General features: G+C 40.4%; 4 protein-coding genes across 5 annotated transcripts; all 4 read right to left on the bottom strand.

Annotated features, from left to right (window-relative positions):
• Window positions 1-13,557: 13,557 nt before the first annotated feature.
• Window positions 13,558-17,238, bottom strand: LOC133733768 (E3 ubiquitin-protein ligase RSL1-like). Of its 2 annotated transcripts, none has more exons than XM_062161405.1 (3): window positions 16,122-17,232; window positions 14,516-15,288; window positions 13,558-14,029 (listed from the first exon to the last, which is right to left on the bottom strand). In XM_062161405.1, the coding sequence occupies exons 1-3, from the start codon at window positions 16,854-16,856 to the stop codon at window positions 13,837-13,839; spliced, it is 1,701 nt and encodes a 566-aa protein (XP_062017389.1). In that variant the 5' UTR covers window positions 16,857-17,232; the 3' UTR covers window positions 13,558-13,836. The 2 variants fall into 2 exon arrangements, with proteins under 2 accessions (XP_062017389.1, XP_062017390.1); XM_062161406.1 differs by lacking the exon at window positions 13,558-14,029 and having other exon boundaries at window positions 14,623-14,876; window positions 15,017-15,288; window positions 16,122-17,238.
• Window positions 17,239-17,532: 294 nt separating this feature from the next.
• On the bottom strand, window positions 17,533-20,369 carry LOC133733769 (E3 ubiquitin-protein ligase RSL1-like). The gene is made up of 3 exons (XM_062161407.1): window positions 19,544-20,369; window positions 18,327-19,099; window positions 17,533-17,881 (listed from the first exon to the last, which is right to left on the bottom strand). Exons 1-3 carry the CDS (start codon window positions 20,279-20,281, stop codon window positions 17,782-17,784), a joined length of 1,611 nt encoding a protein of 536 aa, XP_062017391.1. The 5' UTR covers window positions 20,282-20,369; the 3' UTR covers window positions 17,533-17,781.
• An 18,137-nt stretch (window positions 20,370-38,506) lies between these two features.
• Window positions 38,507-42,306, bottom strand: LOC133731683 (uncharacterized). The gene is made up of 4 exons (XM_062159080.1): window positions 41,582-42,306; window positions 40,493-41,277; window positions 39,725-39,874; window positions 38,507-39,271 (listed from the first exon to the last, which is right to left on the bottom strand). The coding sequence occupies exons 1-4, from the start codon at window positions 42,233-42,235 to the stop codon at window positions 38,692-38,694; spliced, it is 2,169 nt and encodes a 722-aa protein (XP_062015064.1). The 5' UTR covers window positions 42,236-42,306; the 3' UTR covers window positions 38,507-38,691.
• Window positions 42,307-55,148: 12,842 nt separating this feature from the next.
• LOC133732855 (thiamine thiazole synthase, chloroplastic-like) lies at window positions 55,149-57,805 on the bottom strand. Its single transcript, XM_062160456.1, has 3 exons — window positions 57,288-57,805; window positions 56,440-56,928; window positions 55,149-55,524 (listed from the first exon to the last, which is right to left on the bottom strand). The coding sequence occupies exons 1-3, from the start codon at window positions 57,714-57,716 to the stop codon at window positions 55,360-55,362; spliced, it is 1,083 nt and encodes a 360-aa protein (XP_062016440.1). The 5' UTR covers window positions 57,717-57,805; the 3' UTR covers window positions 55,149-55,359.
• Window positions 57,806-72,089: the final 14,284 nt, after the last annotated feature.

The raw sequence follows: 72,089 nt of genomic DNA, 5'->3' as shown, positions 1-72,089 counted from the left end.
CCCAAGTCTAAAATTATCAAAGAGCCTAAAACTAATAACGGGCCTCATGCAATTCTGTTACCTTCCACACCACACCCATTCTTGTAAGCTTCAAGTGCGTGAATGTGGCTTGGGTCCACGTGCGTGGCGTGATGTTTGCGGGTGTAATTTGCCTCGAAATATGAATTGGGCTTGTTAGCTGGATTTTTGGGTGTCAACAATCTTATATCACTTTGTGCTCCAAGACCCGAAAACTAAACAGAGTCAACTCAGTCAAGTATTCCAGGTTCAAAACCCAACCTTCCAACCCAATTGGATATGATTAATTAGCCCTACCTAGTACCTAGCTCTGCCGCAGTCAACGTCGTCAAAGCCACTGGAGCTGGAAGAGGGAGGAGCGGGTCGGGTCGGCTCGCCACTGCTTGGAATCGGAGATGCAGTCAGAGCCTAGAATAATGAGATGTTCTTTGCGTGGCGGTTGAGCTTCGGAGCACGAGCAAGGCGACGTGGCCGGGAAGAACAGTGAGCGGAGACGAGCTGGGTTGAGCGCCGGAGCCGGAGGGGGGAGAGAGAGAGAGAGGGCTTGGGTCGATCATCGGAGCCGGGGGAGAGAGAGAGAAGGCATGGGTCGATCGTTAGATTCGGGAAGAGAAAGGGAGACGGCATGGGTCTGCCAGAATCATGTTGAAGTGAAGGGAGGGGGGGAGAGTGCATCGTGCTGGATAGAGGGAATTGAGTGGCATTGTTGTAGTTGTTTAATTAGGCTAAGGGTACATTTGTCATTTGCGTCTAAATTAGGTTAGTAGGAATAAAAATCTTTTGCTGGGGTAAGTGGGATAACTTTAGCCAATTTTAGTGTTTTTGGTCAAGAACCCTTTATATTATCAATTAAGTTATTAATAGACTAGTCTCTATTATTGTAGCATGAAATCGATATAGATTAATGTATCAAGGGTGGTAAGAGCAAGTTCATCCGTTGGGTCACCAGGTCACCCGCTATTCACTATTTTTTAGAGTTAATTTCACCCTCTGGGTCACGGGCACAGTGTATTTCGTGCCCTGGGTCATCCAGAGTCACTTTTAGGGTCACCATTGTGACCTGGTGACCCAGGTCACCATGAAAATTGTGCCCGTGATCCAGAGGATGGAAATTAACACTAAAAAGCAGTGAATAGTGAGTGACCTGGTGACCCAATGAGTGAACTTGCTCTAAGGGTGTGGTTATTTCCATCCCATCAAATGTTTTATTCACCTTACAATTAAATTTTTATTCTGAAATTTCCCGATTTCACCCTTAAATAATTTATATAAGAAAAAAAAAATATCACCATTGAAAATGTAAAATTGGAAAAGAAAAAAGAAAAAGAAAATAAGCACACAATCGTGCTACGACTCTACGCCTTCTAAATTCTTTTTACTCTTTCAGTTTTTTTCCTCATCTCTATCTTCTTCTTTTATCAGCTACTGTGACAAAAAATCAAACGAGTCACATGAAGTAGAACAAAATAATACTGACAAATAATTTTTTTCACTTGTTGCTATAGCTTGAAAATTGTGTCTAACTAATTGTTTGGTAGGCTAGCAATGAAGAAACTGTGATGATATTTTTTTTTGGGTACAGAAAGCTGAGATGATAATTTGGATGTCTATTGAGTAAAGTTTTATATCTTTGAAAAAAAAAAAAAAAAACTCCTCCTCGAAAACCCTACGCCGCCAAACCTAGGTTTCCCGATACCATCTTGCTACTCGTCCGACAGCTCCTGCCCGTGGCAAGCTTCTGGCCTGTCGCTATGTGGAGAGTGCGTCTAGGCGGGAGAAGTTATGAGACTATTGCTTGGGCAGATTCTGGAGAAAGTTTGCTGCTCAATGATTTGGCAGGGAGGAGGCAGCGAAGAACTGGTTTTTAACTCCTTTGATGCTCTGTGGCGGTGCCGTACAAAGGCAGGATTCGGTCGACGATGGTGCGTAGTGTTGACCAGGAGGGCGCCGTGGTGCAAGCAACGTAGTCGGGCGACATGGTGCAAGCGCTGTGGTGCAGGTGCCATGGTGCAGGCGACGGGGTTGGGCGTCCTGGTGTAGGCGCTGTGGTCGGCGACATGGTGCAGGGCGATGTGGATCGGGGCAGTCGGCATCGGAGGCGAGGCAGCCGCCTGTGGGTGCTGCTGGTGCGTGAAGGAGGAGGCCTGGGCTTGGGTTGCTCCAACTTGCTGGACTTGAGTTTGGGTTGCCCTTTGGGCTTTTTTCTTCAGTTTAGCTTGTTTACTAAATAATTCCCTTTATTTCTAGGGACTATGCTTGTTAGTTTTCTTATGAGCGCTAATAAGTATAGTTTTACTCGGCCTATTATTATGTCCTAGATTATCGTAGTTAATAGGCTTGTTTTGATAAGTGAACATTGGATGTCTAATAAATGGTCTAGCACTATGTACCATGTGTTACCTCCACAACCTCTTGTCTATCTTTGAATGGTAGCGGAGGGGTATGTAATGGTCATTCTGGCTTGAGCTTTTAGTAATGAATCATTGATAGATTGATTCAAAAAAAAAAAAAAAAGTTTTATTTATCAATAAAATTGATTTCTTATTTTCAATTTTTTTGTTAATAATTGTAGTTAAGGACAATTTTGGGATTTTAAATAAAAAATATGATTATAGGGTGAACAAAGTGTTTAGCAGGGTGGAAATAGTCGCACCCAAGTATCAATTTGTCTTCATTTAATTAAAACTTAAAAGCAAGATGAGAGACTAATGAAAACATTACTAACATTGTTATTAACTTAAAAAATGAAAAAAGCCTAACTCGAGCAACCCAACGTTGAGCCGAAACTAGATTTTTTTTTTTTTTGGGTGTCCATCTCTTTGCTCATCCGGCGACTCCCGTGTGGAGAGTGCAGCCGGACGAGTGGTGCTCTGAGACTATTGCTCGGGTGGTTTCTGGAGAAGTGTTGATTGCTCAACACTCCAGTATGGTGGTTAGACAGCGAGAATCTAGTCTGACTCCTATGATGCGTGGTGGTGGTGCTGTACAACGGCAGAGCTCGATCGAAAAAGGCGGGCGGCGTGGATATGGCAACTGGTCATGGCGCGTTGGCGCCGTGGTGCTGATGACCTGGTCAGGGCGCCTTGGAATGAAGGCGAGGAGGCCGGCTTGTTGGTGCTAGGGGTCTTGGGCTTGGGCCTGATCCAACTTGTTGGACTTGAATTCATGGCTTTTTCCTTTGGACTGCCATTTTGGGCCCTTTTCTATTTATTTAGATTTTCTTTCTATTTAATTTCCTATTTCTTTAGGGAGCTATGCACTGATTTGGTTTTGTTTTGTTTTTTTTTTCGTGCCTATTTTGCTATGTCTTGTGACATAGCTTATAGGCTCGCTTCTCTTTAAGTGAGCATTGATTGTATAATGAGTGGTCTATCACTATGTATCACCGTGGCACCACCACATCTTCTTGTCTGTTTTTCGATGGCAGTGAAATGATATGTAATGGTCATTCTGGTTTAAGTTTAATGACAATAATTTATTGATTGATTCAAAAAAACCAAAAGAAAAAAAAGATGAGAGACTAATGATAATAGAACACCATGGAAATGGATTTGTATCTCAGAGTCGCCTAAACCATGAAACTGAAACTCTCTCTCTCTCCTCTCTTTCTCTAGGAAACTAAGGTCGAGGCAGCATGAAAACTCTAGCTCTCGTTTGGTGGCACGCTAATTGGCAGCAGTGTTGATCTTGGTCGCCCTACTGTCATGAGGTTGTTGCCGGACTGGTGATGGGTCCTAAGGCTAGCTTTTCTCGGAGGTTGGATGTGGTGTTACAGCTTGGTTATGTTTTCGATGCTCTTAGGTGGGTGATGATGGGCACACTAGTTTTCGATTCAGCATCAGGAGCGCACGGACGAGTCTGTTTCCAGGTGATAGTAGCGGTGCGGAGTTGTCTGCTCAGTTGGTGGAGTCAAGCTGGAGCTCCTCATTCTGATGGCAGAAATGGTGGTTCAAGTTGGTGCTTCTGATGGATCTGCACGAAGGGTGAAGCAGGGCTGGGTAGGCCTGCTGTTGGGCTTCGTCGGGCCTCGAGCTGTCCTTTGGACCTTAGGGCACCCAAAATATTTAGATTCTTTTCTTTCTGTTATTTCCCTTTGTTTAGGGAACTATATGTTAGTAGCTTTTTTGCTTGCGGACTATAAGATTTCTTTACATCTTGATAATGAAAACTTCTAGCGTACTGCAATTGAGCGAATTGGCAAATGAAGTTTTCGTGTGAAGTTATCTTTTTATAGGATAAGTTTTTAGTTTGCTAGGTTTCTTGAATAAGTGACCATTGAATGTTTTAAGTGTAATGGTACTAGATTCTACATGGTCTAGGGGCTCTATAATGTGCCATTATGGCTTGTAATTATTAATGAAACCCTTCATTTACTAAAAAAAAAAAAAAAAAAAAATCATAGAACACCATGAAAAATTAAGGTATCCAACTAAAAACTAGTTAACAATGAGTAGATAAGCTCGATAAGGTTCTTCAAAAATATATGTTTATTTAATAGGCTAAATACTGTTTAGTCCCTGAACTTTTGCTGAAAAAACACTTCAGTCCCTCGCATTTTAATTTGACACGTTTACTCATTGTTCTTTTAGTTTTACACCCAATAGGTCAATTCCGTTAAATTGTGCCGTTAACTTCCTATTTTAATGATAAAATTACTATCATAGCCTGACTTTCTCTTTCTTTAAGTTTTTTAATTGTTTTTATTCTCTTTTATTTTTTTAATTGTTTTTATTCTTCTTCTTTTTCTTTTTTTTTCCTTCTGATTCATACCAATAAAATTACTATTTTTTAAATTATTTTTATTCTTCTCTTTAACTTTTTTAATTGTTTTTATTCTTCTCTTTTAAGGATAAAAATTAGTATTATAGTCCCTCCCTTGTTTCTTCTGTTATGACTAATTTTATTGGGTGTTTGAGTGAGCCGGAGAAGAGATTAATTTGTTGCTTGGCGCCAATAAAAATAGTCGACTTTTATTAATTTTATAAATTGTTTTTATTCTTCTCTTTTATTGGTGCCAATCAAAAGAAAAAATTAAAGAGAAGAATAAAAACAATTAAAAAAATTTGTAATTTTATTGGTGCTAATCATAAGAAAAAATAAAAGAGAAGAATAAAAACCATTAAAAAATTAATAAAAGTCGTATTAAAAGTTATGACTAATTTTATTGGCCTCAAGTAGCAAATTAATTTCTTCTGCGGCTCACCCAAACACCCCATAAAATTAGTCATAATAGAAGAAACAAGGAGTAAACGTGTCAAATTAAAGTGAAGAATAAAAACAATTAAAAAAGTTAAAGAGAAGAATAAAAACAATTTAAAAAATAGTAATTTTATTGGTATGAATCAGAAGGAAAAAAAAGAAAAAGAAAAAAAACAATTAAAAAATTAAAGAAACAAAAAAAATAGAAGAGAAGAATAAAAACAATTAAAAAAATAAAAGAGTGTTTAAGGAAATCCCTTTTCTGTGTTTGGCCCAAACTCTGGGTTATTTGACCTAGTGGTAATAGGATTAATTAAAATGATCTAGATTCCTATTCAATGTACGATTACTTTCCTTGTATGATTAAAATTCTATGCATTGTAATCCTCTATATAAAGAGGCCCCTATTATCAATGAGAATACACAGCGAATTTCTCTCAGTTTCTGATTCCCTAAAACACGTTATCAGCATGAAGCCCTAACCCTGAAAACCCTAATTTCGTAACCTTCAAAATCCTACAACCACCGCCCCACATATCGAAGCCCTAATCCCAAAGAGCCCAGAACCAGCGGTGGAACCACCGGAATCGACCTGAACCGGCCTCTATCCCTGTCGAGCCCTGTGCCTGCCCTCCGCAGATTTGTCGAGCCCTTGTCGAGCATCTGCCGAAGCACCTGCCGAGAACTATCGATAGCCCCTGCATACCCCTACCGAGACCTGCCGACAGCCCCTGCACAGCCTTCGCATAGCTTCTGCACAGCTCCTGCAAGCCCCCTGCAGCAGCCCCGCACAAGCCCTGCAGCAGCCCTGCACCGTCTTGCCTAGCTCCGGCCATCAACTTCCGGCGACCTCCTGTAATCCTTTTCCGGCCACCCCTTCATCCTTTTCCGGTCAAGAATTCCGGCATCTTTTCAAGGTAAACTTTTCTAAAAGTTCCCGTTTTTGAAGTTTTTCAATTTCTTCTTCTTTTTCTCGGGGACTTCCAACATCCCTTCTTCTACCCCCTTTTCTTCTTCATAGGGGAGACCAATAGCCGAACTGTGGGGGTTCGTGCTCACTCCAAGCTTGGAGCTTGTAGAGTCCTCCAAACTTAGAGTTTGTTGAGAAGAAAACGATCGACCACATACTTCATTGTTTCGATCTAATCCAAAACCCCTCTTGGAATCGGATTTTCTTGGAAGCGACTACGCTCAGAAAATCCCTAATTTCTTGGAAGTGACTACGCTTAGAAATTTAATAGTTTTTTGTGGTAGCCTTCTTCGCTCCGAAACTAACCCTAATCTTGTGTTGTTTTTTCAGGATGAGTTACTTGAACAAGTTGAACTTTGTTCCACTAGAGACAACTGGCGCAGGATACCATAGGTGGGTCCGAGATGTGCGCCAACATCTTAAGGCTGATGGACTTCTGGAAGCCATCCAAGAGCCTAGACAGAATGTGCTCTCCATTGAGCAAGCTACTGCTTTTGAAGCAAATCAAGCTAAAGCCATCATTCTCATGACAAGGCACATGAATGACGCGCTCTAAAGTGAATACCTCAATGAGGAAGACCAAAGAAAGCTATGGGTAGAACTTGAGTAGTGATTTGGCAACGTTCGTGACTCCATGCTTCCTGATTTAGAAGTGCGATGGCATAGCCTCCGCTTTTGTGATTTCAAGTCTGTGCTTGATTATAACTCGGAAGCTCTTCGTATCAAGTCTCTGATGGAGTTTTGTGGCCAAGCTATAACTGATACGATGTTGATCGAGAAGACTCTCTCTACCTTCCCCGTCTCTGCCCTGATGATTTCAAAGAATTATCGGATTGATGTGAAAGCAGGACGTATCACAAGATTTCATGAGCTCATTGGAGCCATGAACGTAGCTGAAAAGCACGACAATATTCTTGTGAAGAACTATAATGCTAGACCTGTGGGAACTAAGTCTATTCCGGAGTCTAACTATAGTCGCGCCCCCAAGGGAGGACGCAAGGAGCGAAACCCTAAGAGTAGGGACAATTCTGGACGTTATGGTCCATATTCTCGCCCCAAAGAGGAAGGAAATCGCCAAGAGAGGCGTGCACAGAACCGTGGAGGTCAACCTGTGAAGAGAGAGAGAGGCGGAGCCTCCGGCTATGGTGGTGACGCCACCAAGAGTAATAGTCGTCCCAATCATGCACCAAAAGCATCTCGATCAAGGGAGCTTGACCATAAAGATGTTTGTCTTTGATGTGGATCAAGTGGACTTTGGGCAAAGAAGTGTCCTGCATCCCAGAACGTTGCAAACGCATACATGATGTATCGTGAAGCAAGGGAGGCAAATTACATGGAACAAGAAGATCAAGATGGCGATCTCAATCTAAGGGTGGAAGACTACAAGGATCAAGACCCAGAAACTGGCGATTTTGATTAAGTCTTTTTATTTTCCAAGAGATGTAGGCAATTGCCATATTATTTTTGTAGTAGATGCCAATGCTATTAGTCTTTCTTCAAAGTAGGCGTACTCAATGTGAGTGTGATGTCTAGGAAGGTTTTGAGATAAGTGGTACTTAAGTGAGCCTCGCTCCACCGACATCTCTCTACTCACCTGGTCACATTTACATTGGAATTACCGAAAGGAGTTAGACGACTACCATTGTTTTGCATTAACTAGTTTATTGAATTAGATTTTCTTTGGTTAAAGAAACGATGATGTAATTCCATTTGGCTTATTAATAAAAGTTGAGTTCTTTTCTTTATGACTCCTTTTTAATTACGAGGTTTTCTTTTAGGAATGGATGAACTACAATGTCTTGCGGATAGTGCGACTACGCACACCATTCTACGACATAGCTAGGCAATTATTCTCAGAGATGTTGCCTACATATTCCTCTGTGACTACGATGGCTGGGCCATCAAGTTTAGTTCAAGGACATGGAATGACCCAATTCCTTTTGCCCAATGGCACCTTGATTAAAGTCACTGAAACTCTCTACGCTCCTAAGGCAAATCGAACCTTATTGAGCTTTAAAGATATAAGAGCCAACGGATTTCATGCGGAAACGCATAGTGAGAATGGAATAGAATTCCTTTGCATTACCTCTAATGATTGCGGACGAAAGAGCATCTTAGAGAAGCTAATGTGTCAATCTAGTGGACTTTATGTCACTACAATTCGACCAATTGAATCCAATAATGTCATAAGAGAAGATCTCTTGGATTCAGACACATATTGGCTTTGGCATGACCGACTAGGACATCTTTGGTCGTGATGCTCCGTATACTTAAGACTTTACACGGGCATCCTTTCTTTAGAGTGAGAAGAAGCAAGAATCACAAATTGATTCCAGGACTTAGCAAGACCGCAAAAGTTGCAGCTTCTGGCGTTGCTGCTGTCTTTTGGCTGCCCCTGTCCCTAGTGATGACGCCATAAATGGCGCCAACCATGAGCATGACGCCATGGTTGCTCCTCCTAGTAGCCATGACGCCACCCACACCAATTTCCATGGCCCTAATGCCATAATGGGAGATGTAGTCACACAGTTTGCTTCTAATAGCGCTACAGACGCTCAAGCCCAACCAAAATCCTCATTGGTTGCTTCTAAGGCCCCTCGCTCATTTTGCAAAGCCTGTTCCTTCGGGAAATTAGGACTGAGACCGTCCTATGCAAAGGATCCTAAAATACTCATTCCGTTCTTACAAAGAATCCAAGGAGCTATCTGTGGACCAATTCAACCATCATGCGGACCTTTTAAATATTTTCTGGTATTGGTTGATGCGTCGACACGCTGGTCACATGTCGCGATGTTGTCTACTTGAAATGCTGCTTATGCTAAACTCCTCACCCAGATTATCCGTCTACGGGCTTACTACCCTGACCATCCTATTAAGTCAATTCGACTTGATAATGTTGGGGAGTTTACATCGAAAACGTTTGATGACTATTGCATGTCACTGGGGATTGATGTAGAGCATCTAGTTCCCCATGTTCATACCCAAAATGGTCTCGCAAAAGCTGCTATAAAACGACTACAAATGATAGCGCGGACATTGGTTATGCGCACCAATCTCCCTGTTTCTACTTGGGGATATGCAATATTGCATGCAGCAACGCTGATTCGTCTACTACCCACTACAACCCAATCTTACTCTGCGTTACAGTTAGTGACTGGGTACGAGCCTGATATCTCGCACTTACGCATTTTTGGGTGTGCCATTTATGTGCCTATTACGCCGCCACAGCGTACAAAGATGGGTCCACAACGACTAATGGGCATTTATGTTGGACATGAATCTCCAACTATCGTCCCCTATCTTGAACCCTTGACAAGCGATCTCTTTACCGCTAGATTTGCGGATTGTCACTTTGATGAGACAATCTTCCCATGGTTAGGGGGAGATAAGAATACATATGTTCAACAGGAACGACAGGAATTGTCGTGGTCTGTCCCCACTATGTCTCATCTCGATCCATGTACCGCACAGTCTGAACTTGAAGTGTGACGAATAATCGAGCTCCAGAACGTAGCAGACACTCTACCTGATGCGTTTTCTGATGTTGCCAAAGTGACGAGATCACACATACTTGCTGCAGGGACGTTTGCCTGCTAGGATTGATGTCCCGAATACTGGACATCACGCCACTCCTGTGACATCAGGAGATGGCGCCATTGCTCAGCATGGCAATGATGTGGCGTCTATGGCAGCAGATCCCGCAAGGAAGTGCGGTAGACCAATTGGTTCGAAGGATACTCGCCCTAGAAAGAAAGCGAATGAGGCACAAACAAATCCTTTGATCATCGATACTCAAAATCCGTCCCATGAGAATGTTCCGGATTATGGTTATGTCCAAGAGACATCATTGGGGGATGCCTCAATGTCAGAACCTATCCCTGAGAACGTAGAGATCTCTGTAAATTACACTAGTGTACAAGGGACGTGGGAAAGAAGCTCCATCATCATTGATGATGTATTCGCGTATTCAGTAGCGCGTGAGATTATTGAGACCGATGACATCGAACCACGCTCCGTTGATGAATGGCAACGTAGAGCTGATTAGCCAAAGTGCAAAGATGTGATCCAGGCAGAACTTGATTCTCTAGCGAAAAGAAAGGTATTTGGCAAAGTTGTACCAATACCGCCCAACACCAAACCAGTTGGTCACAAATGGGTATTCGTTAGAAAGCGTAATGAGAAAAACGAGATTGTAAGATACAAAGCTCGCCTTGTGGCTCAAGGTTTCTCACAACGCCCTGGAATCGACTACGAAGAGACATATTCTTCCGTAATGGACGTCATAACGTTCCGTTACCTTGTCAGTTTGGTAGTTTCCGAAAAACTGAACATGCAGCTTATGGATGTGGTTACTGCGTATCTATATGGGGATCTAAATACAGAGATATACATGAAGATTCCAGATGGAATCCAGTTACCCAAATCAAGTAGCTCTAAACCACGGAGCGCGTTTGCTATAAGGTTGAAACGCTCACTATATGGATTGAAACAATCCGGACGGATGTGGTATAACCGTCTAAGTGACTACTTGATTGGTAAGGGATATGTCAACAATGAACTATGCCCATGTGTGTTCATAAAAAGGACAAGTTCCGGATTTGCAATAGTAGCGGTTTATGTCGATGACATGAACATAATTGGCACCCTAGCTTAAAGAATTAAGGGAAACCGTTGAACACTTGAAATCCGAGTTTGAGATGAAAGATCTTGGGAAAACACGGTTTTACCTCGGTTTAGAACTTGAGCACCATTGAGATGGTATCCTGATTCATCAATCAGCTTATACCCAAAAGATGCTTAGGCGCTTTAACACTGACAAGATCAAGCCTTCAAGCACCCCAATGGTCGTCCGTAGTGTTGATCCAAAGAAGGATCCATTTCGTCCAAAAGATGACGATGAAGAAGTGCTAGAGGCAGAAGTGCCCTACCTAAGTGCAATAGGCACATTATTGTACTTAGCACAATGCACAAGACCGAATATCTCATTCGCTGTGAACTTGCTAGTTAGATATAGCTCTGCGCCTACACGACGCCATTGGACTGGTGTTAAAGATATCTTTCGATACCTAAGTAGTACAATCGATATGGGCTTGTTCTATCCCTACAGAGAGAAGATGGATTCGGACCCATCAAGTGTCAGGGACGCCACACATGGTGGACTGCGTTCCCTCTCCTCATCCCAAAACGATATAAGTGTTTTGGAAGGTTTTGCTTATGTTGGATACCTCTCTGACCCACACAAAGGTCGCTCCCAAACTGGATATGTATTCACCATGGGAAAGACCGCGATATCCTGGAGGTCTACAAAGCAGACCTTAGTCGCTACCTCTTCGAATCATGCAGAGATTATTGCTCTTCACGAAGCAGTTTGTGAATGTATATGGCTTCGATCCATAGTTATGCATGTTCGAAGTAATTGTGGTCTGAAGTCTACCATAGATGAGCCAACGAGCATTTATGAGGATAATGCTGCTTGAATTGAACAAATAAATCAAAGTGAACCAGGTTCGATCTGAGGACAATGTGGTAGACTTGTTTACTAAGTCATTGCCCAAATCCACGTTCGAGAAACATGTGTCAAGAATTGGCTTGCGGAAATTATATGAACTCCCATGATCGTAGTCATCAGGGGGAGACGCAGACATCAGGGGGAGATGTCTACATGTTCATCTCGAAACGTGAAGGGTGTGTTGTGCTCTTTTTCCCCTTCGACCGAGGTTATTTTTGTCCCACTGGGTTTTTGTTACTCTGCAAGGTTTTTAACGAGGCAACGAGAGAAGCACCGCGTTTGGGCAACACATGGGGGAGTGTTTAAGGAAATCCATTTTCTGTGTTTGACCCAAACTCTAGGTTACTTGACCTAGTGGTAATAGGGTTAATTAGAAGGATCTAGATTCCTATTCAATGTACGATTACTTTCCTTGTATGATTAAGATTCTATGCATTGTAATCCTCTATATAAAGAGGCCCCTATTATCAATGAGAATATACAGCGAATTTCTCTCAGTTTCTGATTCCCTAAAACAAAGAGAAGAATAAAAACAATTAAAAAACTTAAAGAAAGAGAAAGTCAGGGCTATGATAGTAATTTTATCCTTAAAATAGGAAGTTAACGGCACAATTTAACGGACGGAATAGACCTATTGGGTGTAAAACTGAAAGAACAAGGAGTAAACGTGTCAAATTAAAAGGCGAGGGACTGAAGTGTTTTTTCAGCAAAAGTTCAGGAACTAAACAGTATTTAGTCATTCTTTAATATATGACAACAATCTATATTTACACACTCTCTTTCCTACACAAATTAAAACAAACACGTTGGCAATTTATATTGAATGACGGTTACCCGCAATTTGGGCTTCATCTATGCGTAACCCAATTTGATACGGATTGATTATAATCAATTGATTATCCATTAAAACCCAATTTGGGCTTTATCATGTGCAATCGATGACGGTTATCCGCAATTTGGGCTTCATCTATGCGTAACCCAATTTGATACGGATTGATTATAATCAATTGATTATCCATTAGAACCCAATTTGGGCTTTATCATGTGCAATCGAATTTGATACGGATTGTTTATAATGATAATTTAATCGTTTGTGAATATATTGTTCATTGAAATTTCGTTTCGAGTCTTTTGACTAGATAATCGAACTCAAGATTCACACAAACCCAATTTAAAGGTGGATTCTTCTCCACGCACCATCATTGCCTTACCATTCCCAGGTCAGAGATTGGTCCCAATTTCCTCCTCTACGACTAAATTAAGAGCAATTCCAACAATTTTCCTATAATTTCTGTATAATAAAAAAGCACAAGTCAATGGTTTAGCCTCTTTTTCTTCTCTAACTCTAACAGATTCTCTATTTTACAGCATTCTAAAAAATCTCCATAATTCTTTCTTAAAATTTTAGAGATTGCTGTAAATTTAGGGATTTTGGTTTTCTCTTTTCTCACTATCTCTAAAATGAGGATAGTTATAGAGAATCTGTCGGAGCAAAATATGCTGATTTTCCCCTAAAATAGAAAAAAATCAAAATATAAAGAAGTTGTTAGAGTTGCTCTAATTAATCCCAACTATTGCCAGCGCACGCAACGATCTGAGGAATGAAAATGATTTTTTTTTTCCTGCAAATTCCAACTGAAGCATTGCTTTTCCAGCGATAGGAAAAACATTAAAATTTTCTCTCTTCATGGGATTTACTGCATATCGTTGTTCAATATTGAGAACCGATGAAAAAGTCTGTTAGTTGTTCAACTTCCCTCTCTGGGTACTTCCTACTGTTATGTTCTGCTCTTAGCTTCCCATCAGTGTCTACAGGTATTTTGTACTTGCATGCTGATGCATTAACCTCTTACTGATGACATTGACAAACTTTCACTTTCATAACCCATAACAATATCATACACTTAATTTAAAGCGGACACATACAAAACCTACTACTGTGCCAGTTAACCAAAACTGGGGCCATATGACAACTTGGGATCTGAACAGGGTGTTAAATCTTAACAAAAACCGGGCCATGTTACAATTTGCGATCATCTTTACCCCCACTATTTTCCAGAAGAAGTTTGGGATCCTAACCAAAAGATGGAAGCAAAAGCTGACAAGTAGCATAACCGTGATCAACAGTTGGCAATCCTCATCAACGTCGTGGTCGTACCTGCCTTGGCTGTTCATTTCCTGGTGCAACTTGTCGTGGGCGCACACGTACAATAGGCTGCACTGGATGCGGCTGCTCATGTATTATGTTGTGCTCATCCCAGAGTGGGCAGGAACATGTTGGTTTCTTGTTCTTCCATTCAGCTCCACAAGTGTAGCAGAACTCATATCCACACCTATGAAGAGAAACCAATAGCATTGGTATTGGAACAAATGTAAAATAGCAGCTTCCAGAAAAGAACAAGTGAGACTAAGGTGAGGCGGCCACAGGATCTTTTTATAGATAATTAACATTTCAGGCAAAGTTTGCGAACAAGTACAAGCATAAATCATAATGGACGCGCATATACCAACATATATTAGCTCTGTTTGGTGGTTGGATGGTAATGTGGATTTCACACATAAGAACTCAATAATATAACAGTATGATTGATAGTCATATTCACTCTCGCATTCAAGTTGCTACAAATTACACGGTATACACCGGCTTGATTTGACCATGTGTCTATAATACTTGTCTTTTCTTGTTTCATTCCTCACTAACCAACCAAAAGATCAAATTCCTCTGTACAAATATGCTAATTATATCTGATACCAAAGATCACACCACGACAACAACCAAAATATAGGTCAAATAGGATAAGAGAGAGAGAGTAAAGCACCTGCAAGTGATGTGGTTACAACCTTCTGCAAGTTCAACCATGTGGTTGCACTTCTTACAGTTGCGCCACTGTTTTGTTGTAGCCAATGAATTCAGCAGTTGATCTTCTTTGGGGGGAAATGGATGTGATTGTTTGTACTCTTCGCAGCTCATTTTGTAATGCCAAGGAACCATGCAATCAAAACAAAAATAGTAATGACATTTCATGCATTTCCTGGCTGCAGATTCTTCAGCACCAACGCAAGAAGTTTTGGTATATTCAAAGACCTCCATTTTGGACATTAAGGCAGAACACTTGGGGTAAGGGCAATAGACTCTCTCTGTAACAGGAATAGAAGATTCCTTGATTCGTTGGCTCATAACTGCAACAAGATTAGGTGCCAAGAATTGTTCATAGCTATCAATATTCACCTCAGAATTACAGGCTTCATGTGGACACTGTGCCACCATCCCACTAAGCAACTTTACTTCCACATGTTTTTTCACACAAGAAATGCAATACCTGTGCAGACAACCATCGATTGAAAACATGCGAGTAACATCAGTTTCTTCAAAACAAATCGCACAAGTCTCCTTGAAACTCTTGCCATTGTGAGTTTTTACACACCAGCTGATCTGAGAAACTATAGCATCTCTTGCAAATTTAAACACAAACTTAATTTCACTAGGTGCCACAAGAGAAGGGCTGCAAGATTCAAATTTTCTCTGTAAAAGAGCAACTTGATTGACTAATGTTGCAATCTTGCTGTTCCCAGGAATCACTTCGTCTGTAACCTGTATTTATGAAGTGCAATCTCTTATATCAGTGGCACACAAAAACTTCTCTGTTATCCTGAGCAGGTTTTATTTTATAAACATGGCATATCCATATGAAATATCTTACAGATACAAAGTCTTGTACCTACATGACTTGCATCATTGGTGAAAGTGAATTTGAATACTAATAGCTAGCTAGAACTAAGGAATTAAGTTCAAGAATATTTTGGCACAGTAGTCTTGATGCAGGGACGGTTTATTAAGATACCTGTGACAGATTCAAGTTGTTTGGAATTTGACAATGCATCTTTCATAGCTAAGTTGAGAGTAACACCCAAAGCAGTGGTCCAATTTAAGAACATGGACTTATTAACTTCCAGAACATCAGCACATTATGGAGTTCTTTGAGAGAAATTACATTTTCCATGGTATCTATTTTTTTGCACAACTAGACTTGAAGCTTTCCTGCCTTGCAGTTCAACTAGTTAAACCAATCTAAGTGCTCAATCAAGAACCCAAGAACTAACAAATTAGCCAATTAGTAATGATCATTGATTAGTCTATGTTTATAACCATGGATTACAGACTTCTCTAAGCTATGTCCAATTGAATTCAGAATATCACACTTCTCAATCTCTTCCAATTTCATCTGTAATGATTTTCCCCAACTTAATCAAATCCCAATGGTTTTCTCCCCTGGCTGAGCAAATATCCCAATTGTTCATTAACCTAAAACCATGGATCCTAAAACCAACAAATAAAAAAATAAAAAATAAAACAAAAAGAGAGCATTTCTGAAAAACTTAACTAGACCAAACAGGCAATAAAAGAACAAAGGCTTTCAGACTCACATATTGGTAAAGCTTGTTGTCATCAATGAAAAAGGTGATATTTTTCAAGTCCAGTGTGAGAGCTTTATTAAGTCCTTCACAGAGAGCCTCAAGCTCCGCAGCCTCATTGCTCATAATCTCGCCATCAATCAACACTTCTAGATTCTTCTTGGCCTCGAAAATCAGATTATCTCTCGGGTCACAAATCGCAACCCCAATCCCACCCACCGCCACCTTCACATTCTTGACCACCTCTTCACTAATCAAACCCTTGCAATACAATCTCAAACACTCGGTCTGCAACCCATCTTTTGAAGACGACGACCCATCCGTACAGTACAGCCTTTCATATTCGTCTCCGTACTCGCTCCAGTAGTCCTCGGGCAAGTCACGGACGTCGATAGCGAACTTCTGGTCGTGAATCCGACGGTCGAGATCCGTCTTCAGTTTCTTCACCTCCAAAACGCTGCGTTCGTGGTCCTCGTACTCCTGAGGAAACCTCTCCACGTCCTCGAGCATGAACGCTGCGGCGAGGTCCAAGAGGTCGTCCTTGGGCTCGTACGGCGGAGACTGCTGAGTACTGGAGGAGGGTTGGAGAGCCAGAGAGGCGGTGAGGGCTTCCTTCATTTGAAGATTGAATGCCATGTCGAGGTCGGAGTCTAGGGTTTTGACTGCCAAGAGCTCTCTGCGCTGCTCCGCCAGAATGGCTTGGAGGTCTTCTGCGTCTCTATGATCATCCATGATTGGATCCTCCATGATTTCTGTTTCAGTGAGAGAGAGAGCAGAGTATGTAGACTAATTCCCGCTCCTTGGGAAATGTAAAGGCGTAGAACTAGTAGCTTTAGCTTCTCAGAGAAGAAAGAAACCAAGGGGCGGAGATGGTCTTGGGAAATGAGAGTCGATTGGATTTCATTGTTAACACCAACCATCTCCAAGACGAAAAACCATACTAGTTTACTTTTCGGTCTGCACCAGCAAAAATAGTTGAAAAGGATTGGTTGCAACTTGTAACTATAGGGAAACACTATCATAAAGACTTCAACAATACTAGCTTTGACAAAACCAAACCTTACTTGACAAGTTTTGACTTCGACACTGTACACTACCAATATGGATAGAAAACAGACGCCCAAGTGACTTTTCGTTCTTTTTTTTTTTTTTTTTTTTTGGCAAATGACTTTTCGTTCTTAGACTACAAATATAGTTGGGTTTCGCCAGACGGAGATGGAGCAACCCAAAACAAAGGCTGGCCGGTTCGCCTCCGTCGCTTAAGGCCAACTCCGACTGCATCCGCTGCCATCTTTGACATTGAGCTGATCAGTAACAGATTTCAACATGGCAACAAGTGAACAAACATTTACAAACTCCTCAACGCAATGCTATACCATGTCGCAGATGCATTGTTTATAGATTTTCAAACTGTAGAAACAAAAGAAAAACCTTGGTCTTCAAAGAAACCAACTAATGTAGCAAAAGAAGTTTAACATAACTACATAAGGCTGCTGGCCAACATTATAATTTTAGCACCGTATGTCCTTTGAACACCCTTCCCACTCCACCATTTTCCATAGAAAAAAAGAAACCAAAAGGAGGAGAACGCAAAAGATGACTATTTTTAGAGTAGTCTTGATCCCACTAATATAACAACGGTCATGGTAATTCTGATCATCATTGTGGCCGCTTATGTTGTAAGTATGTACTGCTCGTCCCAGAGTGGGCAGGAACAAGGTTTCCTGTCCTTCCATTCAGCTCCACAAGTGTAGCAAAACTGATATCCACATCTACAAAGACGATGGAACCATGAGACAAGCCACAATTAAGCATAGGCATAAAGGAAAAAATAGAAGCATCCAGAAATACCTAGAGAAACTAGGTAAGGCCCTAGAATTAGATCTGTTGATAGAGAACCAGCATCTCAGACAATGTTGGCCAACAAACCGAAGCATAAATCATAACGAAAACGATATCAACAACATTTACAAATTGGATTTTGGTGATTGTGTGATAGTGTCAATTTCACACCTAAAACTAGAGGAACTTGTTCAGGTAAGCCATCTTGATTTCACTGGCCACTTAGTAAAATTTCTGTCCTTGCTTCATTCCTCTCTATACCGAACAAAAAATATCCCACTTTCAAAAGATAGTGCTAATTTATAAATTGGCAAGAACAATTTGTAACAGGAACACGATATAAATATAAATAGGTCCAATAGAAGAGTTAAGTACCTGCAAGTAATGTGGTAACAACCTTGTGCAAGTTCAACCATGTGGTTGCACTTAACACACTGCCGCCAGAGTCTCTTTGTAGCCAGTGACTTCAGCATTTGATGTTCTTTAGGGAAATTGTGTGACGTTTGGTACTCATCACAGGTCAATTCAAAATGCCAAGGAACCAAGCACTTGATACAAAAATAGTAGTGGCATTTCATGCATTTTCTGGCTCCAGATTCTTCAGCACCACCATAAGAAGTTTTGGTATATTCTAAGATCTCCTTCTTGGACATTAATGCAGAACACTTGGGATATTGGCAATAGACTCTGTCTGTAACATGAATAGAAGACTCCTTGATTCGTTGGTTCATAACCTCAACTAGTTTAGGTGCCAAGAAGAAATTCTCATAGCTATCAATATTCACTTCGGATTTGCAGCCTTCATGAGGACAATGTGCCACCATCCCATTAAGCAACCTTACTTCCACGTGCTGTTTCATACAAGAAATGCAATACCTGTGCAGACAACCATCGATTGAAAACATTCGAGCAACATCAGTTTCTTCATAACATATGACACAAGTCTCCTTCAAAGACTTGCCATTGCTAGTTTCTGCTTGCCAGGTGATCTGAGAAACTATAGCCTCTCTTGCAAATTTAAATGCAAACTTAATATCACCACGTGCCACAAGTGAAGGGCTGCAGGATTCAAATTCTTTTTGTAGAAGAGCAACTTGGTTGACTAGTGTTGCAATCTTGCTGTTTCCAGGAACCACTCTGTTTGTAAACTACAGTTTTAAAAATGTCAAGTATCTAATAAGTGGCACCAAACATTCTATTAATCATATGTACAATGATCTCTCTAAATCCAAGAAGTGTATACTATAAATAACAAGAGTTGAGAGTTTTCTGGTTAATTCAATTCCCTTTGTGATGACTGACAGTTCAAATAAATTTTCAAGTATAGTCCTCTGTTCACTCTCTCACAATGCTTCCCCTACCAAAACCCATCAATATCATATTGTTTAATTCCATACATTTTTACCCTGGCTAAGAAAACATCCCAAGTTTTCACACAAGCCGACAGCTACTATCATGAAGATAATACCAAAGTAAACCAAGGATGCAAAAGCAATCATGTGAAATGATAAACATTAAGAGAAATTAAAGAAACTAATTAGCCCCCTAAATAGTAACGAATAATCAAATGAGTACTTAATGCTAAGACTCACATATTGGTAAAGCTTGTTATCATCACAGAAAAATGTGACATTCTTCAAGTCCATAGTTAGAGCTTTATTAAGCCCTTCAACCAGAGCCTCAAGCTCCGCAGCCTCATCGCTCAGTCTCTCACCATCAACCACCGCCTCCATATTCTTCTTCACCTCGAAAACCAGATTATCTCTAGGGTCACAGATCGCAACCCCAATCCCGCCCACCGCCATTTTCACATTCTTCACAACCTCTTCACTAATCAAACCCTTGCAGTACAATCTCAAACACTCTGTCTCCGCCGCAGCTTTTCCCGACGACGACGACGCCCCGTCCGTACAGAACGGCCGTTCGTACACGTCCCCGTGATTCCTCCAGTATTCCTCCGGCAAGTCACGGACGTCGATCGCGAACTTCTGGTCGTGAATCCGACGGTCCAGATCCTCCTTCGCCCTCCTCGCCTCCAAAACGCTGCGCTCGTGGTCCTCGTACTCCTGCGAGAACCTCTCCACGTCCTCCAGCAGTAGCGTGGCGACGATGTCCAACACGTCGTCGTTTGGCTCGTACGGCTGCGACGGAGGAGGAGACTGCGAAGTACTCGGTGATGGATTGAGCGCCAGAGAGGCGGTTATGGCTTCTTGCATTTGTAGATTGAAGGCCAAGTCGAGGTCGGCGTCTAGAGTTTTGGCGGCCAAGAGCTCCCTGCGCTGCTCGGAGAGGATGACGTGGACGTCGGTTTGCTCCGTCAGGGTTTCCATGACTTCTGAGACTGAAAGAGTAAAGCTTGGTAGAGAAGGAAGAGACCAAGACTCAATGTCTCTTTTGGGAAAATGAGAGAGTCCGTTCGATTTCGCCACGGCGAAATTATGGCAGTTTTGATAATCGTGTGGTCAATTGCTCTTCCCGCTTTTAGAAAAAATTGATTAATAAATGTTGATTTATTAGTTTTTTAATTAGTTTGACTAGCTTTGACCATGGGCATTAAAGTTGGAAAAATAAGGATTCAACTTGTTTCTGGTCTTGAAACTCCCTTCCGGCCTTCCCCATTTGGATTTAAGAAATCTTTTGATTCAAGAATTTGAAGTTTTGGGAAAGGAAATTCATTTATTTTCTGTGTTTTGTAAGTATAGAGATAGGAACAATTTCTCAGAGGAAAAGGAAAATTATAAAAATACCACATTCTTATTTTCTATACGGGAAGAAAAAAATTTGTTCCGAGAGAGAAGTTTGGGAAAACTATACCGCTTGGTTTTTGGTGCTTCGACGGTTTGTGAGGGTCCGTCCAGCGAGGCGTCCTTGTGGCGTCGTCGTCGGATGGGAATTTAAGATTACTTTGCTCTCTGGAGGGGCTAATTAGTATGGGCACAGACAAATTGGAGAAGGTGGCCGGGATGCCGTCAGCAGGCTGGGCAGATTGTCACGCTCCGAATTTCGAATAAAGAAATTCGAATCCGAAGTGTAATAACTTAACAAGCACAAGAAAAACACTTAGAAAAATTTTCATTTAAACTAGGCAACAAAAAAAAACCGAGCTCACAAATATCAATACCGACTCGTTCTTTAGAGCTACATATTACATTACAGAGAGTTTACAAATTAAATTAAATAACAATTCAATGAGTAAATACACCCACCACACTCACTATATAGCGAAAGACTAAAACCAAAAGTACACTTTTACGTCCAAACTACGACAGCAACTAAGCCTTCGACGGTTACTCGTCACTCTGACCTGCACAATAATCTCTACACCATGGAATAGTGCACCAGGTTGAAACAACAAACCCGGTAATATTTTGCCAGCTCGTGTGAGTAAACTCAAATAACCACAAAACACATTTCCGACTCAAGGACAACAAATTAACATGATGATTATTTCAAAAATCAAAATCTTTTTCTTTTTAAGGAAAATACAAGTCACCACCGTGACAAATCAAATCATTTATAGTCTCAACAACAAAATCAAGAAATCACTCTTCTTTCCTTTCAGCATGAATCATTTATCACCACAATGACATGCTAAAACATTTCTCAACTTACTACGAGTCTCAACCACAACTGCATTAACAAATTAAACAAAATAAAACCAGTAATCCCTGCTGTTTGGCTCCAAAACCAGTTTGGGAAGCAAACTGTCTCTTTTGAGTGCCCAAGCTTGCCACCACTGTGGGGTGTAGTTGTCTAGGCGTCCCTTAACCTGGCTTATTCTCAAACGCTGTGGACGAGGAGAGCACCAACCTCGTCACCAGGTTCTTTTCTCTGCCTTTCGAAAAAGGACTTATGCCTTACGGATAAGGACTTGTGGTGTGATCTCTTGTGTCACTGAGTTGATACTTAGTGTTGTAGACTAAGCAGAGCAATCATCGAGAAGTAGGAGAAAGCACGGGTTTTGCTAAAGCGTGATGTGATGCCTCGGAAATTCGTTATTATTTTTCGAGGATTTTTTGGAATTTAATTAGTGGTTATTGAATGATTTTGTGGCTCGTGGATGGAGATGAAGTGTTTCGGGCGAATAATTATTCAAGATGCGTCATTTTAGGAGGGGCGCGAAGGTTGACTTTTTATTCGTTGGGTTTCTTTGAAAACTTTCTTCATGAAAGTGGTAGAGCGCGTCGATACGAGTTCGTGGACATGTGGCACGCATCAATCGGAGTTCGTATGAGAAAGTTATGAGCGATTGAAAATTGGGAAAATTCTATAAATAGGGGTTTCTGTTTTCGAAATTACTATTTATATTTTGGGAAGTTTCCAAAACTGGAAACCAGAAAAACTCTCTTCTCTCTCCTGATTTTTGACTGACCCGACCCGTACTCGGTCGATCTGACCCTACTTTTCTGGCGACCTCCGGCCTTGAAACTTGGACAAACTTCTTCGCCTCCATCGTGCGCTCCTCTCATGTGGCATCCTCTAGCAACGATTTGCACCATGTGCGGTGCTGGAAGGCGGCGACTTTGAGTGTAGTCGGACCCGATCGGTTTTCGGATCTCCGACGACAGCAGGGCTTCAAACCAAGCTTGTGGACCTCGCGGCAGTCTCCTCTATCGATCCTTGGTGGTTGTTTGGAGCAATTTACAGTAAGTTCTAACTTTGGACCGTGATAGGCGGCGATGTAGACCGAGTTGGCTTGAACCCTAGGTATTAAAGTTGTTATATTTGGTGTTGTTGACATTTTGGACGGTTGGATTAAGATGGTTTTAAGTTTTGGTCGGTGGTGGTCGTGGTGGTTGTGCCACCGCTTATGGCGGCGCTTTGGCGGCTTTCTGGCCATGTCAGGGGTAGTTTCTGGTTTTATATATGATCTACTCGTCGATACGAGCGTTTCGATATATAATACGCAATTTTTGGAGATCGTATGAATATGTTATGGTTTTTACCGTTTTCGATAGTTTCGGTTATCGATCCGTGAGGATCCGACTATCCGATCGACTTGTGGTTTTGTCACATCGATTGTAGAAGCATTCCAGAGACTTTGGGTGGTCTCGAATGAGGTTTTGCCTCGATTGGCGTTACTTTCAGGGTTGTTGTTCGATTAGGGGATTCAAACTTTAATCACTTGGTGATTCGTGTACTAATTTGAGATCATCGGTGATTAGGTGCTTCGATTCTCAAGGTGATTTGGACGAGTTGTTGGTGAGAGTGTTAGTTCATTTCTGTATAGAAGACGTAGCAGGATTCTGAGGTGAGTAATCTCACAATGCTCAATTAATATGATTCTGTCACGAGGTGATTTTTGTTGTGTGCTTTGGGGAATTGCATATTTAATTGTCAGAGTTTCAATTAATATGATTTTGTCATAGGGTGACTTGTGTTGTTTTCTTTTGGGAAAAGAACTTTGTGTTGGAAAGCATGGTATGTGTTCCTTTTTCTTGAGTTGAAAGGTTCCTCGTTTTGGTGTGAGTTGTGTGGAGTTTTGTTGAGTTACTTATACGAGCTTTCATAAGCTTACCAGGTTTGTTGTGTGGCAACCCGGTGCACTATTCAATGGTGTAGGGGTTAATTCTACAAGTTAGGGTAATCGTGGCTGAAACCGAGGTAGCGTGCTAGCAGTTTTACGGTAGGAAGCCAATTTTGCGACTTTACCGTGATTAAGACTTTTGCTTGTAGTAAGCTCTAAGGTGCATTTACTTATTATATGGTTGTGGCAATTTAATTCGTAACTTGTGTAATATTTGACTCTGCTAAGCAAGTCTGTATCGAGATAGTGGGTTCAGGGCATCGGTATGTACTTGGTTTAAAAAGGAAAAAGTTTTACAGGTATTTTGTATTGATGACCGAACCATCACACATGTATAATTATGAGATTATATATTGATTTTTAAGTGTGTTTAAAAATAGGGGCGTGATACGTGACTTTATCTTCGCTGGGTTGCGAGGGCGTTACCCTTGCTTCGCTGGTTTCAACTGGGTTGAAGGTAGGTTGCTCCGAAGAGACTTTGATAATCTGTACGATTAGTTGATTGAAGAGTTGTGTCTTTTTGTCCCTTGAAACCTAGTATTTATACCTAGGGTTTCAACTGTTCCTTGCCATAAAAGGATTATTGATTGAAGATTCCTAATTGGTTTCTGCTACTTGAATCCTATAAGAGCTCGTTTTCCTTACGGACTCCGGAATGGGAGAAGCTGTAACCCAAACCCAAGTAGGCTCATTTTTGGGCCTCAGGTATCTGCCCGTTAGGCTCAATCCTCTTAAAGGATATTGCCAAAATTACTTTTGGGCTCAAACATTGCCCCCCAGGCCTCGAGATCAAGCTCGCGAATATGTAACTGATCGAAGAGGACTTAAACGACATGCCTTATGATAAAAACGAGGTCATTAATGCGGATTCGCGACCGCACAACTGCAAAATGCCTTTTCGTCGTATCGTTTCCCTCACAAAATCCCTTATTTAACTCCTGTCGCAAACGTCTGAATCCATCATTTCAGAAACCCTTGTCAGTCTCTCATTAAACCCAGAAAACCCTCTTTTTCCAGACTTCATCTCTTATTCAGCAACCCAAAAATGTCACCTCAGAAGAAAATCATCATCAACCAAGAAGAAGAAATCAATGAGCAAGCCGCTCATGTCTGGGAAACTGGTATGGGTGCTCGGTGTCTGGCTCACACCTCGATCCAGAGGCCTCTTCTTTCTGGTTTCGCCAACAACCAGGCCGGATTGGTCCCCACTCCCCGAGATCACTTGCTGGAGGCTGCCATGGCCATATATGGTCTTCCTATCCACCGACCCATTCCGGTCCTCCGAAGGACTCCTGGTGATTTCAGCAGTTAGGGCCAGAGACAACAAAAAGCTCGAGTAGGGTTCTGGCCATCGGTGAACGACGATGAACTCGCCTGGTATCGCGAGGTCCGAGGAAGGGACATGGCTCCCTGGAATGCAGTGGGCATCACCGATACTATCGATATGTGCTTCCATCTCCCTGGTGGGGCCAATCGAGCACCTCTAGCCGCCGCCTTCTGCCTCTGGAATACTTCCAGCAACACCTTCGACTTTAGATTTGGGCAAATGGTCATAACGCTGCTGGACATCCTCACCATCACAGGGCTACCCATCGACTATGAGCCCTATGTGCATGGCCAATTTGATGCCATCGAATTCCTCTCGCGGATGGATCAAACTGGTCGTCCTACCTTCACCAAGTCCTACTCGAATTGGCGAAATCATTATCGTGGACAACATGATACGACTTCTGGCATCGCCTCTCTGGAGTATTGGCTATATAAGTACATTTTTGTATTCTAGCAACAAGTCAATGAGTCTCTGTTTCTCGCTAGGCTCCAAGTTTGCGCTGATAGCCACCTCCATGGGCTCAGCTGTAGTTCCCAAATTGACCTTCTTGATAGGGTCCTTGACCTTTTGAGGGGTATCATCCAATGTGGCCGGAGCTAGTTGAATTAGCTCCTCTTCCTCCTCATGATCAGTGAATTCTTCATTAATGCATTCCAATGTGGCCACTCGTCCATAGGCCTTTTTCTCTACCAAGTATGAAGACAATCTGTCATACAAGGAGTGAAAGAACTTTACCCCTTCCTCTAGAAGGAAACAATCCATTAATTGGCCTGAGATTGGGGCACAGCGTGGCCAGGCCTTTCCAGGTCTTCCTTAGCGAGCGTAAGCCCCCACTGTGCCGGTTCAGAGCCATCACCCCTGTGGGGTGGCCCTTGTTATCAATGCCACTAACTTGCAATAGAGTGATTGGCTCCAAGTAGTACCTGGCATCTACAAAATTTGCGGAGACAGGGAAAAGTCTAGGATCAGCCTTGATTATTTCTGCCTTATCAGTAACCCTGTTCCACATGATCAGTTCTTGGTTCCCGATTTTAAATCTTCAATTTGACCTCCACACTTCAAATTGCTTCAAGCCGCTTAGAGGGATTGATGTATGTCTCACAAGCTTTAAAACCCCTCAAGAATTGGGGCTAAAGGTGGCCGGAATTATGAGTTCCGATAATGAACACGAAACAACGCCGCCACCACTTCGCTACATTGTTGCGCCTTCTACGGCCAAAATCGAGCAACAAAACTACCATAGACTTGAAGAGAGAGAAGAGACGAATCAAAGGAGACTAGTGGCGTGGCCAAATGTGATTGGACGGCGAAGATATGGCCGGAAAACCAATTTGGGTCGGGCCGGCAACTTGGGAGAGAAATCCGGATTGGTGTTTTCGTTTTTGGAAAGTTAGGGTTTTTCACTTTTTTGATATTTTTCCAAATTTTTTCTATTTATCCAAAATTGGAAAACTTTTTCCGTTGACCATAAATTCTTCATACAAACTCCAATTTTTGCGTTCCACATATCCACAAACTCGTATCGACGCCCTTTATGACTTTTGTGAAGGAAGTGTTCAGAGAAACTCAACAAATAAAAAGTCAAACCCTTGACTCATCGAAAATAAAATGTTTTGAGTAATTATTCGTCCGAAACACTTTTGCTCCACTCTCGAACCACGAAATCGTCCTAACAATCAACTTAATAATTTCTGAAAAATCATCAAAAATTAATAATGAATTTCTGGGGTATTACACAGATCGTTCCAGATCTCATCTTCTTGGGTTGTCGAGCGTAGGTTGGGCACGACGGTTGTGTGGTCATGAGTGCTGGGTTAGGTGGCCGCCGGTTAGAAAACTGAGTGCACCATGGAGACTTGACAAGCGATTGGAGTATAAACCTGACGTGTAATGTCACGCCCCTGATTTTTAACACAATTAAAAATCGATATATAACCCCATAATTATATATGCGTGAACGTTCAGTCATCAATACAAATACATGGAAACATTTTTCCTTTTTAAACCAAGTACATACTGATGCCCTGAACCCTCAAAATTAATATACACTCACTCCACAGAGTTATATATTACACAAGCTTACAAATTAAATTGTCAACAACAAAATAAAACGTAAATGCTCCTCAAGGCTTACTACAACGAAAGTCTTTATAACGGTAAAGTCACAAAATTGACTTCCTACCATAATGCTACCAGCACGCCACCTCAGGTTCAGCCACGATTACCCTGACCTGAAGGATTAACCCCTACACCGTTTGAATGGTGTACCGGGTTGTCACACAACAAACCCGGTAAGCTTTTGCAAGCCCGTATGAGTAACTCAAAACAACTCACACAAAATCACGGGATAAAAGCCCGCACAACTCACGCCAAACACGAGGAAAACCTTTCGACTTGAGAATAAGGAAAACATACCATGCTTCCCAAAACAATACTCTTTTCCCAAAAGGAAATCACAAAAGGAAATCACAAAAGTCACAACGTGGCAAAATCATATAAATCGTTAACCTAACAATTCAAATATGATTAATCGATCCAACCTGGATAAAACACATCAAATCGGTCCAACCTGGACAAAACACATCAAATCGGTCCAACCTGGACAAAACACATAATCGGTCCAACCTGGACAAAACACATCAAATCGGTCCAACCTGGACAAAACACATACGCACATCAATCATACATATCGTTAACCTAACAAATAGCATATGATTCTATTAGTCCAACCTGGACAAAATACGTACCCAGTAATCGTAAGTAACCTACTTAGATCCATGAGGTACCATGGCAGACAGACTAGAGCTCTAATTGAATATATCGTAACCTGTCACCTCGGCCAAGGTTCAACCTTACGATATACATTGCCTGAGGATGCAACCTGCAACCCCGGATCTTTAGGCCAACCTGACCTTCAGATCAAAACATTAAACGAGTCGCACCGGACCCCAAATGTCAAATCAAATCAAACGGAGACATCACAACCTGTGACTCTCACATCCTCAGACCACCGGTCGTCGGATCAAAACGTTAAATCAAATCAAAAGGAGAAATCACAAGCTGTGACTCTCACATCCTAAGACCACCGGCCGTCTGATCAAAACATTAAATCAAATCAAAAGGAGAAATCACAAGCTGTGACTCTCACATCCTCAGACCACTGGTCGTCGGATCAAAACATTAAATCAAATCAAAAGGAGAAATCACAACTTGTGACTCTCACATCCACAAAACACTTTTCAAAACAATAGAAATACCATTTCCCACCATTTGTTTTCCGAAAAGCCACAACCCAAAACAATAAACGCATCAATTCATGCATATTGTTTTCATCAATCCACAACACACCAAAACATATATATATATATATATATGTGTGTGTGTGTGTGTGTGTGTGTGTGTGTGTGTAGTCATTCACTCAGGAATACCACTAATACATGAATACATATGTATATATATATATCCCATAATATATATATATATGTACACACATAGTCATCCACTCAGAAATGCCACTAATACCATCTATAGTTCATTTCAAAAGCTAATCAAAATCAACCAATTTAAATCCGTTCATAATTGAACTTTGTGAGATTACTCACCTCGAAACTCACGCTGCGTCTCCAATATAGAACAAAGCAGCCAAACCGCAAAACAACCGTCCAAGAATACTTCCCAAGTACCTAATCACATATAGTTTCAACTTAGTAACGATTCACAAACGATTTAAGTTCGAAACCCCTGTTTTGAACTAAAATCCCCAAAGTGGAGCCAATCGAGGCGAAACCACATCCGAGACCTCCCAAAGTCTCCGAAATACATCCACGATCGATACGTCCCAACCACAAGTCGATCGGACGCTCGGATCCTCACGGATCGAATAAATCAACCGGTATGAAACCGTAAAAATCATAACAATTCCATACGAACTCCAAAATATGCGTATTATATATCAAAACGCTCGTATCGACGAGTAGAAGACATATAATACCAGAAACAGTGTCATACATGGCCGGAACACCGCCGGAACGCCGCCACAGGCAGTGGCGCACCGCCGCAGGCCAAAACTCAATATTTCACAAAACTCCAAACAACAAAGTTCTTCATCTAAGCATGCTTGTGAATTCTCATAACTAGCTCGAAGTCAGACAACAAGCATAAATGGTCGAAAACTACCTCACAAGCCGTGAACAGTAATCCAATCTGAGTTGAACCAAGTTTTACATGAATCGATCTAAACAACCACCGAGAATCGCCGCAAGAGGACACCACAGGGACGACCAGACGGAGGAGGCGAACCAGCTGACAAAATTTCACGGCCAGAGATCGCCGGAGCTCGCCGGAAAAGCCGGGTCCGGGTCAGGTCAGTCGAAAAACTCAGATACCGAAGGTATCAGTCGAGAGAGAAGAGAGAGAAAAGATAGAAGGGTTTCCGGAAAAGGAAGGAAATGAAAATAGTAAGTTTCCAACTTGGGAAACTTGTATTTATACCAAAATGGAAATTCCTTCCAATGGCCATAACTTTCTCATACAAACTCCGATTCTCGCGTTCCACATGTCCACGAACTCGTATCGACGCGCTCTACAACTTTCGTGAAGGAAGTTTTCAGAGAATCCCAATGTATCAAAAGTCAACCTTTGCAACCCCTCTAAGGTCATACTTTTCGAATAATTATTCGCCCGAAACACTTCCGCTCCATCCACGAGCCACGAAACCGTCCAATAACCACAATTTAAATTCCGGAAAATCCTCGGAAAATAAATAAGAATTTCAGGGGCATCACATTTCACCCCCCTTAAAGAAATTTCGTCCCGAAATTTAAACGTACCTCCTCACACAAGTACGAATAAATCATGCTCAATCCAATTCTCATTCATCAACCACCTGTTCCTGTCTCACAGTCCAACATACCTAGATCAACAATAGATACAGGTACCCTACCTAGTATCACAATTCTAGGAATCGTTACCACACCACTTAGTGGTAACCCAATCATTTCATGGATCTCATCCTTGTACACTACCCAACAAAGACTCTGTGACTGCAGCACTACACACAGATCACACAAGAGTCCAGAATCCTGTCATCACAACAGTATCTGTATCATTTCCTCGATAATGCAACCCTTGCATTACAAGAATTGAAAATGAAACCTTCATTTCAACTCAAATCGAGCCTACATATCACAACTTAATAAGTGTCTACCCAACCTGGGGACATAAAATCAAGCTAAGGTCTGGCCCCGCCTGACTCACACATAAATCATCACCTGTCATTGTAATCAAAATCAAAGTGGTATAGACCCTCTACTACCACAACAATGAAGGATGCATCACATCACATGCCACACTCAAAAGTTTAACTATAGACAACAGGCAAAACTCACACAACACAACACACGGAAAGAAGCACGCAACTATCACCCATCATTCTAGCAACACAAGTAGAATAAGATAAGGTACCTCCTTCCCTAGCACCCTGCTGACCAACAGCAAACACCCTCGTATTTCCCTGAGGTAGTTGCCTCTGTTGATTCCCTTGTCCTCCACCCTGTACTTGGGTACAATCTCTGGAGTAATGCCCTGCCTGGCCACATCTAAAGCATACAATGTTCTTCGGCTTCGTGCAAACCCTAGAAGTATGGCCCAACTCATTACAATTGAAACACCTCACGGGTGCCACCTGCCCCACAGGTGCAGCTGCCTCCCTAGCTGACGCCTGGTAATGAGTCCTCCGCCTTTTCCAGGACCCACCCTGATTATCTGTCCCATCACTGCTCTCAGCAGTCGCCTTTCCCTTCCTTCGGGAGTCCCTCTCAGCCGACTCGTGCTCCTGGAAAGTCAGGTTCTCCCGCTCAATGGCCATAGCCTTAGCAAAAATGAGCTTCACCGTCTTCAGTTCCAGAACAGCGACATCGCGCAGGATCGAAGCATTCAGTCCCCACTGAAACTTCATGGCCAAGCTCTCAGCATCCATCTGCCTCACAAAGCGATACAACCTTGAGAACTCAGCCTCATACTCCCTCACACTCTTAGTTCCTTGGACTAACAAGACAAATTCCCTTTCCAACTGCTCCCTCATTGAAGGCGGAAAGTACTTCTTCAGGAACAGTTCCACAAAACCATCCCAGGTCATAGTGGACACATCCATAACTCTCTGCGTGCCGCTCCACCATACTCGTGTATCGCCTTGGAGCATAAACGCAGCAATCTTTCTCTTCTCAATGTCGTCGCAGACGACCATCTCGAAGTAGGTCTTCATGTTCTCGATCCATTGATCTGCCAACATGTGATCTGTTCCTCCCTGGAATGGAACTCCTCCCAGCCTCGAGATCTCCTTTGCCAACTTCGACAAACGAGTGGGATCCGCAACATCCACAACAGGTGTAGTAGGCTGCACAACGTGCGATGCCTCCACCTCATCCTGAAAAATCTCCTCAACAGGAGGAATCCTGCCCCTACCTCGGGCTCTACCCCTGCCTCTGGGTCTACCTCGACCCCTAGCTCTGCCTCCTTGTGAATCCATCACCTAAGGAGCAAAACACACTTGATTAATACTTGCAAAATCTCCAACACGCAAGTACAAGTCAAACAACATGACTTCAAAAAATCAAACAACTAAGCTCGTAGGAAAGGATACAGTTTTCCCCGAAAACAATCCTTATCACCTCACCAAAGTTCAATCCAGAGGTTCCCATTCCTCAAAGGACTGCAACCCAAGGATCCTACACCTAAGTTCACAACTTCACTAACAGAGCAAACCAATGCTCTGACGATTCTACACTCTAACCCACAACTAGCACTCCTACATACCCAATGATTATATCAATACTGAAGAGCATCAGATGGGGATCCGCTGCAGACGGGCCATCACTCGGATAGTACTGATTATCACCAAATATGTACCTTACGCTCTGATACCAAACTGTCACGCCCCTGATTTTTAACACAATTAAAAATCAATATATAACCCCATAATTATATATGTGTGAACGTTCAGTCATCAATACAAATACATGGAAACCTTTTGCCTTTTTAAACCAAGTACATACTGATGCCCTGAACCCTCAAAATTAATATACACTCACTCCACAGAGTTATATATTACACAAGCTTACGAATTAAATTGTCAACAACAAAATAAAATGTAAATGCTCCTCAGAGCTTACTACAACGGAAGTCTTTATAACGGTAAAGTCACAAAATTGACTTCCTACCGTAATGCTACCAACACGCCACCTCAGGTTCAACCACGATTACCCTGACCTGCATGATTAACCCCTACACCGTTTGAATGGTGCACCGGGTTATCACACAACAAACCCGGTAAGCTTTTGCAAGCCGGTATGAGTAACTCAAAACAACTCACACAAAATCACGAGATAAAAGCCCGCACAACTCACGCCAAACACGAGGAAAACCTTTCGACTCGAGAATAAGGAAAACATACCATGCTTCCCAAAACGATACTCTTTTCCCAAAAGGAAATCACAAAAGTCACAACGTGGCAAAATCATATAAATCGTTAACCTAACAATTCAAATATGATTAATCGATCCAACCTGGATAAAACACATCAAATCGGTCCAACCTGGACAAAACACATAATCGGTCCAACATGGAAAAAACACATAATCGGTCCAACCTGAAAAAATACACATAATCGGTCCAACCTGAAAAAAAACACATAATCGGTCCAACCTGGACAAAACACATCAAATCGGTCCAACCTGGACAAAACACATATGCACATCAATCATACCTATTGTTAACCTAACAAATAGCATATGACTCTTTTAGTCCAACCTGGACAAAATACGTACCCAGTAATCGTAAGTAACCTACTTAGATCCATGAGGTACCATGGCAGAGAGACTAGAGCTCTAACTGAATATATCGTAACCTGTCAGCTCAGCCAAGGTTCAACTTTACGATATACATTGCCTGAGGATGCAACCTGCAACCCCGGATCTTTAGGCCAACCTGACCTTCAGATCAAAACATTAAACGAGTCGCACCGGACCCCAAATGTCAAATCAAATCAAACGGAGACATCACAACCTGTGACTCTCACATCTGTAGACCACCGGTCGTCGGATCAAAACGTTAAATCAAATCAAAAGGAGAAATCACAAGCTGTGACTCTCACATCCTCAGACCACCGGTCGTCGGATCAAAACATTAAATCAAATCAAAAGGAGAAATCACAAGCTGTGACTCTCACATCCTAAGACCACCGGCCGTCGGATCAAAACATTAAATCAAATCAAAAGGAGAAATCACAAGCTGTGACTCTCACATCCTCAGACCACTGGTCGTCGGATCAAAACATTAAATCAAATCAAAAGGAGAAATCACAACCTGTGACTCTCACATCCACACAACACTTTTCAAAACAATAGAAATACCATTTCCCACCATTTGTTTTCCGAAAAGCCACAACCCAAAACAATAAAACGCATCAATTCATGCATATTGTTTTCATCAATCCACAACCCACCAAAACATATATATATATATATATATATGTTTTGGTGGGTTGTGGATTGATGAAAACAATATGCATGAATTGATGCGTTTTATTGTTTTGGGTTGTGGGTATTCCTGAGTGAATGACTACACACATATATATATATATATATATATATATATATATATATATATATATATATATATATATATATGTGTGTAGTCATTCACTCAGGAATACCACTAATACATGTATACATATGTATATATATATATATCCCATAATATATATATGTACACACATAGTCATCCACTCAGAAATGCCAATAATACCATCTATAGTTCATTTCGAAAGCTAATCAAAATCAACCAATTTAAATCCGTTCATAATTGAACCTTGTGAGATTACTCACCTCGAAACTCCCGCTACGTCTTCAATACAGAACAAAGCAGCCAAACCACAAAACAACCGTCCAAGAATACTTCCTAAGTACCTAATCACATATAGTTTCAACTTAGTAACGATTCACAAACGATTTAAGTTCGAAACCCCTGTTTTGAATTAAAATCCCCAAAGTGGCGGCAATCGAGGCGAAATCACATCCGAGACCTCCCAAAGTCTCCGGCATACATCCACGATCGATACGTCCCAACCACAAGTCGATCGGACGCTCGAATCCTCACGGATCGAATAAATCAACCGGTATGAAACTGTAAAAATCATAACAATTCCATACGAACTCCAAAATATGCGTATTATATATCAAAACGCTCGTATCGACGAGTAGAAGACATATAATATCATAAACAGTCTCATACATGGCCGGAACGCCGCCACAGGCAGTGGCGCACCGCCGCAGGCCAAAACTCAATATTTCACAAAACTCCCAACATCAAAGTTCTTCATCTAAGCATGATTGTGAATTCTCATAACTAGCTCGAAGTCAGAAAACAAGCATAAAGGGTCAAAAACTATCTCACAAGCCGTGAACAGTAATCCAATCTGAGTTGAACCTAGTTTTACGTGAATCGATCCAAACAACCACCAATGATCGATCAAGGAGGCTGCTCTGAGCTCCCCAAGCTCGGCTTGAAGCCTCTCCGACGTCGGAACAAGGATTTCCGACCGGGTCCGAAATCCTCAACTGCACCGCCTTGCTGCACTTCCTCCACCGAGAATCGCCGCAAGAGGACACCCCAGGGACGACCAGACGGAGGAGACGAACCAGCTGACCAAATTTCACGGCCAGAGATTGCCGGAGCTCGCCGGAAAAGCCGGGTCGGGTCAGTCGAAAAACTCAGATACCGAAGGTATCAGTCGAGAGAGAAGAGAGAGAAAAGATAGAAGGGTTTTCGGAAAAGGAAGGAAATGAAAATAGTAAGTTTCCAACTTGGGAAACTTCTATTTATACCAAAATGAAAATTCCTTCCAATGGCCATAACTATCTTATACAAACTCCGATTCTCGCGTTCCACATGTCCACGAACTCGTATCGACGCGCTCTACAACTTTTGTGAAGGAAGTTTTCGGAGAATCCCAACGTATCAAAAGTCAACCTTTGCAACCCCCCTAAGGTCATACTTTTCGAATAATTATTCGCCCGAAACACTTCCGCTCCGTCCACGAGCCACGAAACCGTCCAATAACCACAATTTAAATTCCGGAAAATCCTCGGAAAATAAATACGAATTTCCGGGGCATCACATGTAATCTGGTTGGGACTTCGATCTCTCTGACTTGGAGATTCGGCCGCCATCGTCAGCTGGTTGTTCATTGCAGGTTGAGGTGCGACGTCATGCCGGTGGTTCGTGCAGGGGTGACTGGAATGGGGGCTGGGCTTGTGCTTTTAGGCCCCTTTTGGAGGGCTATTAGGTTTTTATTATTTCACTTTTACTATTTGTTTTTATTTTGCTGATTTAGGTTGACAATAAATTCCTACTCTATAGTTGTAGGACTAGTCAGACTATATGCCTGGTTGTGCACTCTCAGTGCCTTGTGTGCCCTAGCGAGATATCGCTATGTTTTCATTGTACAATGGACGCTACCTCCTCGTGGCAGGATAAAATATCGTGTTATCGGATTTAATTCTGGTCGTCAGCATATTAGGAAAGCAACTTTATTGGTTTTATGGCATTGCTTTAACTTTCCGAAATGCCACCATTATTGTAAAGAAAATAGAGTAGTCAATATAACACTCTTTGCTAGTTTGTGCATGTTTGAATACATCATAATTATAGAGACTCCTGTTATTATTCAGATGTCATCTTGAGGTATATTGTAATGTAGGGTTTAGGTCACATGTCACCCCTATTGTATTTAGCAGTTTCATCAATCAAGTCTTGATTGCAGCCGCAGTAGCCCTTATTTAAATATATATTATATATATATATATATATATATATATATATATATATATATATATATACAGATTTGCTCACCTAAGGGACAATTTTAAGGGATTGTGAGGGACAAGTGCATATATATATATATATATATATATATATATATATACAGATTTGCTCACCTAAGGGACAATTTTAAGGGATTGTGAGGGACAAGTGCATCTCAACCACATGTATTAAATATAAAAACAAAAATTATAACAACTTAAAACTGTGCATTTTCAGCCATCAGATTCACTTGTGCCTCACAGTCTCTTAGGTGAGCAGGCCTTTTTATATATAAGTGGATCTCCAAATCTCCAAATAATTCATTTTCCCACCCTCTTGTTTTTCAGTTTAAAATTGGTAGCTAGATAATGATAACATTTTATAGGCATGTTAAGCAGTTTTGTTTTGGTCCATGTTTAGTTACTCATTTTTCATCATCTTCTTGCATTTTTTTGAATCAGATCAACGATTTCTCATTATAGTCTCAAGCTAGAGCAGTACATTACATACATTTCCACTGCCTTGAATACAGAGGGCAAATAAGAAGACGTGGTGTGTGTGTGTGTGTCTATATATATATATATAGTACCACTCATTAATGAACATCCATGCTCACTTATTGTAAAGTAAGCCTATGAACTATGAAAAGACATAGTAAATAGCAAGCCTAAAAAAAGACGTAGGTGCACAAAAGTGCATAGCTTCTCCTTACAAGGTAGGAAATTATTGTTTAAAAAAAAAACAACTAAGAGATTAGTAGCCCACATAGGCGCCTTCTGGGCCCAATCACCCGCCCATTCAACGAAGGCATGCAGAAGCCCTGCGAAACCCACCACGCCCCTTGACCTGCCATATCTACATCGCCTTCATACCACCATCGCCGACGCTGTACCTGATTCATAGGCAAGCCACAACCGCAGCCCACTATCCACCTACCCTCATCGAAGCCACCGCAGCGCAAGGAACCCGATCTCGTAATCAAGGCCGCTGTTCAAAATGCCCAACCGAACCCACCACCACTACGACCTAAACCCACCACCTCACAATCTCAGAAACCAGCGCCAACCCAAGCTAAAGCGAATCAAATCCACCCAAGTTAGAGCAATGCCGATGCAGACGCATCACCACTGCTTCCTCTGCCATCTGAGCAAAATCTATCGCCCAAAACTGAACATGTGAGGAAATCGATAACCCACAGAAAGAGAAGCCCGTCCGGTTGCACACGCCACACGCCGATACGGGTGCGCTGCTGGACGAGGTGGGTTTTGATGAAAGGAAAAACCTCATCATCTTCTTGCATTAATTATGAGTGTTGTTCATCTAACGGCTGATAATAAATGCGCACTTCTAAGTTATTATAATTTCAGTTTTTAAATTTAATATGTGACTAATATTCACTTGTCATCTACAATCTCTGATAATTTAGGTAAGCAACATTGTGAATTCTTAATCCTTTCTACTAGGAAGGATTCTGACTCACAAGGCGGTGGATGTAAAGGATTTACGGCTTCACTTCCATCACATTAGGATCTAGGAGAATAGTTTTCGGGTTCAAGAGAAGCCGAGTGCTATGCTTGTCTTTTCTTTTGACGACTGTGGAGATAGAAGAAAGGTCCCTTGTGGCAGGCCTTGGAATTTTGCTCGATCTCCATTTATACTTCAGGAATATGATGGTATGAATCCTGTTAACAAGGTTCCTCTCTTTGATTTGTTTTAATGGGTGCGGATTACCAACATACCTCCTGCTTTTGAAGTGAAAGAGACAATCTGCAACATTGCGTCTATTACTAGCAATGTTCTAGAATGGATGAGAAGCTTTTTAACAGTAAATGAGAAATTATGGTTAGGGTTTCCCATATGACATTTCCAAACCTATTTTTTTGAAAAAGGTTTGGAAATTGAGGAAAGAGATCCTTTTTCTTTGAAGAGAGGCTCCGATTGGGGGTGTGGAATGAAAACCCTACCAAGACCAAGAAGGAGTAGGAGGGGATTGGCCTTTTGCTCTTGACATATCCATCCAAGACTCCTTGCCGTACTACTAATGATAAGGAGATAATTATTGATTAATTTCTTTAGTTTGCTAGCTTACGTATTATGAAGTTATTTTTCACTAAGTTAAAAAAATATGCTGGAATACCACAATTGAGTGCATTGACAAAATGATGTTTGAGCTATTTTCTTTGTGAGAGATAATTTTTATAGTCATGTAGACTCTTAAAATAATGTAGGGTCATTGTAGTAGACTAGTAGTGGATGATACAAATTTTCTCTTTCTTGCTTGGCAACTGATTTAAGATACAAGCACATTGTAATCTATTGTATGTATCGTTCTCTTTTCCTGTAGTGTCCCCAATTTGTCATGACTCATGAGCGGTTATTCCGAGCCAGGTATGAAGATCGAGTGGAAGGGGTCTGGCGTTTGAGCGGTTTGACCAAGAAAACATCACCGCAATATTGAATGATTATCAGATTTTAAAATGGGCAAGCAGTTTTACAAAAATGTCTCGTTTGGTTCGCGGAATGGAAATGTTGGGAAAGGAAAGTTGATCATTTCCTATGTTTGGCACACCCAAGGAAAATAACAACTTTCCTGCATGAAGGGAAAATAAGGGGAAAAAGGAATCCTCCCACACCCCATGGGATTCATTTTCGCTCATACTTTCCTTGCATTAATTGCACATTAATTACCTACTCTAAAGATTATTTTAATGATTGTTATCACCCAATTATCTAAGAAACTTTTGAATCTTGAATTGTTTATGTTTTAATAACAAAGATATTATTGAAAAATTAATGTTACCTACTTTCCTATTCATGTACAAACCAAACATCGGAAAGGAAAATAAAATACATTTTGCGATTACTTTTCTGGTGTTTCCAAACATTGGTAAGGAAATTTACTGTCCCATGCTCATGGAAAAGACCAAGAAACCAATTTCTTTTCCGGCAACCAAACGATGCCAAAGAGGCAGCTGATTACTACTTCACATTCCTACTGGAAAATTATTAGCTCGGGGATGGAACTAAAAATCCGAGTCAAAGTCACAACTATCGAAGTCACAATAGTTCTCCTCTTCATCTTCCTCATACTCTTCATCAAAATATATATCATCGTCATGGGACGAGCTATGATCCTCCATATCCATGTCCAAAACCTCCTCTTGAATCTGTCCCTCCTGCACCTCATCCTCAACTACAATGCCTTCGTTTTCATATTCATCACCTCCAACTTCATTTTCCTCCTCATCCTCACTTTGACACTCACTATTATTGAAGTCCTCGCCGTCGTTGTCATCTTCTTCTTCCTCCAGCTCATAATATTCACCTTCATCAGACAAGATATGATTCTCGATATCTTTCTCCAAAAATTGCTCTTGAACCTGTCTCTCCTGAACCTCTTTCTCACTTACACCGCTTTCACTTTCATATTCATCTTCACTATCGTTTTCATACTTATGACCTCCAACTTCTTTTTCCTCCTCATCTTCACTTTGATATTCATCATCATTGTAGTCCTCATCTTCTTCCTCCTCAAAATATTTATCAACTTGGGCATCCAAACTGCTATCCTCATCTGACAGTGGGCATCCATCATGCTCACTTCTGCAGAAACAATAAAAGCATGAGAATGACGACCAAGATGACATGAATACAGTTACTATCCACCAGCTTTCAGTTCCAACGAGCATGATACTGAAAATGCAGATTCCCAACCACGGTGTAAAATCTAACACACGAACAACCATAGACAAAAGTATATTCTATTTTTCCATCGACCATAGCTCCATCATGTGACACTGTTCTATATGAGTTTATCAAGTACTTTCTTCGTGACACTGTTCTATATGAGTTCAGTATTTTTTTTTTCCTGCCATGATCTCCTTGTTATGTTTTACCATAATTAAGAGATGCAAAAACCTCGTAGAAAGCAATTGAAAACCAAACTACAAAAACGAGACAGCCGTTCAATGGCCAAACTTATAAAAGTAAACATTATTCAATATTTTCCAGTCATAGAAAATTTAAGGGGAGAATTCTTTGGAGAGGATATGTTACACAAATTCAACTTCAGATTCAGAATCCGACTCTCCATCAAAATCATCATCCTCATGCAAAATATTATCCTCAATCCACAGCGGGCATGTACATGTTGCCTTCTTGTCTTTCCACTCAGCTCCACAATTATAGCAGAACTCATAATTACACCTACAAAAGAAATAAAATAATTGGTGGAGACATAAATACAGTCATTTGCAAACTTAATCTACAACAGCTTAGATTTAAGAAATAACAATACCGATAGGAATCAGAGATTCCCAAACCACTAGTTAGTATTTCTAAGTTCTGTTAAAATCATTTTAACCACAAATCAAAGGTCATCGAGCCCTTTCCCATCCTCATTTTCAACTTCACCAACATTTGATTTCAACCCTTTTCCTCAATCACTCTTCCCACAACTGTTTCTACTTGATGTACAAGATTATATGTCAGAAAGCAGAGACTGTCCTCTTACCAATGATCACTCACTACTCTGCCCACCTCTGCTGTTACCTTTAGTTGCGAGTAATCTCAAAACTATCATTACCTAGTTTATTAACTTTAAAACGAAAAGTGGAGCAAGCAGGTTAGTTTATAGAAGACAAAATATGGCCTTTTGCTTTTCGGGTTATGACAATGACAATAGCTGTCTCAAAAATTCAGATCAGAAAATTTACTTTTTAGAAAGAGTCCTCTTTCGCTTGCAGTATTTTATCTGACAAAATGTGAAAGTACTTGATAAAAAAAAATTAAGAGGCGTCAACAAGAATAGACATGACTAAATACCTGCAAGTCATGTGGTAGCAACCTTCAAGAAGTTCAATCATATGGCTGCACTTCACACATTGGCGCCAAAGCTTACTAGAGGCAAGGAACTTTAGCTTTGTGTCCTCTTCTGGAGGATTAGGATTCGACTTTTTGTAGTCAGCGCATGTGATGTTTCTGTGCCAAGGGACTTTACAATTGATGCAAAAAAGGTAGTGACATTTCATGCATCTCCTAAGTCCTGATTGTTCCACAGCCCCCATCAAGGTTTTTTTAGCATGTTGTAAAACCTCGCTTTTTGACATTAAGAGAGAGCACCTTGGATATGGGCAATAAACTCTCTCAGTTGCAGGAATTGAAGCTTCCTTTATACGTTGACGCATAGTGTCAACATGTTTAGGTGTCAAGAATTTCGCACAACTGTCGACACTAAGGTCAGACTTACAGTCTTCATGAGGGCATTTAGGAAGGATCCCATGAAGCAACTTCACCTCCACATGCTGTTTCAGACAAGAATAGCAATATCGATGTAGGCAGCCATCAACTGAAAACATCTGACTAACATCACTATCTTCCATACAAATCACGCAAGTCTCTTTCACATTCTTGTGAGTGGTAGATTCTGCAGGCTTCATCTGAGACAGAGACTGAGACTCTATGGCATCTCTTGCAAGTTTAAATGCAAACTTAATTTCCAACCGAGGCACAAGCCTGGAGTTGCACTGTGTAAACTTGCTTCGAAGGCTCTTAACCTGATTAACAAGATTTACTATCTTGCGCTGCTTTGCTGGCCATTTCCCATTAACCTGCACATGTCAAATACAACTTCAAGTATAATTTTCCAACACTGCATGCTCTACAATAATAAACTCAATTTTTAAACCTCTTTTTCTCATAGTCACTTATACTAAAATAAGTTCTTCAGGGTAAATATATTCTCTTTGTCCACCATGGATGACATCTTGAGTTCTTGACATTGAAATTTGACATGGAACCAAAAAGATAGTAAAATCCCATAATAACACAGTTAAAAATCAATTCTTTTTCAAAAACCAATCAAACAAATTCAATCCAAAAAAAAAAAGTAGCCAAGATGAGAGATCAACTCACAAACTGAATGATTGGATTGTTATCGCAGAAGAAGGTGATTCGCTTCAGCCCCAAAGACAGAGCAGCAGTGAGCCCTTCGATCAAGGCCTTCAATTGGGCCGAATTTCTACTAAGCCCATTCCCAATCAGCGGTTTCTTAACCTCGAAGACCAGATTATCCCTGGGGTCGCATATTGCTACTCCGATCCCGGCCAGCACCAATTTCCGATCCCCAACCTGTTCCTCGCTCACCAAACCCTTGAAATAGAGCCTGAACTCGCCCTCCTCGCTCTCCACACTTGCCGCCGCCGACGACGAGCCTCCGTCGAAGGGCTTGGCGAAGTCGCCGCCGGACCGTTCCCACTCGTCGTCGGGAATGTCAGTGATCTCCCTCGCGACCTTGGCGTCGTGAATCACACGCGCGAGATCGTCCCTCGGCCGCCGCAGTTCGACCTCGCTCTGCACGCGGTCTTTGAGCGCCTGCTCCAGTCGGACGAGTACCGACGCGGCGTCGTTTCGGGCGGCGGAGGAGGGTGGTTGAGGGGCGAGGGAGGCGGTTATGGCTTCTTCGAGTTGGAGGTTGAAGGCGATTTCGGCGTCGTAGTCGAGCGTATCGATGTCCATGAAGTCGTCGTCGTCGTCGTCGTCGCGGGGTACTCTGCTGGTACTGGCCATAGAGTCCTTTCAGCGGGATTGTCTAAGACTTTTTTGGGAGGCTTTTGTCTTTATATAGGAAGTTCCCGGTTTGGAATTTTTGGAAACTTCTCTAGGAAGTTCCCGGTTTGGAATTTTTGGAAGTTCCCCTCCAATCTAGTGTAAGCCAGTAAGGCCAGGCCATCTCCAGTAAGGAGGGGCTATATTGGGTCCAGGACTATAATTTAGCCCCCAGAAATATTATTATGAGAAAAGTTCAACTACCGTCCCCAAACTATTCTGCCAAGGCCAATTTGATACCCGAACTCTCAAAAGTATCAATGTGATACCTAAAGACCTAAATTGGCATCAACGTGATACTTCCGTCCAAAATTTCTGACGGCGTCGTTTGTTTGTTGACGTGGCAAGCACGTGGGTACAAAAAAAGGACAAAATCGACTTTTTACCCATTTTGTTAATTTTCATTTTTTTTTTTTTGAGAAAATTTCAGCTACCGTCCCCAAACTATGGTGTCAAGGCCAATTTGATACCCGAACTCTCAAAAGTATCAATGTGATACCCAAAGATGTATTTTGACATCAACGTGATACTTCTGTCAAAAATCTCTAACGGCGCTATCTGTTTGCTGACGTGGCAAGCACGTGGGCCCTTAAAAAAAGTGATTTTTTTGTTAATTCATTTTTTCCTTCTTTTCATTTATTTTTCTTCTTCTTGTTCTTGTTCTTCTGGGATATTGTTCTAGCCAAACCGCCGCAAGCTCCGCTCCTTCTCCTCCACCCAAGAATCAAAGAAAAATAGCTTCTGCTTCTTCTTCAACCTCAGTCATCTTCTTCTTCTCTCGCCTCCTCCTCTCTCTCATCTCCTTCCCCTCCACCCAAACCATCACCAACACTGCCATCATCCTCTCCAATTCTTGCTACAAATCCATGTTCTTCGCACTCAACTCCCAGCAGACGGACCCAAAACGAAAGTTGGGTGACACGATTAACAAAAACAAAAAAATCAAATCTTTTTGCACCCAGAAAAATGCTCTGGGCACCCAGAGACGCCCATGTCTTCTTCTCCGCCAAAACCGATTTCTTTCTTCTCCGCCCAACATCGTTCCTCTTTCGGGGCAACCAACTGGGAAACTGGTTAGCTGCACACCAAATTCTAGTGAACCGCTCCACCAACCATCTTCTTTCTTCGCAAAGACCGTCACCCATTCGCTAATAGAACCTCCGTCATCAAACGCCCTCCTCCACCGCCACCGTCATGTCAGTAACAACAGATATCAGATACTCCGATCAAAATCACAATCACAAGGTCAAAGCAACATATAACTATGAATTCATGTATACAAGAACTAAAAACAAACCCAGCATAAACCAAAAAAGCAAAACCAACCCAGATAGCATTTGAGCACAATTAGATCAAGAAAAAGACTTGGCAGCTGGTACTTGGTACCTTTGGCTTGTCCCACACACTGTCAATTGCTCGATTTGGGTAAATGGGTCATTTCACTTTTTTTTTTTTGACCCACGTGTTTGCCACGTCAGCAACACAAACGGCGCCTTCAGAAATTTTAGACCGAAGTATCATGTTGATGCCAATTTAGGTCTTTGGGTATCATATTGATACTTTTGAGAGTTCGGGTATCAAATTGGCCTTGGCAGAATAGTTTGGGGACGATAGTATTTTTCTCCAAAAAATAGAAGGGTAAATAAGTCATTTCATTTTTTTTTTGGACCCACGTGCTTGCCATGTCAGCAAACAAACGGCGCCGTCAGAAATTTTGGACGGAAGTATCTCGTTGATGCCAATTTAGGTCTTTGGGTATCACATTGATACTTTTGAGAGTTCGGGTATCAAATTGGCCTTGGCAGAATAGTTTGGGGACGGTAGCTGAATTTTTCTCTATTATTATTTAGTTCATGACAAGTGAATCATCTTCAAGAGGGCTAAATTTTAGCCATTTCAAGTATTTTATGATTTTACATTATGTTTTCTAATTTGTATGATTTTATTTTATTTTAATAATATTATAATTTAGACTAAAATTAATTGTTGAGGAAAAAATTAATTTTTAAGATGTATATTTGGATGAGGTATTTATGTTGTATTATTGATAACATTTTTGAATAGATGTTTTAAGTGCCACGTGCCATTTCGGAAGCAAATATGTAGATTCCCGATTGAATGATACAAAATATTACATAAACTTCATTAACATGATACAAAATAAATAAATTAAAAAATACATGCACTTAAAAGAAACTAATTTATATAACTAAAATTCATCTTTATAATATATATATATATATATATATATATATATATATATATAGGATTTTTCTCAGGTAATGATGTCCTTAGTTTTTCTTATGGAACGGATTTACTGTTTTCACCCACTTTCCGATCACATTTTCACATCTTAACCGTTCAGTTTTTAGGTCCTAATGAATGGATCACCTCTCCAAAATTTCAGCCAATTTGGTGATCGTTAAGGCGTCCAAAACTGCAATTTACACGAACGAACCGAATCTGTCGAACCGGAACCGTTCGTTTACATTGTTGTAATTTGCAGTTTTGGATGCCTTAATGATCACCAATTTGGCTGAAATTTTGCAGAGGTGATCCATACATTAGGACCTAAAAACTGAACGGTTAAGATGTGAAAATTTGATCAGAAAGTGGGTGAAAACCGGAAATCCGTACCTAAGAAAAACTAAGGACGTCCTTAGTGTAGCCGGACTGTATATATATATAAGGTCGGGCTACACTAAGGACGTCCTTAGTTTTTCTCTCTTGAGTGCAAATCTAAGGTCGTCGCTAGTGTTTACTGGCGGCGACGCTGAAAACTCATTGACTCTCGACAGAGAGATTTCTCGACTACATAGTGGTCTTGTTCCTTAGATATGGAAGGATGGCGGTGTTGTGCTTTCTTATCCCCTCCTTGGCGACGACGACGATTGGCTTCGACGGTGTCGTTCACGTTTGGTTCGGGCTTGTCTCCTTGGGGGATCAAAGCCTCAGATGATGGCCATCTTGGTCGTGGTGGCGCAGAGCTTCTCGCCTTCCACCTTGTCAAAGACAAGAGGAGCAGGGGTTTTCGTTGACGGCAAAGGCGATGGCGGGCCCATGGCGGCAACTTTCTATGATGGTGCCGGAGATTGGATGAATCTGAATTGGCTGGGTCTCTCTTCTGCCTCAGTTAACGGTCGTTTGGCTTCTGACTTGGTGGGTGCTCCCGAGGATGGAGTTGGTGGATCTGGCTTGCTCGACGGCGAGGCCTGGTTCGGGCGTTTCATATCTGCTCCCTCTGGCGGTGAAGAGGTGAATGGCGCTGGCCTGTGCTAGTTGTGTTTGTACGGTTCGACGGTGACCATGGTGGCCACTGGTGGACTTGCTGATGGTGGTGAGGCTAGGTTTCAACTTGGATTCTGTGGAATTTGGGCCTTGGGGGATGCTAGGGCTACCATGTTTAACTGGGGCTTTTGGGCTCGATCTTGGTTGATGGATTCCCTATGGACTGCAGGGGTCTCTTGTTGGGCTGAGATTGATTGGGGATTCTCAAATTGGGTGGCTCTAATGAATGAAGATGGAGTGGAGGGTGACAAGTCATTCTCTACTCCACTTATTATTTAATTTTGTTAGGTCGCAAAGATCATAATCTCTGAGGGTTTTTTATCTTGCTATGGAGATTACTGATTTTTGTTTGGAATAAAAGTGTGTGAACTGTCAAAAAGGTGAGTGTACTGGGGGTATAGTGGGTTCTTGTTCTTGTTTTAGAATAGGAGTCTCAGGGTACTCTGAGAAACGATTATTTCTGTCGACCCCTTAGAAGTATTTCGTTTTTGTACTGCTTGCTGAATCTATATGATGAGCTGACCTCTTTTCATCAAAAAAAAGATGAGTGTTGCTATTGGGACCTCCAAATTTGCTCACTTGACCTCACTTTATTATGAATTATTAAATGACATATATAACCTACTATAAAATGACTATTAAGGACAATAATTATACCAAAAAAATATTACATTGATTTTCTATAGACTTTCCAATTCAATAATATTAGATTGCATTCTTTATTATTTTCCTTATCTATTTTAATTTTTCAATTTCACTACATACTGATTAAAGCATTTATATATATTTAATAAGAATTAAAACTATGATTATGTGATATAAAAATATATGATATACATGTTGAACGCATATTGGTGAGGGAAAACAAAACAAATCATATTATGACCTAAATCTAAGTCTATCCATTATATTTACAAAAATAAAAATAAAAAAACAAAAAATGAGCTAGCAATTTTTTTAAATCAAATGTTTAAATAATTAATCATGAGGTACATAAAATAAACATTAAGAAAAAATGATTAATCTTCATATTTTTTTGCAGAGCTAAAACAGAAAAAAAAAAAAAAAAAGTTAAAAAAAAAACCACAAAATAGTTCATATTATTTTCTTGTTGATTAAAAATTAATTTTTAAAACTCAATACCTTGTGTTTAATTTTTTTTATGTTGTCTGATTAAAGAATGGATATGTAATTAAGATTTATAGAGTAATTAATTCATTGAATTAACTAAGTTTTAATTTTAAAGATAATAGTTTGTTTGCAAATTATATGAGTGAGGTTATTTGAGGAAATTCAGTGAGGTTTAATGAGTAAATTTAGTATTAGAAAATTTGATAGGAGGTGTAAAAAGCATAGGAGGTCAAGTGAGTAAATTTGGAGGTTCTAATAGAAAAACTCAAAAAAGATCAATCTCTATTTAGAGTTTAAGGGAAAGAAAATTCTTAGTTTGTTGATTTTACTCCTTTGGTACTCAGGTTGCATGTCTATCATAATGAAAAAAAAAATTTGTTTTCTTAATTATTTTTCTGGCAACAGATTAAATTAGAGAAGGAGAGAAAGAAGAGAAATTTTGAGGAGATGGATTGCCTGTAATTATTTAACATAATTAAGTTACCTGTAATAAATGAATCTGAAGGAGAATGAGAAAGAAATAAATGGATAGTTATTTGGTTAGATATATAATGAAATATATTATTTAAAAAACAAATAACATATTTTTTTTAATCTCAACCATTAGTTGTTATCTGTTCTAATAGTCTAAAATTAGAGTATAGTTTTAACTAGGGCTGTCACTTGATTTGGTAATTACCAAACGACTGAATATCAACCGATGTTTTAGATTTGGTAGACTGACTTTTTGATAACCGAGACCGACAAAATCAAAAAAAAAAATTACTGAAAAAGTTGGTTTGATTTTGGTAAATACCGAATCTACCTATTATCTAAATATTAGCTTTATATACTATAGTTTTCAATACACATATTGTTTAAGGAAAACTGAAATTGGGAGAGAATTGAGTGTACATTCATTGATTATATAGAGGATTACAAGACATAGAATCAGAGTTGTACAAGGAAACGTAATATTACATTGATTAGATATCTCCAAGATTCTCCGATATTATCTCTAATTCTAACCCTATTATGACTAGGTCAAGTAACCTAGAGTTTGGGCCAGACACATATTTTGGATTTACTTGAATACTCCCCCTTGTGTCACCCAAACGTGGTGCTCCTCTCGTTGCCTCATTAAATACCTTACCGAGTAACAAAAACCCTATAGGACAAAAATAACCTCGGTTGAAGGGGAAAAAGAGCACAACACACCCTTCACGTTTCGAGACCATACATGTAGACATCTCCCCCTGATGTCTGCATCTCCCCTTGATGACAACGGTCATGGGAGTTCGGATAACTTCCGCAAACGATGCTACCAACATGTTTCTCGAAAGTGGAATTTAGGCAATGATTTAGTGAGCAAGTCGATCTGCCACACTGTCCTCAGATTGAACCTAGTTCGCTTTGATCTTGAGGAGAGTCTGTTCTTGCTGATTATGCTTGGTGTTGTCGCTTTTGATATAGACTTGCTTCATTCGTTCAAAACAAGTAGCATTATTATAGATGCTCGTAGGCTCAGCTATGGTAGACTTCAAATCACAATTGTTCGAATATGCGTAATTATAGATCCAATCCATATATATTCACGAACCACTTCATGAAGAGCAATAATCTCTGCATGGTTCGAAGATATAGCGAGTAGGGTCTGTTCTGTAGACCTCCAAGATATCGCGGTCTTACCCATGGTGAACACTTAACCAGTTTAGGATTGTCCTTTGTGTGGGTCAGAGAGATACCCAACATCAGCAAAACCTTCCAAAACACATGTCGTTTTGGGATGGGGATAGAGGACGCAAGCCAGTGTTGGCGGCGTTCCTGGTGTGTTCGAATCCATCATCTCTCTGTAGGGATAGAGCATGCCTGTATCAGTCATACATCTCTAGTATCGAAGATATCTTTTACACCAATCCAATGGAGTTGCGTTGGCGCAAAGCTATATCTAGCTAACAAGTTCATGATAAATGAGATGTCCGGTCTTGTGCATTGAGCTAAGTAAAATAATGCGCCTATTGTACTTAAGTAAGGCACTTCTGCCTCTAGCACATCTTTGTCATCATCCTTTGGACGAAGAGAATCATTTTCAAGATCAAGACTACGGAAGATCATGGGGGTGCTTGAAGGCTTGACCTTGTCAAAATACCTAAGCATCTATCAACACGATGCTCAAGTTCTAAACTGAGACATAATCGTGTTTTCCCAAGATCCTTCATCTCAAACTCGGATTTCAAGTGTTCAGCGGTTTCCCTTAACTCTTTAAGGGTTTTCAATGAAGATCATGTCCAACATGAACCGCGATAGAATCCGAAACTTGTTATGGAAACGCTCGGGCATATCCATTCCCAATCAAGTAGTCACTTTAGTGAGTGTTTCAACCTTATTGTAAACGCGCTCCGTGGTCTAGAGCCACTTGACTTGGGTCAATGAAGTTCATCATGAACCTTCATGTATATTCCGTATCTAGATCCCCATAGAGATACGTAGTGACCACATTTGTAAGTTGCATGTTCAGTTATTCGGAAACTACCAAACTGACAAGATAGTGAAGCGTAATGACATCCATTACGGGAGAATATGTCTCCTCGTAGTCGATTCCAAGGCGTTGTGAGAAGCCTTGCACCATGAGGCAAGTGTACAATCTCTTTTTCTCATCATGTTTTCTAACGAACACCCATTAGTCAACAGGTTTTATGTTAGGAGGTGTAGGCAACATTGACCCAAAAACCTTCCTCTTCGTTGGAGAATCCATTTTAACCTGGATCGCATATTTATGTTTAGGCAAACTTCCTCTATGTTGGTATTCATCATTTATCAACGGATCATGGTTTGATATCATCGGACTCAACAATCTCATGCGCTAAGAAATGTGCGAATACATCATCAATAATGATGGAGTTTCTATCCCACATCCCATATATACTAGTGTAACTCACAGAGATCTCTACGTTCTTAGTAATAGGTTCGAACGTTGAGGTGTCCCCTAACAACGTGTCTTGGACATAACCATAATCCAGAACATTCTCATGAGACAGATTTTAGTGTCGATGATCAAAGAATCTAGTTATGCTTCAATCGCTCTCTTTCTAGGGAGAGTATCCTTCAAACCAATGAGCCTCCCACGCATCCTAACTGGGGTCATGACCTATGAATCCAGAGTGACGCTATCTATGGCGTTAGTGCCATGCCTACCTTTGTGTAGGGTAGTGCTACATCCTCTCGTAGGGACGTCCATCATTGCAGGCACGTTTGCAGCAAATATGTGTGATCTTGTCACTTTAGCGGGGATCAAGATGAGGCATAGAGGGGACAAGCCACGACAATTCCTATTGTTCTTGTTGAATATTGTCATTCTTATCTCCCCCTAATACTATGAAAACTGTCTCATCAAAGTGACAATTCCGCAAAACAATAAGTAAAGAGATTGCCTGGCAAGGGTTTAAGTAACGGACGATCGTTGGAGCTTCAAATCCAACGTATATGTCCATTCTGTCTGTGATGACCCATCTTGGTACAATGTGGTGGCGCAATTGGCACATAAATCGCACACTCAAATATGCGTAAGTATGAGATACTCATGCCCAGTCACTAGTTATAATTCAGGGATAGATTGAGTGGTGGTGTATTGTAGATGAATTACCATAGCTTCATGTAATATTGCATAACCCCAAACGGATATAGGGAGATTGGTGTGCATTACTAATGTCCAGGTTACCATTGAAGTCGTTTAATGGCTACTTCTGCGAGACCATATGGGTGTGTGCATGGAAATATGAGTAATCATCGAAAGTCCTCGATGTAAACTCTCCAACACATGGTCAAGTCAAATTGTCTGTATGGGATGATTTCGGTAGTGAGCCCGTAGCCTTATGATTTGAGAGTTTAGCATAAGCAATATTAGGAATGGACAATAACGCGACATGTGACCAGCATGTCTAGTGTCTACGCGTCAACTAATACCATAAACGGTCCGTAAGTTGGTTGAATTGGTCCACAGAATCCCTTTGGGTTCTATGTAAGAACAGTGTTCTAAAACGCTGCCGCCTAGGCGGCACCTAGGGGCTGGGCGCACCACACCGCCCAGATTATGGGCTAGGCGATTGAGATAGGCGTTCAGAGATTCGGCGGGAGCCTAGGCGGTCTAGGCGGGCGCCTAGACTGTTTAGGCGGCTTGGACTGGGCGTTGGGCGCTGATATATTTTCTTTTTCTCGTCAAAACCAAAACCCAATCTAGACATCGAAACCCAAAAGGCAGATCTTGAGCCAGGACATATTGTCGTCTCTCTCTATCTCTCAGAGTCTCTTGATCTTGCTTTCATAGTCGACAGCTTGACGGCACAAGTACGGCCGCAGATCACTCTCCCTTGGCGGCACATCACTTCTCGATTCCGACTAAACTCTCTTTTGTAAAGGATGAATGGGTCTATGGTAATGATGGCGGTATGGATTATCTGGGTCGTCGTTTTCACCATTTGATTTGTTTCTCCTCTATCTCATTGTGTGTTTTAGAGAAAGAAGGACAACGACGAGATAGATAAACTCTTGGCCTTTTTTTTTCTTGGAAATTGGTCTTGGCTTGGATAGCTAAAGTAATAGGAAAGTCTTGATCATATTCATTTGGCCACGTCAACAACACGTACCTCTTCTATCAGCAGGCACATAAGTTCATGTATCTTATGTTTTGTACCTATTTTGGTTATTTTTAATTAATTATAGGACTTTAATATTATTATTAATTAATTTTATATCATAAAATAATTAACAAATAAAAACCGCTTAGTCCCCGCCTAGACTCCCACCTAGGCGCTAGTCCTCGGGTCACTGCCCGACTAGCGCCTAGCGTTTTTTCGAACCTTGTGTAAGAATGGAATGAGAACTTTCGTATCCTTTGCACAGGATGGTCTCGGTCCTATTTTCCCTAAGGAATAGGCTTTGTAGAACGAGCGAGGGGGCCTTATAATCAACCAATGAGGACTTTGGTTGGGTCGAGGCACCAGAAATGGTGTAGGAAGCAAAGTTAAAGTGGATGACACTCTAGTGATGTCATCAAGATGGACGACGCCAGTCCCTTACAAGCGGTGGACGGCGGAGCCGCCAAGTATGACGGCGGCTGTCCCACTTGGTCCAGGAATCAACTTTTGATTCTTGCTTCGTTTCGCTCGAAAGAAATCCGTGTGAAGTCTTTAATAGACGGACCATCATACCACGACTAGGATGACACAACTTGTCGTGCCAAAGCCAATATGTGTCTGAATCCAAGAGATTTTCTCCCATAACTTTATTGGATTCAATAGCTCGAATAGTGGTGACATAAAGTCTACTAGAGAGACACATAAGTTTCTCTAAGATGCGCTTTAGTCCGCAATCATAAGAGGTAATGCAAAGAAACTCATTTCCGTTCTCAGAATGTCTTTCCGCATAGAATTCGTGGGCTCAAATATCTTTAAAGCTCAATAGGGTTCCATTTTCCCTAGGAGCATAGAGAGCTTCTGCGAATGTAGTCAAGGTGCCATTAGACAAAAGGAATTGAGCCATTCCATATCCTTGAACTAGACATGATGGCTCAGCCATCGTAGTCACAGAGGAATATGTAGGCAACATCTCTAAGAATAATTGCCTATGGCAGAGAATTGTGTGCGTAGTCTCATTATCCATAAGAAAATGAAGTTTTCTAGAGTTCATTCCTCAAAAAGCTCATAATTAAAATGGAGTCAATATGAAACAACTCAAAATTTTATTCATAAAGCCAATGGTTACATCAGAGTTTCTAACCATGGAAATCTAATCCAAATTAGCTAATACAAACAATAATCATCACTTAACTTCTTTTGATAGCTCCAAAATAAACATGACCAGGGAAGAAAGAAGAGATGTCGGTAGAGCGATCGATGCTCTCTTAAGTACCACTAATCTCAACTACTTTCCTAGACATCACGCCTACTTTGGGTGAGCATATTCAAAGAAAAGTTAAAAACCAAAGGCATCTACTAAAACATATGACAATTGCCTTATTACATCATCTTGAAAAAATAAGGACTTCAACAAAATTGGCAATCTCTTGATCCTGGCCAGATTTGAAGTCTTCAACCCTTAACTTGAGATCATCATCTTGATTTTATTGTTCCACATTGTGAGCTTCTCTTACTTCGCCATATGCTCTGTAGCAGGTAATAATACTCTCAAAGGCTATACAAATGTGTGCCCAATGACCGAATGCTCCACATCGAGAACATACAACTCTGTGCTCAAGCTCCCTTGATTGAGGTGCTTTAAAATGTTGGTTAGGGCGACTATTAGTGTTGGTGGCGCATGAACTATTCATGCTTGGAGCATGAACCATATTGAGATGATGAAAATATTGTAAAATGAATGTAACTTTGTTGTCAATATAGTAATTTTGGTTAATTATATTGTAATTTTAGTTTAGGCGAACGAATGTATCATAAACATCATAGTACCATCAATCGTCCCATTAATTATACTCTGGTTTTGCTCTTAGTTTGAAGTTTGAAATTTGAGCTGTAATAACTAACCTATGGTTTAAGGTAATCTATGCTTGCATTTTCTTTAGTACGAAATCGAGAACATTTGCTGATCATAGTATCATAGTAAGAATGTATGATGGTCATTGGTCAGGTTTGATCTTTGAAGAAGTTACACGTATGTTAAATTCTTTGGTTATGTTTTTTGAACTTCTGTAGGGGATTGTCTACGGTACATTAATGTATCTATATATTAAGTAGACTAGTTCAATACAGAGATAGACTACCTCGATATAGAGGTAGACCAATTCAAGCTAGCTAGTCTACTTATTCATAGAGTCGGTCTACCTTTATATCAAATCTAGTCTACTTGATGTATTAGTACATTAATGTACGGGCTAAATACTGTTTAGTACCCTGTGGTATCGGTCCAACATCGATTCAGTCCCTCAACTTTCAATTTCATCAAAAACACCCCTGTGATATCATATTTCTCATCCAATAGGTCCCTCCGTCGGGATTCAGTCAATTTCAACCGTTAACTGCTGACGTGGCATTCCAACTCAGCAAAAGTGGGACCCACATGGAAGTCAAATACCGACCAGATATGGAAAAATAAAAAATAAACTCCCAATTTTACAGTTGGGGAGACTCAAACCCACCCCCAAAGATATGCAAATCAAAGCCCCAACAGCCATACCACTTGGACGATAATGACACACTTCCAACACAATAATATATATCTGATAGCCAACCGGATATGGAAAAATCCAAAATAAGCAACATATTTTGCAGTTGGGGAGACTCGAACCCACCCCACCAGATTGGCAAATAAAATCCCCAACCACCGTACCACTTGCACGGTATTGACAAAGTCCAAACAAAATAATATATACCTTTATATCCAATCGGATATACCAAAAATCTTAAATAAACGCCATATTTTGCAATTGGGGAGACTTGAACCCACCCCACCACGTGCGCAAATGAAGAGCCCAACCACCAGACCACTTGCACCTTTTTGGTATGCCTCAAACAAAATAATATATATATCTTTTTGGATTTTTTGATATCCAGTACTCTGATGAGTCTGATCTATTTGGGGCATACCAAACAGATACAAGTGGTCTGGTGGTTGGGCTCTTCATTTGCACACATGGTGGGGTGGGTTTGAGTCTCCCCAACTGCAAAATATTGTGTTTATTTAAGATTTTTGGTATATCTGATTGGATATGAAGATATATATTATTTTGTTTGGGATTTGTCATTATTGTGCAAGTGGTACGTTGTTTGGGGATTTCATTTGCCAATCTGGTGGGGTGGGTTCGAGTCTCCCCAACTGCAAAATATGTTGCTTATTTTGGAGTTTTCCATATTTGGCTGGCTATCAGATATATATTATTGTGTTTGAAGTGTGTCATTATCGTCCAAGTGGTATGGTGGTTGGGGCTTTGATTTGCATATCTTTGGGATGGGTTCGAGTCTCCCCAACTGTAAAATTGGGAGTTTATTTTTTATTTTTCCATATCTGGTTGGCCAGGGTTATTTTCGGTATTTGACTTCCATGTGGGTCCCACTTTTGCTGAGTTGGAATGCCACGTCAGCAATTAATGGTTGAAATTGACGGAATCCCGACGGAAGGACCTATTGGATGAGAATATGATATCACATGGGTGTTTTTGATGAAATTGAAAGTTGAAGGATTGAATCGATGTTGGACCGATACCACAGGGTACTAAATAGTATTTAGCCCTTAATGTACCGTAGAATTTTTCCTTCTGCAATATGTGAAGATTAGAAAACTGGTTAAAAAATAAATAAGCTCAGGTAGTCAGGTTAATTGAAACCAAATTGGGCCGAACTGATACTTCCTATCAACCAAAGCAGTCGGCCCAGAAAATTTGGGCTTTTCAATTGGGATTTAGGATAAACTGTTTTGCTCATGTAATTTCACTCGTGTTCATTTCATTTTACGGTAAGTAGAAGCTAAATACAGGGGAATAGAAATTTCATTTGATTTGCAACGAAATCTTAGCACAACCACAGGTCCACAACCACATTATTAACAAAATTTACCCGTCACAAGAACTATCCACACACCATCACCACTACTCACCACTAACAGCTGCTATCAGTTCCGGCCTTTTGATTTTGCTTACCCAGATTTATTAAAACATCATCCTCGATCGGACTATGATACGATCAAGCATCAGCAATCTCAGCACCAGAATCTGCAGCAGCTAAGATCAGCTCTGGCTGGATACCTCCAACATATGATCCATCAAGAGCGTTGGGAAGTCCCAGTGCCTTCAATGCCAAATGGGCTGCCTTTTGCCCTGATATCATCATAGCCCCGAATGTAGGTCCCTGCATCAACAATAATGCCCAAAATGCAACTTGTATTAGTCAAGTGATGGAGCGCTTTCCGCAAAGCAAAAATCAAAGTAAGACAAAGTTTTTGGACCAGTACCCCCTTTAGGCTATTTAGCTCATCTTTGAATAAAGCCTAAAAGTGATTGCTGGCCTCCTGTGTCATTGTCTTTTAATTAAGTGAGGGGAACAAAAGAGGATGGTAAACATCCCTCTCCAATAAAGTAGATTTTATATGATAATTGATTAGGATAGGTTAGCAAATGAAATGGTTTTGGATCCCCTCCCACCTTGTATTATTGAGGGTGCAATACTAAGTTGGTTCTAGTCCACGTTTCAAGGGTTTAATTAACAACATAAATTTTCCATGTTAACTATAGCAGAGCATTATTGGCAACCCCTCAAAACATTCACTTGGCATTTCTACACTTGTACTTTGATTGATAATGAGATTTCATTATCAATCAAACATAAAACTACTTGAACATCATATAAATTCTTGGAGTAACCAATTATATGAAGGGATAGACAACTTTTGTACCATATATGCTAAACCACCTACTACCGGAAATATATGAACTTATTATCAAATCACCAACACGATTGATGAAAAAATAGCAAATGTTTGACTTGCTTCAATGACCTGAAACTAGGCAAATATACTATATATGCAATCTATGTACTTCGTTTCAAATTTAATTTTAACTTGTTTTTTTCTTTAGAAATTAAGGACCAGAGTATGATAAGTTTTGTCTGAAGCTAGCATCTGGTCCTTATTTACTCAAAACTGGTCAGAATTATAAACTTTGCATATAAGTATATAACTATTCAAAATAAGTCATTTGGGAAGAAACATAAGAGAACATATATTGAAGCATGCATAAAGAATAAATTTATTCTATAGAAATTTACCATTCTTGGAGAGCCATCAATCTCAGCAACTTCCATGCCAGTAACGATCATTCCAGGCACGATTTCCCTTGTTAGCTTCACAATGGCATCCTCAGCTGCATTCATGTCCAAGGCCTTCATCCCAGGCACGCTCTCAATCATCCCAACACTCCTCAACCTCTTTACTCCAGTGGCTCCCATTGGCCCATCGTGACCGCATGAGCTTACCACAACCTTGGACTCCATAACGTTGGGGTCCATGCACGACTGTGTGTCGTGGTTCATGGAGACCAAGGCCCAGTTAGTGACAACACCAGCAACTCTTCCACCCTTGATGATCAAATCCTCAGCTGCTACGGCGTTGAAGAGTTTGACATTGGGACGGGCAAGGAGCTTGCTCATGATAGTTGAGGTGAATAGGGCAGCATGCTTAATGACTACGTAGTCATCCTTCTCGTCGTAGTCAATGCCCAATTCGTTGAGGAAGTGATGTGCTGGTTTCCTCACTACCTGTTCAAAATATATGAAGTGAATTTTCAATAATTAGTTAGTAATTTAGTATAGTTACTATTTTTCAGAAAAATGTTTGGTTGCAATGATATGTAGGCTAGCACGTATATAAAGAATGGAACAATTTAAGATTTTTATTTATTCATTACAAAAAGGGGAATAAAAAAAAACTTGGTATACCAATTAGCATTTTCAATATGAAACCAATTTTCCAGGGATGGATCCGAATAATCTGTTCAAGAATAATATTTTCTTATACAAATCAAGTTCTGAGCAACAATAATAATTGCCATCAGATAAAATGGTGATGTAAGACACGTGGCACAACATCACATTCAAGTAAGGTGGAGTTATATTACCATGGCGGAGAAGAGCTGGCCACCGAGCCATGCGCCGCCGCCGGGGCTGACGGACTGCTCAATAATGGCTACCTGCACATCGGGGTTCTTGCTGAGCTCCCATGCGCAAGATAGCCCTGCGGAACCAGCACCGACGATGACAACGTCGGTATCGGCGTAGGTGATCATGTCAGTCATGTATCGCCTGGTCATCTCTCGGGAGACGATGGACTCCTTGATCGGCTCAAACTTGAAGTTGCTCAAATCGTAAGCGCTGGTGGAGCCACCAGCGGACATGGACACGGAGAGGCCGTGGCCGCTGGATGAGACCGCCTTCAAAGGCTGAACCCGAGCCACGGGAACGCCGTGGAAGGAGGATTCGAGGAGAGATGGCTTCTGGAGCTTGGTGGAGAGAGAGGAGGCAGCGAGTGTGGAAGCCATGGATGCCATTTTGATGGTATGAAGAGAGAGAGGGAACAGATATGGGGGTGTGGTTTTGTTGAAGATGGGACTTAAGAGTGGTGAGTGTGTAACTGGGAGAGTGGATTTATGGACACTGAGGTGTGAAATATCTGGAGTGATTTGCAGGCCCCTGAGGTTTTTAGGTTTCGATAGAGCCCCCGGTGGTTGCAATAATTTCCAAAGATTCACCGTATTTTAATTTTTTTTTCTCTCCCATGACAAAGTATAAAGGATAGGGTTTTTATCACCACTAGAGTCAAAACTTTCTTGCACTAGACAGAATGATACTCCTCTCACTTTTTCCAAGTAATAGTTGACTTATATAGAAAACCCTAAAACTTTTCTCTCAAAACCAAGAGCCGCATCTGGTCGTCCGGTGCGATTGTACGCCTGGTCTGGCGGCACGCCCTCTAGGCGGCGTCGTCGGACTGGCAAGAAGGGACCTTGTGTCCGGTGGTAACAGGCTCAGTCGAAGTGTAGGTTGCAGAAGGATGGTGTTTCTGTCCCGGGCGTTTGGAGGACTTGACGGTGAAGGACAGCGACAGGTTCACGACTGGAAGGCGGGGTCGGCATCGCCTTTCCTTAGGGAGGAGCGCCGATGGCCTGGTGGATGCTTCGAGGTGTTGTCGTTTGTTCTGAGATCGCCTATTGGAGATTGCCGGATGATTGCATCGTCGAGAACCACTGGGTTCAAATCGGATTGATTAGACCCGATTTGGTTTAGGCGTTATGCCTTCGATCTGAGGAGGGGCGGCGAGGCTACAGGTTTCGAGGAAGGTTGCGGTGGAGGGACGTCATGGGCAGCGTCGGGAGGATGGTTGCGCTATGCTTTCTGCTGTTAGCTACATCGTTCTGGGCATGTTGAACTTTGGGTCTAGGCTTTGGCCCTTGACCCGTTTATCCTTTCTATTTATTGCTACTTTTATCTATTTTTAATTAGTACTGGCTCTATGTCAGCAATAATTCCCTACCACTTTTTGGTATGGCGACGTGGGCTTTGTCCTGGAATGCAAACTCAGTGTGCCTTGTCTGACCTAGCGAGGCGGTGGGTTATTTGCTTGATCAAATGGACGCAACCTCCTAGTGGCAGAATGAAATTGAGTGTCGCCGGATTTATTTCCGTGCGGCAACATGGTGGGAAAGCTGTGCAATTTGTAATGATGCTTCTTCGTTATAGAGTTATCTTTCCGGTATGTCACCGCTATGTCAAAGCAAATAGAGTAGTCATTCGTGCACTCTTTACTAATTGGTGCTTGTTAGAATACATAGATTTTATTGAGACTCCTGGTATTATTTCAGGATATTCTCTGTATGCTTATTGTAATCTGGGGTTCAGGCTCTATGCCCCCCCCCCCCTTGTATTCTGCAATTTCATTAATCAAGGCTTGAGGGCAGCCGCACCAGCCCCCTTTCAAAAAAAAAAAAAAAAAGACAGAATGATACTCAACTTTCAAAAGTGATCAAAGAGGTACGTAGACCTATAAAAACTGATCAATTTCATACCCTACTTTCAAAAGTGATTAAAAAGGTACTTAGACTTATAAAAATTGATCAATTTCATACCTTGCTTTCAAAAGTGATCAAAAAGGTACCTAGACCTATAAAAATTGATCAATTTCGTACATTTGTCAATTATTGGTCACATCTCCGTTAAAACTAAGGGTATATACAACCTTTCACTAAATATTTAGTTGGAATGTCATTAGAGGATATTTTTTGTCTTTCTCTTTTTCTGTTACCGTTCTTCCCCATTCTTTTGCAATCTGCATATTGCATCTAGTCAGCTACAATCAAACTATCCAAGCTTAATTCTTCTTTACTTGTGATTGCGCGACTTTAGTTCAATCATCTTTCTTCTGCATATTGCATCTATAACCCAAGTTTTTTTTTTGTTTATGTAAAAGTAGTTGGATCAATGGTTATTAAGCAATAGACCTGTGTGAAAATACAATGGTCTTGCTGCCGCAGATGACACCACAAAATTATAATTCAAATTCAAAATTTTGCATAATTGGAATCTGAAACTGAATACAGAGATGCACAAATGCAACTGAATACAGAGATGCACAGATGCAAAATCAAACCCATAAATTGAAGTGATTTGTGGTCAGAAGGGTCATCAAACATCTATAACCCAATCTTCTTCTTCTATAGAATTAAAATATTCCATTCAATTTCAATTCCACCGTCTTAGAAACAAATAAGGTTGGGATGTGTTTCCCACCTTCTGAAAAAAATAAAGAAAAAGGGGGGGGGGGGGGAGAGAGAGAGAGAGAGAGAGAGAGAGAGAGAGAGAGAGGTAGACGATAATAGAAGAAGAGATCAACAAAATAAAATAAAAATTAGTTTTTGTGTGAAAATAATATTATAACCCCAAAAAACACCTCACATGCACTGCACGTGATCAATTTTAACAGATAAGTGACTGAAAATAAGTCGAGGTATCAAGTTGATTTGTTTTCAAAGTTTAGGTATTATTTTTGAAAGTTGGGTATCATTCTGTCCGGTGCAAAAAAGTTTAGACATCGTTGGTGATAAAAACTCTTATAATAATGTCAGTGACTTTTATCTTGAACCTGGACGTGAAACCTTTTGTCTTGATTGCCTGGACAGGTTTTCATGGATTGTTGGGAAGAGATTACCTGCACAGTTTGTTTTGAAGGATCATGAGACTTGTGATGTTTGTGCTAACCTGCTGGATTGTCCTTGATATAGAACAACATGACTGAGACTAATCAAACTTCAGATGGTAATGGAAAATTCTAAATAAGTGAAATGGGATTGAGATTGTATTAGCTTTGTCATGGGCATGTGGCCACTACTCATTCTCCTCTCAAATGTGACAAAACAGAGTGATGCCACCGATGAATCAAAATGATATCCCTTCCGACACTTCCCTTTTGTTAAAGACAATATATGTTTGGTATGCAGGGGCAGAAGTAGAATTTATAAGTTGGTGGGCTGATAAGTAAAAGTAAATTTAACTATATAGATGGTAACAAGTTTAGTACCTATTATTATTTCTATTTTTGGTGCAAGGTGCTATTATTAATTGGCAAAACTAGGAAGTTTTCATATATAGACCTTTCTATAGAATTTTTTTTTATTGAAGACGAGAAATGCACTAAGAGCATCTTTAGGAATGCTAACCATTTTTGAATCAAATTTTTGTCAAAGTAGCTACAAATTTTGGCTAGCCACTTTAGAAACACGTCTGCATTAGTGCTCTCTATTTTAGTTAGTTTTGAATCTATATACTATCCAAGCTTAATTATTCTTTAGTTGTGATTGCGGCATTGCGCAACTTTAGTTCAATTATCTTCCTTCTGCATATTGCATCTATAACCCAAGCTTTTTTCTTGTTTATATTAAAGTAGTTGGATCAATGGTTATTAGGCAACAGAATTGTGTGAAAATATAATGGTCTCGCCGCCGCCGATGACACCACAAAATTGTAATTCAATTCAAAATTATTACAGAATTGGAATTCTAAAACTGAATACATAGATGGATAGATGCAAAATCAAACCCATCAATTGAAGTGATTTGTGGTCAGAAGGGTCATCAAACATCTATAACCCAATCTTCTTCTTCTTCTATAGAATTAAAATCTTCCATTCAATTTCAATTCCACAATCTTAGAAACAAATAAGGTTGGGATGTTTCCCACCTTCTGAAAAAATAAAGAAAGAGAGGGGGGGGGGGGAGAGAGAGAGAGAGAGAGAGAGAGAGAGAGAGAGAGAGAGAGAGAGAGAGAGAGAAGTAGACGATAGAAGAGGAAGAAGAGAATCAACAAAATAAAATAAAAAATAATTAAAAATTAGTTTTTGTGTGAAAAAAAAAACTATTATAACCCCAAAAACACCTCACATACATAGTACGTGATCAATTTTATGGCACGTTTACTTAATTGGAATGGAAAATAATCATGAATCGGAGACAAATGGAATGAGAGAAGAAATGAATCGGTATTGATTCCGGAGGATTGATTTCTAAACTTATCTCCCCCCCCTTCGTAATCAAATTTCTGAGTATTCAGGAATCGATTCCTGATAAGGAGGTGGGTCCTACATCCATTCAGATTCCTTCATGCATGTGTTAGTAAACGCAAGAATTCTTTTACCCGAAATCATTCTGATTCCTTTATGTGTTAGTAAACGTAGGAATGTTTTTACCCCGTAATCATTCCCTCCCATTCCAAGTAAGTAAACGTGCCACAGAGAAGTGACGGAAAATAAGTCGAGGTATCAAGTTGATTTGTTTTAAAAGTTTAGGTATTATTTTGATCACTTTTGAAAGTTGGGTATTATTCTGTCCGGTGCAAAAAAGTTTAGACACCGTTGGTGATAAAAACTCTGAAGGATATTATCAAGAAGATTCATTATAGATTTGTTTTTTTAAACTAGAAGGAGTCGACTCATAACTTAGTGTAATCCTAATTTATTATAGATTTTCTTTACATGTAAATTTGTCATTTTCATTTGGGAAAATTTTAGGAACAGTACACCAACTAAGGTCCACCATGCATTTGAGTACTTGAACTTATAAATTATGAACTTTGGTACACGAAATCTAAAGCCTGACCCACTATATAGACACGATGTTAATGACGCCGTGAGAACCTCTGCCACTTGGCATAATTTGAGGGGTAAATTGGTCACCCATCTCTCTATCTCGCCCTTACTCTGGCCATCCATCTCTCTCTCTCTCTCTCTCTCTCTCTCTCTCTCTCTCTCTCTCTCTCTCTCTCTCTCTCTCTCTCTCTCTCTCTCTCTCTCTCTCTCTCTCTCTCTCTCTCTCTCACTCTCTCACCTGCAACCACCTCCTCTCTCGCCACTACCACACCACCATCGTCATTCCCTCCACTCCGTCCTCCGCTATCCCCTCGTATTTTTCCAAAACCGACTCGCCCCGGTCCTCCAACTCACCGCCTCTTCTAGTCCTCCCTAACCCGAACCCTACTTGCTCCGCCACCAAGCCGCCCAAGACCTTGACCGCCACTCTGCGCCTTAATCGACTTCCATATCGTAATCCACCTCGCAGCTCATCATCCAAAGCCCCAATTCCAATTCCAATTGAATCTTTCTTCTTCATCATCAAAACCAGTCATTCACATTTCACACACAAAAACCAGTCCAACCCAAATACGATGGATTTAAAAGATGAACAATACCTGAAGCAAAGGCTAGACGAATTGCAGAGAGACGTCTCCAAGAAGCAAAAGTTCGAGCCCGCCGTCTCCTCCATCATCTCTCTCCTCCGCTTCGCAAGTCCTAGTACACCCTCATTGCTGCGTCACCACCGTCTTGATGACCCGCTACACCTCCCTCGATCGAGTTCTGGGCCGCCAGGTTGGCCCTCTTCAGCCTTGGCCGAGAAGAACCAATAACCATAAACATTTCCGAGGTCGAGAAGGTCGTTCGTCAAGAAGATGACCTTCCCAATCTCTCGCCGCCGAAGCAAGATCTCTCCAAATTTCAGAACGGCGAGGTGGAGGAGATGCTGTGGTCGTGGGGCTCATAGAGAGCTTTCTGGGTTTGGGTATGTGGATGGAGAGAGAGAGAGGAGATCCATTTTCTTTTGTTTTTTTCTTTTTTTTTTGACCAAAAAAAGAGTCAGAGTGCGAGAGTACTAAATTATCCTTTGACAAATGAGTAATGACATAAGAGTAAACGGTGTTAATGACGTCGTGTCTATATAGTGGGTCGGACTTTACATTTGATGTACCAAAGTTCACAATTTGTAAGTTCATGTACACAAATGCATAGTGGGCCTTAGTTGGTGTACTGTTCCTAAAATTTTCCCTTTGTATTTTCTTGTACAATCCAGAGTCATACTCAATAATACTCCATGTCCATACATAAATAAAAGACCGCACTATATATTTATAAACCTGTAATGTCATCATGAAAAACAACACCATAATATTTGTTATTTAGTAATTTTTGTGAGGATGTTATAAAATGAAGCCTCTAAGGCCATCTCCAACCCATGATCTTAAAGTGCTAGCTAAAGGGCTAAATTTTAGCCCATTTGGACTCCAACCCAACAACCTAAGAGCCAAAAGGCCAAAATAGAGGGCCAAATGTGAGGTTGTAATGCTAAATATAGCACTTTGCCCCTTTAAAAAAATGGATCAGATTGGTGGTGGCCCACGAGCTGCAGTTGATGTTGACGGCAGCATGATGTCAGCAACGGCTAGTTGCTGACGTCAGCTAGCCGTTGGTTTTTTTTTTTTTTTTTTTTACTTTTACACTATAAATACATATGACTTCAACATTCTTTTTCACATCTTCCTTCTACTTCCTCATATATATCTTTCTATTCTAAATCTTTTATTTTCTCCCTATTCTTAATCTCTCATTTATTTTACTTTTATCGAAAATGGCTAGTTCGTCGAAAAGAAGTGTGAATTGCTTGTAACTTTTATCTTTTCTTACTTTGTCATGAATAAAATAAATATTAAAAATATGATTCCAGTTTTATTTCATTTCAAAATTAGCTAAAAATATTTTTAATTATCTTTAAAAAAAAATACAACCTAAAAAATATTTTTTATCATATAAATTATTTCAATTACTATAAGTCAATTGACTTTAAAAAATAAGCACATATATATATAACCAATCCAAAATGTTAAAATATATTTTAGGGCTATAATTTAGCCTTGACGGGTTGGAGACGGTTGATGTCAGATCAATGAATAGTACAGAATTTAGGGCTAACATTTAGCCCCAAGGCCATTTTTAGCCATTTGGGTTGGAGATGGCCTAACGGCCTCTTTTCTTTAGTTTCACATTTTAGCTTTCTATATATAGGCTATCGAAAGACCGACTCCCTATCATATTTATGGAATAGTCCAACTCTAATTTTTTTTTGTTGCTTTTTATAATTTATTATTAAGTTGAATATTTCATTTCTAGGTCAAACTTTCAAAAATAGAGTAAACTATGGGAGCCATACAAACTTTAAAATATAATAGAAAGTAAATAGAACTTGCTAGAGTTGGTTTTATAAGATTTTGGCTGATTTAACAAAAGAATTGCTCTGTTAAAAGTTGGAGACGTCAAGGAAATAAATATTAGAACCCCTATGGGTCTGAATGAGATAAGTTGGAACCTGGGGGTCTTCTGCAGGAACTTGAGTTACTTCGCTAGTTCACTATATGTATATCTGTTAATAAATTGAAAAGGTACCGGTGGGGAGAGGATAGGATACGAAGGGCCTAGAATTTGGCTCTGCTACAGGTGGCACACATGAACCAGTCCACCACCACATTGTGTAGTCACTGGTTTTGTAATCTTCTGATGGTGTGGGTGCCATCTTTGATGCCCTTTCCAGAGCTTGTGTACAAAATACAGAATCAGAAAGATCACTTTTGAGAAATAATATCTTCGGGTACAAGAAAGAAATAATATATTTGCCATAGGTTGGCTCTGCGTGAATGATTTTCAGTTTGGCTGAGAGAATAGTGCAACGTCTTCCTTCGTATTTCTTCTGCAGAAACCCAAATCAGTAAATGCTATTCAAATGGATTTGTTATTCCACACATATAATGTTAAAAAAAATAATGGTAATCAGATACTAGTTTACTAAGAGCAAATGAGGCGCTAGAGGCCGATGCTGAAGTGATGTATTTTTCCTTTTGAAGAAACAATAGTTTTATATACACCCTCAATTACTTAATGGACACTCCCTCTATTTTTTTTATCATCAAACTGTTATCTATACTGCTCCTCATTATTAAATAAATAAAAATAAATAAGAATTCACAAAAATAAAATAAGAATTAATTGAATTATATATCAAAATTTTAATTATATATTTTCTTATAGGTTAAATTTTCTCATCGTCTTCATGATACAATCGACCTCTCTTCAAGATCATACGTGAACGTTAATGACAGATGAAATAATTGTAGTCCACATGAACAATTAGCAAGCAACCAAATCCATGAGGCTCTATACCAAGAACAATTGAAAAAATTCAAAATCAATCTTATTGGTAGGTTGCTATTACGTAAGGGTTCAATGTTGTTGAAAACTACTGCTCTCAAGAAATTGCTCAATGATCTCTGGAAACCGTTGGCGCCTTGACATTTGGTTCCGCTTGGGAAAGGATATTTTGACATTCACTTTGCCACTGAGGATGATCTACGACGAGTTTGGGGAGGGGGTTGCTGATGGTCTCTTCAGATCGACTAGCTCAATGGAAGCCGGATTTTGTGCCAAGGGATGTCACTACTAGCAAAAGCCTCATAGAATACATAATTTTTTCTGTATTTTTGCTTCAAATAATACAAATAAGGGTATCTAAAACTCATTAGGTACGGTGCAGCCACAGAATGAAAAGAGTATTTTCTATAGCAAGTTCTACTAACCAAAAGCCACGCTTATGACTTCAGTATCTCCCTTTTTTCTACTTTATTATTTTGCGTTAATTTTTTTTTCTCACTCCTCATTTGTATTTTTTTTTAATGTTTTATTTTTGTACGTTTAATTATCAAAATATAATTTTTTTATTATCTATATATTTTCATTTATACAATATTTATTTTTTATTTCTTTTTTCTTTTTTTTGAAGTCAATTATTTCTTTTTTATATATCCTCCCACACATACGCATGCACAAATTTGGGTAAGATTTTATGGTTTAAGCCAGGATTACTAGCACCCCCAATACCTGATGGAGATTGCTCCTGGAGTGGGTACTCTATTGCAACTGGATAAAGCTACAAAAGAGCATGAATTTGGATATTGTGCGAGAGTGTTACTTGATGTAGATGTTGCTAGTGACTTGCCTTCTTTATTGATGGTGGAGCAGGAGACTCATTGTTTCCCCATTGAGGTTGTATATGAGAATAAGTGCACCCACTGTTGACACGACCCGTCCCGAATTTCACCCTGAAATCGGAGGTGACCCTGTGGGGCCCACCTTAGGAATAACTCTACCAAAAATTTGGCAAAGTCACCCCTAAAATGGACACCCAAAACCTGTAGAAACACATTCACACTTATAATAAACCATCCTTATTCTCCGGGAGCCACCCTACTTCCCAAAATCGAACAACTCCACAAATTAGAGTATCCAAAAATCCAAATATCTCGATTTTACTACCAACTCATAAATTACAATATTTATACAACAATCCCATGGCTATCAGAGCAGTCTAAAGACAGGAGAAAAACGATAAACAAAGTAGGTTAACAAGTAACCTACAAATGATAGATGGCAGCGGTGGTGCTAAACCTCAACTCCTAAATTCGAACAGCTACACTGCAAACTTGGCATTTGAAACCAAATGACCCAGGGGAAAACATATAAAAACGTTAGCGTGAGTGGAAAAAAAATAAATAAATAATTAAAAAGAAAAGAGATTTTATACTTTCCCACATTTAGTCCTTTAAAAACCCGATGCATGCAACAATTAAGGAAAACAATCCGAATGATGTGCAGCTCAAGAAAATAAGACCAGCCCCACTAGTATACAAAATCGGACTAGCCCCGCTAGTCAAGTAACAGTAGAGTATGGGGAAGAAGTCATCACCATATGAGTAAGGGAGCCTCCCAGGCTCTTGAGCATCCCATGTTGTGCTCAACTCACCCACAAACACAGAGTAAGCGGGGAGGAGTACTAATAGGCTAGCTAGCAATAATATAAATAAAATGACCCAGGTATGGTGGATAAAAAATCCATACGAAAACCGAAAACCAATAAGACTTCCTCAAATCTCGCAAATAAAAGCTCGAGTACGATCCCCAACCGTACTCAGAGAATCGCATGATAAATCACATGAAACAATGACGTGTCCCACACGTCAAAAGGATATTCTCAAATCCATCAATAAACGAATATAATTTCCTTGAAAATCCCATTTTTGAAAACCTTTCAAAAATCTCAATATCGACGAATAAAAATAAAATGTTTAATTCCGGAAATCACCTCGGAAAATAATTCGTCGAATATCAACATAAATCATATCCATAAATCATGATGGAAATCTAATCAATAAACCAATTATAATGCAAAACTAATAATGTGTTCGATAAATCGAATAAATCAATAATTCAAAAAATATTCACATGCATCATTTAAAATCAAACGTCCACTCACAGTATACGGCTAACGTAGTACCCAAGCGTAAGGATCCTCGTTGAGCGATGGGTCGGTACCTCGTCCTGTACACATTTATATTCCGTAAACAACAATTCGACAAATAAATACGATTCTAAAACGAAACCCGAAACCCCACGTAAACCAACATCTCTACCCAAACTTCACCACTAATATCAATCCGACGATTACAGTATTCCATAGCAGAAACAAGGGAAATCCGAAGGTCGCATTTCCATAAATCGGCATCCAAAACTCCAAACTTCAGAAATTCGCAATCGATATCAAACTTCTCCAATTTTCACCAAAATCATATCTACAAAATCTACAACTCATACATGATTTAACTGGCCAAAAACAGGAAGTAAAACTCTACCCTACGCGCCTCTACGCGTCACCCACATTGGCTAACCAAATTTCATGTACAATATCATCTCAACATTTCCAACAACTTTCTCAACTGTGAAAAAGTCAGAAAATACCTTGAAGTGGTCAGAAACCAAGCAAACCCGAAAAACCAGACGGGGAATAGTGCAGAAAATTTCCCGACGTGATTTCTCCTTCCACGCTTCAATCTGGGTTATGAAGCTTGGAGGGATTCACGGGTGTTCCAAGGCGCTTCTAATGGACCTGGTTTTGTCGCTGGAGGTGGCCGGATTCGAGAGAAATCGACGTTGACCTCTTTCTACAACAGTGAATTTCTCGGCCTTGGTTCTTCATTTTCCGACCATGACACGGTGCTCCACCACCATAGATGAGTCGAGGACAGGGAGAGGAATCGAATGGTGGCCGCGGCTCACCCCCAGGTGGCTGGACGTGAGCTCGGTGAAGGTGAACAATAAACCGTCGAAGAGAGAGAGAGAACAAAACGCGGGGAGGAGAGAGGAAGGAACAAAATTACCCAGGGGTAGGTTCTGACCTACCACAGTGAAATTTTCAAATTTATACTAAATTACCATGAACAGTAATTTTCGTTTTTCGCTTGTAACTTTCACATACGAACTCCGATTTCATCGTACCACATGTCCACTGACTCGGTTTAATGTCCTCTACAACTTTAATGAAGAAAATTTTCTCAAAAACTAATCCAAACAAAAAGTCAACTTTTAGGGCCACTAAAAGTATCGAAAAAAGTAAAAAGTGAAAGTAGTTGTCGTTTACCGTCCAAATGACTAGTAAACCTGTAAATTTAGGTTTGGATGTAACAACTGTGGTATGGTTGGGCACATTGCATATCTGTCACGCCCCTGATTTTTACCACAAATAAAAATCGATATATAATCTCATAATTATACATGCGTGATGGTTCAGCCATCAATACAAAATACCTGAAAAACTTTTTCCCTTTTAGACCAAGTACAAACTGATGCCCTGAACCTACTATGTCAATACAGACCCGCTCCACAAAGTCATATATTACATAAGTTTATGAATTAAATTGCCACAACAAAATAAAATGTAAATGCTCCTCAGAGCTTACTACACAACGGAAGTCTTATCAACGGTAAAGTCACAAAAATGGCTTCCTACCGTAAAGCTGTAAAGATGTTACCTCAGCTTCAGCCACAATTATTCTGACCTGCAGGATTAACCACTACCACCATTGAATAGTGCACCGGGTTGCCACACAACAAACCCGGTAAGCTTATGAAAGCTTGTATGAGTAACTTAAAACAACCACTAACAACTCACACCCAAAATAAGGAAAACAACTCACACCTTGATTCCTTACAAACACGTAATAAAGGAAAGCAACTCACTCTTTGATTCCTTTCAAAACGTAACAAAAGAAAGCAACTCACTCTTGGTTTCTATCAATACAAAATAAAGAAAGTAACTCACACCTTGATTTCTTCTAGATCGTAAATAAGGAAAACAACTCACTTCTTGATTCCTTAAACATAAACTCATGAGTTAGATATAACCTCGCTGGTTACCCCATGAGTTACACTAGCAGACAGACTAGAGCTCTAATTGAAATCGTAACCACTCGTCAGGCCAAAGACGTGATTACTCGATATACTGCCTAAGGTCACCATCTGACCTTAATTCCTCGAAACTCTCAGTGCCTCGGAATAAAACATTAAATAAGTCGCACAAGAGTCAAAATGTTACACAAATCTCAATGCTTTTCAAAACAATAGAAATAAATCATTTCCCCAACATTTGTTTTCCGAAAAGCCACACCACAAAACAATAAATGAGCATAATCATGCATATTGTTTTCATCAATAAACAAAAACCACCCATACATATATATTTCACGTAAATATATATATATACGTAATCATTCACTCAAGAATGCCTACTATTACCAACTATAGTTTGCAGTTAAATAAATAACTCTCAAAACGATAAAGGTAACTTCGTTCGTAAATGAACATTGTGAGATTACTCACCTCGAAATTCCCGCTGCATCTTCAATACAGAACAAAGCAGCACAACCACAAAATATCCGTCCAAGAATACTTCGTCAAGTACCTAATCACATACGGTCTCAACTTAGTAATGAATCACAAGCTATTTAAGTTCGAAACCCCCGTTTTGAACTAAAATCCCCAAAAGTGACGCCAATCGAGGTGAAACCACATCCGAGACCACCCGATGTCTCCGAAATACTTTTACGATCGATATGTCAAAACCACAAGTCGATCGGATGCTTGAATCCTCATGGATCGAATAATCGAACGGTCCGAAACCGTAAAAATCATAACATATTCATACGATCTCCAAAAATTATGTATTATATAAGGAAATGCTCGTATCGATGAGTAAATGATATATAATCAGAAACTGTCCCTTACATGGCCGGAACGCCGCCACAGGCGGTGGCACAACCACCACAAGCTAAAACTCAAAACCATCTTAATCCAATCGTCCAAAATGTCAAAAACACCAAATAGAACAATTTTAATACCTGGGGTTAAAGCCAACTCGGCCTAGATCGCCGTCACAAGCCGAGGATCACTGTTCACTGTGAGTTGATCCGATTCCAACGTGAATCGATCAAAACTACCACCATGGATCGATTGAGGAGGCTCCTACGAACTCAAAACAGAAAGTTTGAAGCCACGACGTTGCCGAGCTAGGATTTCCGACCGGGTCCGACCGCACTGAAATTCGCTGCCTTCCAGCGCCGAGCATGGTGCAAATCGTTGCTAGAGGATGTCACAGGGAGGAGCGCACGGTGGAGGCAAAGAAGTCTGTCCAAGTTTCAGGGTCGGAGCTCGCCAAAAAGTCTGGTCAGATCGCCCGGGTACCGGTCGGGTCGCTCGGCTGAAGAAAGAGAATGGAGAGTTTGAAAAATTTTCGGAAATGGAAGTTTTCAAAATGAAAATAGTAAATTTCCGAAAATGGAAACCCCTATTTATAGAATTTTCCAAATTTTCAAATACTCATAACTTTCTCATACGAACTCCGATATTCACGTTCTGCATGTCGACGAACTCATATCGACTTGCTCTACGACTTTCGTGAAGGAAGTTTTCAAAGAATCTCAACGTACAAAATGTCAACCTTCGTACCCCCCTAAATCCACACTTTTCGAATAATTGTTCGACCGAAAATAATTTCACATCACGAACAACAAACGAATCAAGCATATAGTCATATACCATTATTGGAGCATCAAGCATATAGACAAATCTGGCCGAAATCCATCAGGCCACTTCATTGGAGCAGGAGTCAGTCCTCCGGTCAAATTGACAGCATATAGTCATGTACCAAGAGGAAGCAAGCAGATATAAGGCTAGTGATGGCCTCAGCCATCGAGTTTGGGAGATTTGGAAAAAATTTTCGAAGAAATAATTTCAACGAGAAACCCTAGCAAAGAGCGGCTAAGTCAGATTATTGAAGAAAAACTTATTTGTGAGATTTATTGTCAAACTCAAAACCTAGCTTAATGCAAACTTTAATTGCAAGTTGAAATGATGAAATCAACTTAACCACAGAGCTTACAAGCATAAATATTTTACCTCTTATAGAGTTTTATTTTCACCTCACAAAAAAAAAAACAATGATATCTCTAGTGTAAACCTAACCTAAAGGTAGAAAGTGTAAAACATTAAATCAACCTAACCAGACAGTACGTAAATTAGACAACTCGAAATCAACATAAAGAAAGAATATAAAAACTAGAATGTTTAACCTCGTATAAAGGTATAAGTATTTTCACCTCATAAAAAGTAAATAATTTATTTATATATCACTATAAATTTTTCATATGATGTGTATCATATATTGCACAAC

The sequence above is a fragment of the Rosa rugosa genome, chromosome 2, assembly GCF_958449725.1.
Source record: "Rosa rugosa chromosome 2, drRosRugo1.1, whole genome shotgun sequence".
Lineage (NCBI taxonomy): Eukaryota > Viridiplantae > Streptophyta > Magnoliopsida > Rosales > Rosaceae > Rosa > Rosa rugosa.
The sequence above is the reverse complement of the archived record's forward strand: the minus strand, read 5'-3'. Positions and strand labels throughout refer to the sequence as shown.

What these genes read in the sequence shown, in the direction of transcription:
- LOC133733769 (XM_062161407.1), bottom strand. Translation starts at nt 20,281, where the DNA reads ATGGAAACCCTGACGGAGCAAACCGACGTCCACGTCATCCTCTCCGAG. An exon ending in ATAACAAGCTTTACCAATAT is followed by an intron (nt 19,100 to 19,543) that starts GTGAGTCTTAGC and finishes TTAAAACTGTAG; the next exon opens with TTTACAAACAGAGTGGTTCC. An exon ending in TGTTACCACATTACTTGCAG is followed by an intron (nt 17,882 to 18,326) that starts GTACTTAACTCT and finishes TCGTCTTTGTAG; the next exon opens with ATGTGGATATCAGTTTTGCT.
- LOC133732855 (XM_062160456.1), bottom strand. Translation starts at nt 57,716, where the DNA reads ATGGCATCCATGGCTTCCACACTCGCTGCCTCCTCTCTCTCCACCAAG. An exon ending in GCCAGCTCTTCTCCGCCATG is followed by an intron (nt 56,929 to 57,287) that starts GTAATATAACTC and finishes TATTTTGAACAG; the next exon opens with GTAGTGAGGAAACCAGCACA. An exon ending in TTGATGGCTCTCCAAGAATG is followed by an intron (nt 55,525 to 56,439) that starts GTAAATTTCTAT and finishes TTGTTGATGCAG; the next exon opens with GGACCTACATTCGGGGCTAT.
- LOC133733768 (XM_062161405.1), bottom strand. Translation starts at nt 16,856, where the DNA reads ATGGAGGATCCAATCATGGATGATCATAGAGACGCAGAAGACCTCCAA. An exon ending in ACAACAAGCTTTACCAATAT is followed by an intron (nt 15,289 to 16,121) that starts GTGAGTCTGAAA and finishes TCATAAATACAG; the next exon opens with GTTACAGACGAAGTGATTCC. An exon ending in TGTAACCACATCACTTGCAG is followed by an intron (nt 14,030 to 14,515) that starts GTGCTTTACTCT and finishes TTCTCTTCATAG; the next exon opens with GTGTGGATATGAGTTCTGCT.
- LOC133731683 (XM_062159080.1), bottom strand. Translation starts at nt 42,235, where the DNA reads ATGGCCAGTACCAGCAGAGTACCCCGCGACGACGACGACGACGACGAC. An exon ending in ACAATCCAATCATTCAGTTT is followed by an intron (nt 41,278 to 41,581) that starts GTGAGTTGATCT and finishes TGACATGTGCAG; the next exon opens with GTTAATGGGAAATGGCCAGC. An exon ending in TGCTACCACATGACTTGCAG is followed by an intron (nt 39,875 to 40,492) that starts GTATTTAGTCAT and finishes TTTCTTTTGTAG; the next exon opens with GTGTAATTATGAGTTCTGCT.